The following is a 72,089-nucleotide window of genomic DNA, read 5'->3' as shown; positions in this document are numbered from 1 at the left end:
CTTGGGGATTTCATCACCCCTTGGGACGACCTCAACTCCAGCGTTTTGGCGGAGTATAAAAATTGAGAGGTGAATCCAAAGACACGTCTCTTGGAATCAAAATTTTGTCACTCAGGCTAAGCCTCAAGGAACTTTATACCCTTGAGAAGTGAAAGAGGAGAAGTGGGTTACCGCTCCTCTCGACTGTGTGACATCTTTTTGGTTTCATCTACGGATTTGGGCCTCACGTACCTTGTGTATATCGAGGGCTCCCTAGCTATAACAAATTTCATCCTTGTAGAAAGCTTCCTAGGATGTTGGTGTGTTTGATGTGCTTGCTCCAAAATTTTGTCTACTTGTTTTTTCATAGCTTTTGAATGAATGTTTGCCAACTTTGGTCAAAATCTCAAAAAAGCAAAAATCTCCCAGCTCAAGGCATACTTAGCATAGTCACCGCCTCATCAGAAAATCATCCAAGCTCCCCCGCTGCAACCGAGTCTATCTAGTTCCTTGCTTTAGAACAATCCCAAATCCAAAGTCTCTCCAAATAATCCCCCCCAACCAGCTAGCAACCCAATCCAAAATCACACCCAAGCCTTTAGAGAGTTGTTGTGATTCTGCTAGAATTTGCTATCCAATCAATCTGACCAATCCACCAGCCTCACCAAGGTTATCCCTTTGATAGAGCTTTGTCTAGGGTAATCTAGCTTTATCACTTGTTATCCCTCATCACCTTGAGCTAAAGGTTGGGATCCACAAGTGGTCAATCTCATGTCATGCTCATAGGATCATTAGTCTATCCTTAAGTTGACACAATCTCCACCAATTCAGCACATAGGAAAGCAAAACTCTCACTTTTTGATAGTACGCCCTTGAAGTCTTCCATCCACAGGAAAGCCAAAATCCTCCAGCCAATCCTCCTTAGGTCTGTTATACAACTTTGACTCTCCCTAGGAAATCCTTCATCAGCCAATCCAAAATCTTCACTTAATCCAAATCCAACCATGAGCTTTCGTGTTCATCCATATGCAAGAGCCCATCCCCATCCAACTCATCATCAAAACATGAAATCCCAAGCCTATCATGATGTGTTCGGTCATATTGTCCTTGCTCCCGCCACCTCCTATTCCAATGATGATGAAAATCTTGTTGACTATGACGGGTATATTGAAAGCCTTAGAGGCCTTCCACCAACCATCCCCCAAAATCCAAGAGTTATTCCAAACTATCTAGTCATGCCATCTGATATCCTAGCTTCTCCTCCATCACCGAATCAACCAAGCTTCCAATCTTCCACCCTCATCACACCAGCTATTCCTATTAATCCACCATCTCCACCTCCGACACATGAGTCTCCAAGGAATCTCCTAGAGGAAATACAAGAAAAGTTGCCTCCAACAGTCGATAAGCCATGTCATCTAACCCAACCATGTGAAGTAGTCACGGATGAAGCTTTCCCATCTATAATATCACCCCCATCTCCCATAGCTATCATCCCCATACCATCCATCAAATTGCTTAAAATCATTCCACTACCCGCAAGCATCAAATTCCCACCACCCATCGAATCACTCCAAATCCCATCCACATCTCCTCCTCCAAGCATTATCCAAATCCCATTTAATGAACCTCATGCATCCACTCCCATCCATTCCTGTCAAGATCTTGTCCAAAAGCATGTTGAAATATCCTCTGACAGAACAGTAGATCCAGCCATCCCACTTATTCCCCTACATGATCCACTTTTACCATCCCCTCCATATCTAAATCCTTCCATCTTACTTACCCCATCTCAAGATCCCTTTCCCTCAACCTACCCAACTCAAGATCCTATCCTCCCATCTCCTCTGCTTCATGATCATACATCTCCCATAATCCATGATGATAAATCCATCAAAGAAGAACTAATTATCATATCCGAAGCTCCAACTCCTTCAGCTAGTAATGGACTCACATCTTGTGTTCCAAATAATGAACATCATATTGAAAAAAGAAATGAAAATGTATTTCTAGATGTTGGTATCCCCGCTATTCCTGCATGGTCCCAAGTCCTTCCATCTCCACCCCAAAGTTCTCATCCATCTTATTCCGCATCTATTTTGGGCCCTCATCCTACTCCTTATCTCCAACCTTCCATTTTGGGTCCATATATCCCTTATCTAAATCCCACACCCTTTCCATCCATTTTGGGTCCTTACATACCTAATATGAATCCTTTATCCCCTCCATCTATTTTGGGACCTACACCTTCCCCGTTTTCATCTATTTTGGGCCCATACCCTTCCTTCCCTCCATCCATTTTGGGCAATTATATCCATCCATATCCTATGTTCCAATCTATCCTTCCATCCCCTCAAATCCACCAGCTAGATCATCAAAGGCACTCACCCTTGAATCCCTTCCAACCTTTAAACCCTATCACTCCATCAATTATCCCTCCATCTCCTCCATGCTCTTGTTCCCATCCCATGGCTAATAGAAGCATATTGGATGCCAAAATACAAAAGCATAAATCCAAAAATCCACAAAAATCCAAGTCTCAACATGTCCCTTCTAAAATACATGTTCAAAACAAGAAACATTTAATCCCAATCAAAGAAAAAGTCAAGAGGCCACAAAAGCCCAAGCTAAAAAAGTCAAAAATCATGTGGATACCCAAGATGCTCATAAAAGAAATGCATCTCAAACAAAAATCTCAATTGGCATCCATTCATGCTACTCAAAAAGCCTCATCCATCCATCCTTCATCCAAATCCCCATATAAGCATCCTTCATCCCCGCAATCCACTTTTAGTCCATATGCTTCTTATCCTAAATTTCCCATCCTCCATCTTCTAACTCTACTTTTAGTGCTTATCTTTCTCTTCCTCCATTTTCTCCTCAACCTCGCTCAAAACCATCTTTCCCACTATTTTATCACCTCTCAAGGTGTGTGCCAATGATGATCTTTCCATTTTCCTCATCCATTTACCCATAAGCCTTATGTCTTTGCATCCATTATCTGTCAAACTCCCACCCACCATTCCACTTGTTCAATCCAATCCTTTTTCATCCATCCTACCAACATCTATGAGCCAAAAATAGCTGAAGAAAGCCAAAATCATTCTAGCTAAGTCTAAAGTCAAAAAGTCAAAAAGTCAAAAAAAAGTAAAGAAAAATAAAGTGTCCACTGGTGAAAACTTGGCAATTCAAGCGCCTTGGAAAAGTACCATGATGAAAACTTGACAAACAAGCGTCATGCGTAATCTCGTCATCCCCAGCTTAGCCTATCACTCTCATGCTTTTGGTCATCTCTTGACATCCAACTCAATCTTCCAATCTATCCACCTATCTTCCACCCTCCATCCTCCATCTCACACCATCCACTTATCTCCTGCAGCTTCAGCCAACCATCCCAGCTATCATCCATCTCCCTAGCCCCTTCAGCTTTTTCCATCCTAGCTTCAATCCTATCACATCCATCATAAGACCTCCTTCTGCATGTTATCTTCTGATTGGGGGCACTATATTCCTTGGAGATCTTGTCTTGTCCATCCTCCCTTGTCATCGGTATCTAGCTCTAGGCTATCCTCATGCAAACCCAATGTCATCTCTTTATATCCATCATAATCCTAGCTATCTACCATCCTATCCAGCCATCTCATCCTGCTCCTCTAGCTATCCTTGGTTGTAGATCTATCATCATCATTGGATGCATCCTACCAAATCCATATCTTTCGCTATCACCCCACCCTTAGCTTTCGCATCTTGCACAACATCAAACCATCCTGCTATCCTATCATCCTGAGCTCTTGCCTGCTTGTAACTATCTTGGTCAGCTTCAGCTTGTAAATATCTTGGTCTGTCAGCTTGTACATCCTCTTTAGCTTAGTAACATTGTATCTATCCAATGTTCGTGTCAGTTTGTCCTTGATCAGTATCTTGCACCCATCGCACATCTTGGTTAGCTATTCCAACGCATCCTTTAGCTAGATTTCCTGTCACCAAAGTGTTATCTTTCTTAGTTCAGCTTGCCAGACACATCACTCATCCAAATCCACCAACTTCGATGCTCTCCGATAGGTCCTTGTAGGATATAGCTTTCCTCATGTCTGATCTTGGTCCGTTAGTACCTTGTCCTACCCATCTCATTGGCAAACGACTCTCTTTTGGATTTTCACTTTCTTTTGATTTGGGATCTTCCCTTTTGGGTCTTGAAGTATCTTTTTCGAGCGATCTCCTTGTTCCCTCTTCAAGGTTGCCACAATCTTCCATATCATGGTATGCTGCGAATGGGGCAATTAGAGCGTAAGGTATTGATCAGGTCTTTCATTTTTATTTTTATTTTGCTTGTGGGTTCTCCAATGTCGTTTCCACGCTGCTTCCTCTAAGATTCATGTGTGATGCTGGGGCAATCCTTGCGTGTTTGTTTTGAGTCAGTTCGTCAGTCCTTTGGACGGTTGGTGAAAAGGCCTTGATGTTCTTGGTAACCTTGGAAATTAACCAATAGTCCTATAGCAAATCTAGTGCTCAACTACATGGTGGTACTTCTCTTTGAAGTATCCCCCTGCTCAAAAAGCTTCAATGGTTTTCCTTCATCTCCATTATCCCCCATCCATATCCAACATCCGTCTCTCCTACCCTAGCTTATGCATCAGTATCTCTTTGAATCACTCCTCACTCTTAGCTTTAGGGATCCACAATCCTAGTCTTAGGGATCCACCAATCCAAATCAATCCACCAAGCCTCATCTTTCGAGATCCACAATCCTAGTCCTAGGGATCTCCGAAACCCATCTTCCGCCAATCTGACTTTTTGAAATCCTATTGCATCAGCTTTTTAATCCTCTCATCCATCTCCCCATCCTGGATTCGTTTTATAGCGCTTGGCTCCGTCATCCTTTGCAATCCTTGAGAACTTAAGCTTGCTTCCTCTTGTGCCTCTGATTCTCCCTTTATCATTCTCCCATAGTGAGAGTTTGAGCTAACTAAACCCCTTCTCTTTGCCAATCTAAGTCTTCTTTCTCATCTTGGATTCTTGTACTTTTCAAGAAGTCGTCGAGCCTCGCTTTCTCTCCCCGTCGCTTCTTGAGGGGGCATCTCGCAGCCCATTCTGTCCTCTTCTGCTCTAGCCTTGGGCATCTTATTTTTTTATCTTTGATGCCATGCCACTTGCGGCATCACATCAAAGAGGGGCAAAATTTAGACACCTAAAAACCTTTAGAAAATATAGTATTTTTATTTTCTAAAATTTTTTGATGACATCATCATTTATTAATTATTTAATTTATTTATTTATTTTTATGCCATTAAATCCCTTTATCTTAATTAAAAATATTTAATTAAGGAATCCCTCCCAAAAATGTTTAAATCTTATTTAAACATTATTTCCTTATTTATTAGTTATTTAATTAATAAGTTGACCAAAAAACCCAAAATAAATAAATAAAATTATTTTTTGCCCAAAACTTGGCCAATTTCCTTAAGAACACTAACCTCTTCTAAAATCTTCTAATCCTTCTTTAATTTTGATTAAAGGCTAATCCCATCATTTCCTACCCCTAATCCCAACTCAAAATATTTAATTAAGATTAAATATTAATCCTCATGTTCATTAAATTTTTTTTAATAAATATCTCCTCAACCCAAACCCTTGAAATAAATAAAACTTTATTTATTTCTTAAAAATTTAATTTATCCTCATCCTAAGAAGTTCTAGACTCTTTTAGAAAGTCTTCATCCTCATCCTAGGAAATTCTAGACTATTCTAGAAAGTCTTTATCCTCATCCAAAGTCTAGACTCTTCTAGAAGATGTCTTTAAACCTAATCCTAATCCCCTCCTAACCTTGTCACATTCCCTAAACATGGGTTAAAACTTACTAACCCAAGCCAAAGTTAACAAATATCTCCTCCTTCACCCACTCTCATTAAATGACATCCACTTGCCTATCCCTAAGCTAATCCTAAAACATCCTAATCCATCCTCTAATCATTTGCACAATCCTAAGCAAGCTTAAAACCCTCCTAATCAAGCCCAAGTTGAAATTTCTCTCATCTCCCTCAAAAATATCTCAACCATAAAACTTTATGAAGCCCACTAGGCCATAAATGACTCTTCCAAGCCCTTTTATTGCTCTTACAAGCCATTATGAGGTTCTTTATGAAGATTTTATCCCTTGAGCCTCCTTTGTTGACTCATCCTTCCCCTTTCCTCCATCCTCTCACCATGTGACATGTGTCACTCCTTGATTGGCTGTAAGGAAGCACAATCCATGTGCTCTCCTCTCATGCAATCTAAGCCCTCCATGAGCTTATCCCCATCCTTGCATCCTAGCCCTTGATCCCTCAAGCCCTTTGCCTATTTAGGGAATCCTCTCCCAAGCCATTTTAACACAATCCATGAAGTAAAGTCATAATGCCATTTTAAGAAGCCATTTTACATCAAAACCATACACTCACACCCAAATTCCAACTCCATTTGAAGCTCTTTTTGAAGCATAAAGCTTGAGCATACATCCTATCTATTTAGACAAAGCTACTCAACAAGAGAGCTTCTCATTGAGAGAGCCCATTAATGGCTCATATTCTCAATTGAGAGCTCATCTTAGTCTATCTTGAAGTTTATGAATTTTGTTTAGTTTGTAGAAGCTTTATTTAAATTTGGTTTCTATTAGCATACTAAAATTGCTCATATACAGTGGGGGGGGGGGGGGTTGGGGGTGAACTAGTAATCTACAAACTTTAGTCACCAATGGATAATATTTCTTACTTTAAACCATGCATAACAAAGTAATAAACTAATGTTGAATAGCAATAGTAACCATGCACAAAGATAATTGATAACACCATATTTTGTTAACTAGGGAAACCCTACCCAAGGAAAAACCCCAATGGGGATGATATCCACTAGATAACATATTGATATATAAGTTTCTTGTTAGAGGATGGACTTTGTTAGGAGTCAATGAGAAAATTCAGTATAAGGAGTCCCTATTAGGAGACTTTGAATCCCTATTAGGAGATTCCAACCCTATTAGGAGTTATGGTACAACAAATGCAAGATGAGCCCATTGCCCAAACATAAACTTCCAATTACAAGAAGAGCTCACTTCCCAAACAAGTAATCAAACTTCTAGAATATAGATTCTTTCTCAGTTCAATCTAGGATCACAAAAAAGTTTTAAAAAATTTGCATATATTGCTTTCATAGTAAGTTCATATATCACAATACTCGCACAACTTACATCACAATTACTCTTCTTATCACAAGATTTCCTTTGCATAAATATCATGCCTTTACACAAATCTCTTCTAGGTTAGCTAAGATCATAATACACTTTTCCAACTAAGAGTAAAAATCTAGGATGTCAGCCCTAGTTGGACAAGTAATCATTTTGTAAACAAAATAATTCCTTTCCTTTAATTTCGCTATCTTGTTTCACTGGTAGAACACAAATATCTCTTTTCCATATAATCTGTACTAACTTTTGAGGTTATACACATCATTATCAACATGTATACTATCTCCATCTAACTTCACTAGTCATAATATGATGTTAGAAACAAGTTACAAATAAAAAAATACACTATTGTAAACCAAGTTCATACTTAGACAATTTTTTGATGCCAAAAGCTAAGTATCTTTATTTTTGAGGTTTCCTATAAGCATGTAAATCACGTGTTGCCATAAATGACAATAATTACATATCCTCATTAGCTAATTTTCAACACTCCTTATTTTCACGCTCTATCACTACTTTTCCATTCATCTTCACTAACATTTTTTGATATCACAACTGAGTGATCCCCTACATTCTCTTATCATTCTAATCTACCTACACAATTATGGTTTAAAACCTCTCTTGATACTTAACCACATGACCGAGTGAATCAATATCCTTTAACTGAGTTTCCCATATCATGGCTTATTTTTCCTGACTACCACTTGACATTGCACATGTGTGATCACAAATATTTCTTTCATGCTGAGTGTTTTTCTAGGTCACTCACTTCCTTTCTCTTATGCTTCTCAACTACTCAACTAAGCAAACAAAGGATTTCATGGCTACTTGTAGCTTTTTTTTGAAGTCATGGCTTGAGATCTAATTGCACCATAAACCATTGTGAAACTACAATGACAACAATCCTTAATAGTGATTTCCTAGTCACAACCACAACAACTATCTCCATTTAACCCTACAAAGTTGTGACCATAGAGTTTTCTACTTTGCAACATTAACTCAGGGTTAGACATAACCTTCTATGACCAAGCGATCAAGATTAGTTCATAGCTTCACTACCTTGAACAAGGGTTGACATTAACCACAAGAAATCATGTGAAACATTTTATTTTGAATGACTCGTTGACCTTTCGCAACCTTGCAATATAAGATTTTGAACTTATTTGCCAGAGAAATCAATTGAGTTTGCCATGCTTCATACAATGAGAAATTATCAACCCTTGTGATTATGCAAATGATTCTTATATGTCTCTAGGCCACCATGACATGTGTCATGCCTATAGCTTTTTTGCTTTTGATCTGACAATTGGGAAAATGCATCATTTTATTATTCAAAAGCCAAAGAGGGGCCCACATGATAGTTGTCCAATATTTCACCACCTCACTGCTTCCTTCTTTAGCCTTAAATTTTCTCTTGTGATGTTGTGATCAACTACTAAGTTGACTGCCTCCTCCATCATTGCATCATCGTGGCTGGAATGCTTAACTCAACCATTAGCCTCATGATCACATGAAAGTAATCTTTTTACACCATCGTGAAAACAACATGAGGTTTATGCTAATTACCTATTATCTTGTGCCTTCACTATTTTTCCCCTTTGCACCATAAGCCACACAGTTTCCCTTGATAGCTATGAAGTTGTGCACATTGCTTGATTTCTTCTTTTACAATCTTGCATCCCCTACAATACTTAGTGATAGAAAAGGAGCTATGTTGCAAATGAAACATTTTTGCAACATTGCAACTTAAATTCTTGAAAAATAATGACATTATAATATAAAAAGTGCCCAAAATACTTAGGGATATAAATATATAAAAAAGATTTTCCTCTATCCCTACAATATTATAAACTTATGAATAGATCCATACACTTTGATGTGGCTATCACCTTTGACATCATGAGACTGGTCAACAAGTTCTACCAATTTGCATAGGGAGATAAAATTGGTAACAATAAGAATGAAAATTCAACTTAGCACTGAGGGACATGACAATACTGAGGTCATATTTGATAGGTTACCAAGGCACTAAGGGACAAAGTAATGCCTAGGACTGGATAAGTGCTGCTTTATTTGAGACATTTGAGATATTATAGGTTGATTGAGGATGATTTGGGATGATTTTGGGTTGATTGTAAGGGATTCCAATGATGTTAAAATGGTTTGGGGTTAATCAAATGAGATTTTTATGATGTTGAAATGATTTGGAGTCAATTCTGTAAATTTTGGATTAAATAGGAACCAGTTCTAAATTTATCTACAATTAATTTAAAAAGGGATACAAATGATTAAGGATATTTTTATAATATGATCTAATGATAATTAGATTGACCAAAAATTAGTGCAATGAGAAAATGGGACAAGTTAGTATGAAAATGTGATTAAATAGTAGACAAACCATTTTTGAGCATGTACATTTTTCCCCTCTTTGATACAATGTGATTTAGAGCCTTGTGTCAAAAACTATCAATGAAAAATTTCATAAAAGCATGCCCTAATAAGAATGGTATATATGGGTTCCCCCTCAAGAAATTGACCAAAAAATGCATTTGATAGGTCAATATGTTGACAACAAGAGGAAAAAACCATAGCAAATGCTAGATCACAAATTAGAGCTCAAATGCAAAAGTGAGGGGGTCTGATGTGCAAAATGCATCATGATCAACATACAAAATGCCTCTTGCACATCCATCTAGGTAGAAACAAGAATATAAAAGCACTTGGAGAGGGGTTTGGATGTTATTTTCACCCTATAATTTGGAAGAAAAGAGCTCTAGAGAAAGGAAGATGGATAAGCTACCCAAGGAGCAACATCATAGAGAAAAATTGCATACCTACTAATTATGGGAAGACATAAGATGACCAATGAGTACATTGAATTCCCTCTATGTATTGTATGCTTTTAATTCATTTCAAGATTGGTTAGGGGTCAAATTGGGCCCAATCGAGGTCCTACGACCCCAAGTGCACTCAAAATGCACTCAATTGTGCACTGAGTGAACTTGGGATGACCAAGTGTGCATAAAGTGCACTTGGCATGCCCAAGTCTATACTAAGTGTAGCTAAGGCCCCAACTACATGCCAAGATGCTTTAAGGGTCCAAAAATAGTGTAAATGAGCCCAGAATGACCTAAAACTTTTCATGCATGCCAAAAACCATAGGATAAGGTCAATACATAAATTGACCCAATCAAAACATAGTCAAATATGGTCAACTTTGTCAAACCTAGGTAAGATTTAGGTCAAACCTAGTAGAACATTAATAGTGAGTGATGTAGAGGGTCAAAAAGAGTGCAAATGAACTTAGAGAGACCCAAAATTTGGTATGTGTGTTCAAATCCCTAGAGAGAGTTCAAAACATAGATCTGAGCAACCAAAAATTAGGCACATGTTCACATCAGATTTGAAAGCTTATGTCAGGAGGCATGGAACTGATGAAGAGCATCTTCTGGTTATTAGCAGTAGGCTTGCTTGCAATAGGGATCCTATTGACCAACTTATTGAATTTAGAAATGAAGTCCCTCATAGTAACATTGGGTTCCTTCTTTATCTGGGTAAGTTGAGTCAAGAGGGTATGCTCATCCTCTATACTCTTATAGTGTGCTTCAAATGAGTTCCACATGTTGTCTGAGGTTGTGATACATCCTATTGGAAGGTATTGAAAGCACTCTGTTGCATTGTCAAAAAAGGTTTCCATAAACATCCTCACTGCTACATCTTCATGTTGAGGATAAATGATATTGCGCACATTGAATAAAGCCACAATGTTTTCATTAGTAAAGACCTTCACATCACAATTGAATATTGGGAAATTCTTTCTAGAAGCTCTAGACAAGTCGGTATTGGAAGTAGGTTGCAAAGGGGCAATAGCATTACCCCAAGAAAGAGCCATTGAGGCAAGGTGGATTACACAATGATGCAGTTTGAGTGCAGAAAATAGGAGGCAAAGATGAATGGCTGTGTATTTGGGCAATAGGGCGTAGAGGCAAAAAAGAAGCACCATGGATACCTTGATATACTAGATCCTAAGAGAATGTTCTCCCTCTTCCTATAGGATCTTCCAATATAGGGAACTTAACTTTCTACAATTCTTCAAACATGAGGTTAACCTTCCCTTTACCACGAGCATTGTGGTTATATGTAGAATCTAGAATGAACTATCTTAGCTCACAATGGGTGTACTTCTCTTAATCTCCTTTCCCATAAAACTCCCTCTCAGTATTCAACATTAGCTTCCTCTCTTTCAAGGGAAAAGCTTACTCTTCTATATTGGTCAAGGGACTTATTGCTTTTATAGGTGAGGGTATTCAATTGATTAATGTTATCCTCTTGTTTGTCCTGGAAACCAAGGTTGGTTGTTAGTGTAATTAAGTATTTACTAATTATATTTTACTTAGGTTAATGCATTAGAAAATTAGTTGTCATGTAGACAACACAGTAGTTTGCACTCCAATTGAGCACATGTTGTCTACTACATATCTTTATGTGATACACCTTTGCATTCTTATCCTCTCATTGTTGCACATACATTCATGCACAATGGAGGATAATCCACTCTTGGTGGACATGTGCTCATTATTATGCTTATCTCTTTGCTAACTCCTAGTCATATCAGTTTCCTTTATACAAGGCACTTCTATAATGTATTCATCCAAATATCTGTATCTAATTATCTAATATCCAATCATTTGATATCCATTCTCAAAATGATCATCATTTGTCTCTCTTGTGCTATTTACTAGGCTTCTTTATCTTGGCATTGAATCATTGTCATAGGAAAATTATTACATGGTATTATAGTTATACCAAATTCTTACATGGTATCAGAGCCATAGGAGTTTCATTGCATAGCCATTGGAGAGATTTTCTTTTTTTGCAGGTCAAGATTGGAGCTTGTTGGTACAAATTAGATATTGCTATCACATTCAAAAGGTCAAAAAACCCCCAAATAGACTTTCGATTCATCAAAATCAAACATCTAAGTTGAAATCTAGAGTCATTTGACTATTGGAGGTGCAAAAATGGTGATTCAAGAAAAATAATTACATAGATGATTTTTAAACAGTGATATCTTCCTCATATGGACTCCTTTTTTCGAGCAATTTTTGTTTTGTTTTTGGGTACTATTTTGTGATCTACACATTGGTGCAAGTTGTTTGTGATCTCTATTCCTAAATTGTTCTAAAAATTTCCAATTCCAATTTTTACAACCTCAAAAGCATCATTTGGGCTTATATGGACACATATTTAGGTGCCATTTTTTTGAAAGTGATTAATTTTTTGTTTACTGTCTAGATCTGATATCAGTTTGGAGAATTTTTGAGTGGACATAGTACTTTTAGAATTTAGTCATATTTGGCCTATTTTGGCACTTGTAATTAAGTAGATCCTTGAGAGGTCTTGTGTCTTATCTTGTTGAGTCATATATAGCTTCATATTTGTTGTTGTAACCATCAAATTAGAAGTCCACTTTGGTTCATTTTGACAAGTGGTAATTATACACACACTTAGTGTAAAGTGCCAAAAATCTATTTGGGAGGGTTGCATTGATTAGTACATCATGGATGAGGAAGATTTAATTACCTTGTCAACACAAAACTATAAGAAATGTAGTGAATTAGTTCACTTATCTTAGTGAGAATAATGCATTACCATATGTGAAAGGACTTTCATACAATGGTGACACGGTTACAATCATTTGTCATGCACTTTTTCTTCATATGGATATGGAGGTTATGGATTCACTTGATGACATGAAGTCAACTAATTTTTATGATATTTGGATCTATCTTTGGTATATGTATGGAGATCCACATGTTCCTCCATTCCCAATAGATGATTTACCTCCAGTTATAGCTACTAATTCTCCAATTGATATTGCATCTATTGTTTCTCTTGATGATTCTTGTATTCACACAGTCATGGATTCACATGATTTAGTGTAACAAGATATCCATTATCTTCTAGACTTAGTTCCTTGGGATGACTTCTTGACAAACATTATAGGTTTTTTAATCGAGTCCTAAATTGAGGATATGGGAGACACTATTGATGATATACATTTTCTCTTTATTGAGGATGATGCTTCTTCAGTTGTTGTGAGAGAACACTCTAATCCTCATGATTCTCCACTTGATCTTTCTTTAAAGTTTGACATGATTGTGGATACTTTCTTACAACATTTGTAGGAGGTCCCTTTCACTTTAGAGAATACATTTGAGTCTTTGGATTTTTCTTTACATGAATCTCAAACTTCACTTGAGATGTCAGATTGCATGGTTGATCATACTCATCTATTGCAGATTCTTATGTAGTTTCCTAAGATAGATTACATTCTAGGAGTTCTTCCTACTGATTGGGGATGATTATTTTTACACCCATCACACCATTTCTTCCTCAAGGGAGAAATTGTTGGAAATATTCAAGATATAACAAGTTACTAAGAGGGGAGGGGTGAATTAGTAACAATACAATTTTTAAGTTAATTCAGCATAAACTAAAAATCATTCATTCACCTAATCTGATGCATGCAAGAGATAAATAAATATTCATAACACATATGCACAGAGATTTTGGTGACCTAGAAACCTTCCAAAATAGAAAGTAAAATTGGGGTGGGGATGAAACCCACAAAGCTTCTTTTCTGCAGAAGGAAGTTAGCCGGTTAAGGCATACAATGATCACTTCTGGTGATATGCCCTGTTAGGAGCAAAGAGGATTGCTAGATCCACCTTGTTAAAGGATTTAAAACACACTTTACAAGTATGCACTCTATTAGGAGATTTATACAAAGACTGTTAAGTCTACCTTGTTAGAGGATTTTTAGATGATTCACTTGTTAGGATGAACCAATCAGATCTACATATACCTTGATTAGATCCTTTGCAATAATCACCTCTTGTGATTGATGAAATCTTTACTGCACCTTGTGAACCTTGCTAATATACTGCTCTGCTGCTGAATTCGCATCTATCTCTTGTATCATACATGTCTCTTATCCATTACCACAATTACAACTCTGTATTATACACATATATATACCATTTCAGTAATTATAGATGCAAGGTCGGCTGAACACAAGTAAACAAAATATAACTGAGTCGGCCAAATAGTAAAATAAACTCGGGTTCTTCAGACAGACTTGATGACCTTCTGATACACGGCATCGTCATGCACTCGGTAGAGGTAGGGGCTTAGTTCATACTAGTCATACAACGTTTTCCTGGAACTTGGTAACCATTGGTGACTCGGTAGATATAGTGTCACTCGGTAAAAACTAATTTCTTTGTTAACCGACTGAGCTCGGTTAACACTGAGTCCTTCTTCACTCGGTCAATACTGAGTCCATCTTTACTCAGTTAGCACTAAGTACATCTTCACTCGGTTAACACTGTGTCCATCTTTACTCGGTTAATATTGCTTCTATCTTTACTTGGTTTGAACTATGTCTTCGATGCTCAGTTTGAACTGTGTCTTCGATGCTCACTTTGAACTATATAATGAGTGTTGTCACTAATGGCAAATACCTTTATGCCAACAATCTCCCCCTTTGGCATTAGTGACAAAAACAATTATGAATCAAAGTTTATGTGCAAAAATAAAAATGACATACAGTTCAAAATTGATCTTTTTGCAAATCTTGCAATACATATCCTTTTATTTACATATATCTCCCCCATTCAATATGTACAGTATTTATAAGTCAATACATATATCTTTTGCACAGTTAGCTCTTGAAGTCTATCTCCCCCTTTTTGACAATAATGCCAAACAATATATATTTACACAGAGATTCCAAAATGAGAGATAAATTCTGAATGTACCTTGAGAATAAGAGCCAAAGTCTTATCCCAATTTTCTTGCAAAATTTTGCTAGTGGAGAGTGCAATTTGAACTTCTGCAGAGACTTCAATCATGTGATCTGCAATAGAGAAGTTGTTGTTATGGATCAATGTTTTAGAATGAGCAATATGCTTTTGCATTGTGTCCATGACAGGAACGATCATATTCTGGATGTCAATCAGAGTAGACCTGATCCTTGCTTCCTCTCTGAGCAATTTTGCCTATTTCTCTGACAAAAACCTTATCCTCAGATGATGGGATGAACTTACACTGTGGTCAAATTGCAGCATTTGGGCACTGACCTTCATATCCACATCAATTTTATTCAACTTTTCTCTTATTTCCTTAGTAAACTCGATAACATCATAGAGTTTGCCAAAAAGTGAAGTTACATTATTAAAAGAATGTTCAAAATTACTCAAAATTGTAGACAATTCTACCTGTTTTACTGTAATATGCTGAGCAATGTGCTCAAGCACATTATTGTCAAATTTCTTCTCTGCCTTTTCAATCAATTTCTCTTGGCCATAACTGTCCTCATTGAATTTATATACAACCTCTTCTAACTGAATCAAAATGTGTTGAGTAGAATCTACTTCAACACCTATAGCATCTGTTATGATATTCTTAGCATTCTCATAATGCTATATTCCTAGTCTTTCTCATGCCTCAGCTATTTTTGCCTAGCTTTCTGTTCTAATAGTTGACTGAGCATTCTCATTTCATCAACTGATGTAGTATCTAGGTCTATCTTAGGAATGACAATGTCCTTATCCAGATCTATTTCCTCATCCACTGCCTTACTCGAAAACATGTATCTGTTTGGTTTTTCTGCAGTGACTGCACCTTTGCCCTTTGAAATTGAAACAATAGTTGATGATGTTGGACTAGCTGACAAAACTGGAATAGGACTAACTAGAGAAAGACTGAGAGAAGTGCTAGTAGTATCAAAAATTGGTGTTGCTCCCAAAATTGTTGTACAGGATGGAGTGGGAGAACTAACAGTTGCCAAAATTGGAGCAGGAGAAGTCAAAATTGTAGTACTTGTAGGTACACTTATTGTACACTCTGCAGTAGAAGTTGATATACTTGAAAAACATACTGCTGTGACTGAGGATAACTTGGTCAAAGAAGGTGGTTGTAGCTCGATTAATGAAGTGGTAGAAACTTGCATAGATGGTACCCAGAGCTAAGAGGAGATAGGTGAGGATTGATCAATTGATGAGGCTATTGAGCTCACAATCTCACCGGTAGAAGCTATCTCCATAGTTGATGTACCTATTTTAGGTGGAGAGTGAGGAAGAGATGTAATGACTTCGGCTGCAATTATTAGTGGATCTTCTTCCTCCTTAGCTTGTTCTGCTTCTTCCTTCATTTCTCTTTCAGCTTCTTCCTCAATTTCTAACATTAATGATTGTAGGTTGTCTGGAATGTCTTCAATGTCATCACCATCATCATCATCATCATTATCATCACTGTTGTCATTGTCCTTGATTCAATAGTATCATCACTAGGTTTGTGTAGATGATAGATATTTTTCCACATGTTTGTTGCATCATTTACTACATGTTCAATGTCTTTGAGAAGTATCAAACAAGTGTGGAATCTAATCATCATGTTACCTTCGTGGTCTTTCAGTGATTTATTTACTTCAGCATCAATGAGACTCGGCAGGAGATTCCTCAGGGTCTACTCATAAATGTCTTTGACAGTCTTGGTTGCAACTTCCCATCTTAGTTGCAACCTCTCCAATAGCTCTTTGGAGATCTGGGAGGCATTCTGGTCCGGGGAGTATTTCCATTTACCCATTTTTTTCAATACCAGTTCCTCAATTTGCATTTTCTCCTATTTTGTTCTGGTTTCAAACTTCAATGCTTTGAAGTTTGTGAAGCTAGCTCCTGCATCTAATTGCTTCAGTCTTGCCTCAAGGGTGAGTGGAGGCTTAACAAGTACAGGTTCCTTCTTTCCCTGTCTTGTTCTCCTGGAGAACACTGTAGTAGTTTGCTTTGTAGGTTTGGTGATAGTCACCTTACCTTTCTTTCGTTGAGGCTCTTCTTCTTTTTTAGACTCGGTTTCCTCCTCTTCTTCATCTTCTCCTCTCCCTTCTGTTATCATGAGAGGGCCAACATCTGTTTTTAGTTTGGCTATATTCCTATTTCCTTTGCTAATGGCCTGAGGGATTTTAATTTGAAGCTCAATTCTGGCCTTAGCTTCATCATATGTTCCAAAAACTGGTTGCCTTGGGTCTACAAGTTCATTTACCAGTGCTTCTATGATGTCCCTGGTTTCATCAATATTTACCTCATAGGGAAGAGGTTTCACCCATACTAACCGAGGCCTGACTGCCTGTATGTATACCTTGTCATAGTCTACCATGAAACATACATCTTCCTTGTACTCTTCAACAAGTCTTGAAGGAATTCAGAACCTATTGTTCATTCTTTCCTTAAATTCTTCAAAATAACTAGCCAAAACACTGTCAAAATTTTCACCTAATTCGGCGATGAATTCATTAATTTGATAAAGAATTGGGATATCCTTTTTCCATACTATTGATCCTTTAGATGGAAAGGACTTTAGAACATAGAAAAAAAAACAAATCAAAAGTGAACCAAATTTGCAGGAGTTGTTCTTGGAAGTCCTTATGCTTTCCATATTTTTATTGAATTGGGATAAAAGCAATTTCGATAAATCAAACACTACATTCTTCTTTACTATTTTATATGCCAAATCCACTGCTTCACAGGATACACTGTTTGGACAGCTTGAACTGTAGATTTTATGAGCAATGATGTGAATGCCAAATCTCAATTCAACGTCAGTTACTATACTGAGCTTAAGTCCTCTGTCATCCCATTCTACTTGGGTTAGTCTCTGCAATTCTTCTCGACCTAGGGTTTTGGTAGTCTTGGCTTTGCTCAACATGGAGATTCTAGTAATTTTGCTAATCATTTTCTTAGTGATAGGTACTGGTTGCTCTAACCACATTTGGCCATTGTGAACCCGACTGAGTACATACCTAACCCATTTTACTTGAAATTTCCTTGGCAAATGCAAAATATGGGTTAACCCTTTTGTTTCAAGATGTTTATGTTCGGGTTTCAAGGTTCCATCTATGCTCATTTCACCTAGGGGATTGTCAATTTCTAGGTTTCCAAGTTCTTAAATGGAACACTTGAAATGAGAGCGAATGTCATTAATAAGAAGTACCTTTGGAGGGATTTGTGACTGAGCACCATTAGGGTCCAATGATTTTGCAATTGTCGGTGCCAATTTGAAGTTCTGGGTCTTCCATTCCTCTCCTCTAACCAGCATTTCTGAACCTTTCTTTGTCTTGGAGCTGCCACTTCTAGATGCCATTGCTACTCGGTAGGTGTAGAAAAATTCTATACAAATTCTTTTCCCTTTTGAAAAAATTCGCTCGAAAATGCTTTAAGCTTTCTCTGGAATCGCAGAAGATAACTTAGCTCTTTTGTTCGCAGTGAAAAATGAGATCAAATTTTTCCCCTTTTGAATACAAATTTGCCATAAATGTTTTGGTACGATGGTAGATGAAATGACAGGTTGTCATCCACTAGCTCGGTAGATATTATCAACTCAGCAATCAAATGAAAACATTGAAGTACCGACCTAACTCGGTAGCTGCTACTCGATTAATGAAGCTTTGTTACACCCGATCGAACTCGGTAAAGTCTAGAACCGTCCTAAAGTCAAAGTGTATTTGAAATACTGATTTGATCATCCTTCTTCCTTTGGAGCTGCTTAGGATAAATCTTGGAGGATGCAGTTCCAATCTTTCTTTTATGAATATTAATTGGAAATGGTGGAATCACCCATTTCTTGAGTTACATTTCCATTACTTGATTTATTTTGCTCGGTAGATTTTGGAATCCACTGTTGCTTCATTTGCTTTCGAATGTTGTCTGCTTTGATTTTCTTCTCATCTTCAATTCTTTTGATATTCATGCAATTTTTAGCTATATGAACAAGTTCTGTACATGTATAGCATCTTACTGTAGTGTCCTTTTTCCTTAGGTGATGTCTAGCACAATTTATGCCAGAATGTAAATATTCTCCACATTAGTGACATCTGCACTAGGTGTTGTAGTCCCATCCAAATATGGCTTTGACAATCTGTTTAGCTGGATTGAATGATTTGGTTTTGCATTGGAATGTTTTGTGACCATGCTTTTTGCATTTTTGACAATTGCCCTCAAATTTTGGTTTTTCTTTACACTCATTTGCTTATGACCATGCTGATTGCAATTAAAGCATTTGCCACTGAATTTTTCTTTCCCATTGCTCCAGCATTTGTTTGATGTATGTCCTAACCTTCCACAACGGTTACAAGTGGGTCTTTTATTCCTTTGTTCACCTTTTTTGGAGGATTCACCTTCTTCCTTGTATCCAAGACCAGCTTTACCCTTTTGTCTATGAAGGTTTTCCTCATTTTGTTGATTTAATTGATTTATATCTGTTTGGGATTTCATCATTCTTTCATTGACTTGCCTTTCAGAGATTAGGTCATTTTCCAAGCCTTCATTGATTTTTCTTTCAGTTCTTAAGTCACTCTGTAGACTTTCATTGATTTGCTTTTCAGTGTTTAAATCATTCCTTATTCTTTCATTTTGTGCTCTGAGAATCCTGATTTCTTCATTTGCATTAGAGAGTTGGTCTATAAGATCTTCATCCTGATGGGATTGATTATGAATTTCATGACTTCTATCTTCCAATTCTTCTTGTGCTTTGTTTCTTTGTTCCAAAACTTCACATAGCCTGATTGACTGTATTTCTTGCTCTCTTTTAAGCTTTCTTACCTCTTCTTGCAGAGATCCATTCTTTTCTAGAAGTTCTTTGATTGCTTTGTCAGCTTCTTCTGAATTACTTGATGGTAACAAATCTTCAATCCTTTCTTCAACATAAAGATGGTCATTCATTTGTTTTGCAAGTTCCTTTCTTCTTTTTAGGGATTGAGAAAGACGTTCTGTTTCTTCTTTGAGTTGAACCATGGCCATTTCTAGATCTAACTTTTCATTTTCTATAAAAATTCTCCATTGACTTTGATCTTTGCTCAAGATGTCAAGCTTTTTCCTGAGAACCAAATAGCTCTGATACCAATTGTTGGAAATATTCAAGATATAACAAGTTACTGAGAGGGAAGGGGTGAATCAGTAACAATACAATTTTTAAGTTAATTCAGCATAAACTGAAAAGAATTCATTCACCTAATTTGATGCATGCAAGAGATAAATAAATATTCATAACACATATGCACAGAGATTTTGGTGACCCAGAAACCTTCCAAAATAGAAAGTAAAACTGGGGTGGGGATGAAACCCACAAAGCTTCTTTTTTGCAGAAGGAAGTTAGCCGGTTAAGGCATACAATGATCACTTCTAGTGATCTGCCCTGTTAGGAGCAAAGAGGATTGCTAGATCCACCTTGTTAAAGGATTTAAAACACACTTTACAAGTATGCGCTCTGTTAGGAGATTTATACAAAGATTGTTAAGTCTACCTTGTTAGAGGATTTTTAGATGATTCACCTGTTAGGATGAACCAATCAGATGTACATATACCTTGATTAGATCCTTTGCAATAATCACCTCTTGTGATTGATGAAATCTTTACTGCACCTTGTGAACCTTGCTAATATACTGCTCTGCTGCTGAATTCATATCTGTCTCTTGTATCATACATGTCTCTTATCCATTACCATAATTATAAATCTGTATTATACACATATATATACCATTTCAGTAATTATAGATGCAAGGTCGGCTGAACACAAGTAAACAAAATATAACTGAGTCGGCCAAATAGTAAAATAAACTCGGGTTCTTCAGATAGACTTGATGACCTTCTAATACATGACATCCACTACGTTACATGGCATCATCATGCACTCAGTAGAGGTAGGGGCTTGGTTCATACTAGTCATACAACGTTTTCCTGGAACTTGGTAACCATTGGTGACTCGGTAGATATAGTGTCACTCGGTAAAAACTAATTTCTTTGTTAACCGAATGAGCTCGATTAACACTGAGTCCTTCTTCACTCGATCAATACTGAGTCCATCTTTACTCGGTTAACACTAAGTACATCTTCACTTGGTTAACACTGCGTCCATCTTTACTTGGTTAATACTGCTTCTATCTTTACTCAATTAACACTAAGTGCAACTTTACTCAGTTTGAACTGTGTCTTCGATGCTCGGTTTGAACTGTGTCTTCGACGCTCGGTTTGAACTGTATAATGAGTGTTGTCACTAATGGGAAATACCTTTATGCCAACAAAAATATCATTCAATTTTCATGGTGTAGCTTCTACATTGATCCGAGAGCATTTTTCATGGGTGTAGATTCTACATTCAAGGGGGGCTTATTTGTTTCTCTTCTTACTTCTTCTTTTGAGGGTGCATCTTGGTGTTTGGGGATTGATCCACATTCCTATACTGAATAGTTGTCATTGGTTCCTTGTCTACCACCATCTTATATTGGACTTGATCTTGATTGGTTTGTAACATCTTTAGTATTCAAGGACGTGCTAACACATCTTTAGACTTTAGAGACAACATACTTCATATGGATTCCCCTTCCATCTTCCTATCCACAATGTGAATCCTTCTTGCATTTGTATTTGGTGTATCTTCTTCCTAAAGGGAGAAATTGATGATGATATGCTCTGATACCACTAATGAACGTACGCTTTAATACCACTGATGTACGTACACACCACCCTTACCCACTCATAACCAAGAAAGCAACAATATGGAGACCAAGAGAAATAAAAAAAATGCTCCATAAGCAATTTTATTATACTTGAAAATCCTTATCAATTACAATATCATTTCTACAAGATCTCTCAAGATCTAATCCAAACCCAAGCTAGCCCAGATCCACACTCTAGTAGAAACCTCTAAGATCTCAACTTCTTCTCGCAAGCCACCAAGAAACCTCCTTGTTTCTAAACCGCAATCACTAGCTCTTCTCCAACTTTATCCAAGATCCAAGCGTAAACTGCCTCACATTCGGCACTCTGTCTACACACTTACAAGTCCATCACAATCTTGCTATAAACTGCCTCACATTCGGCGCTCTATCCACAGACTCGGGAAAACTCACTCTTCACTTTCTCCTTCTCTTTCACACTTTCTAGCTTCCTTCCAAAGCTTTCACTTCTCAAGATTCCACTTCTCAAGCTTCTACTCCTTGAACTTCTCTTTGAGCTTCTCCTTGAGCTTCTATTTGAGCTTTCACCTTCTTCTCAAGCTTGATTAGAAATGCTCATATGCATTGCTTAAATAGGCACTTACCACCCCATGCATGACTTATCCACAAGCTTCTAGAATTCCTCCACAACCTTCTACAATAACCACAACTTTCTACAATATTCATAACTTTCTAGAATTCTACCCACGCACGTTGATAAATGAAATGACAACCATTTATTTTTTTATTTTTTCTATTATGCCACCTATGCACCTCAAAAATAGAAATCCTCTTTTCCTTTCTTTTCTCCTTTTTCCCCTTTTTAAAATTTATTTATTTATTTCTCCTCTAATTTTCGTCACTTTCTCTCTCCTCCAAATTTTTTTTTTTTTTTTGCAATTTTTTTTTTTCCCAATAATTTTCCCATGCAAGATGCTCCTGCATCAGACTCCCCCGGTAGATAGAAAAGTGTGTCCCACACTTTGACGCCAAAAGAAAGATCTACCACCATCTTCATCTTCACCAAAGGCTTCCACCTCAATAGGGACAACAAAACCACCATGCAAATCCTCCACACCAGCATCACTCTATCAAACACCAAAATCTCAACCATCCAATCAGCATGCTCACTCCCAGGAACAAACTGAACATAATGCTTTAGCAAAAAACTCCCATCCACATTAGCAACTAGTGATTTCACACCCATAGCAACAAACCCCACATCAGCAACAACAAACTCCATATCAGCGCCAACTTGTAGATCACCATCAATACATGCCAAACTCTCAACACCAGAAACCTCACTACTCACAACAAGATGTTCTGCAATACATAACTCACCTCCAACAACTGGATCATCCATGATCAAGTGCTCTGCAACAAATAGGTCACCACCAACATTAACTAGATCATCCACAACCAAATGCTCTATAGTCTCCATGTCAGACTCAACCAACTGATTATGAAAACCAACCTCTGTCCCAACATCAACAACATTAGGAATATCTTCAGCAAAAACCTCTAGTTTCTCTACAGGTTTTGCATCAGACTCCACAAACTGATCAACAAAACCAACCTCTTCCACTTCAACATTGCGATGCCATCTTCTCTCACAAACCTCCTTAACTTGATCAGCCAATCTATCATCCAACTGAGAGATCATCTTAGAAAAATTCCTCTCCACTATATCATGGATTTTTGCAATCATCTTAGGGTCCAATCCTCTTGGAGCCATCTTCCAAGATCTTCGTAAACCCTCTGCAAAAAATCCTTCCCACACTCCTTGTGACAACAAAATTGTTTTCAAGTTAGATCGCAACCTACCACCTTGCACGAACAATCAGGAACCACATCACAAGTCTAGGACAATGGATTTGCAATCCACCAGCTCTCCACAATCATGCTTCAACAAGTTTAGTCTTCCATCTCCACATCAATCAATCAATCTGCATGTCCTCCCAAGGTCTTGGTGCAAATTGCCTCAACTTCGACGATCTGTTTACATGCTTAGCAACTCCCACTCTAATAAACTTCACCCAACCAAGGTCCTGGTACAAACTACCTCACACTTCGATGATCTATTTGTACACTTAGGAACTCCTGCTCTAATAAACTTCACCCAACTAAGGTCCTGGTACAAACTGCCTCACTCTTCGATGATCTGCTTGGACACTCAGGATCTCCTGCTCTGATACCATTGATGACGATACACTCTGATACCACTAATGAATGTATGCTCTGATACCACTGATGTACGTATGCACCACCCTTACCCACTCATAACCAAGAAAGCAACAATATGGAGACCAAGAGAAATAAAAAAAATGCTCCACAAGCAATTTTATTATACTTGAAAATCCTTAGCAATTACAATATCATTTCTACAAGATCTCTCAAGATCCAATCCAAACCCAAGCTAGCTCAGATCCACACTCTGGTAGAAACCTCTAAGATCTCAACTTGTGCTCGCAAGCCACCAAGCAACCTCCTTGTTTCTAAACCACAATCACTAGCTCTTCTCCAACTTTATCCAAGATCCAAGCGTAAACTGCCTCACATTCGGCGCTCTGTCTACACACTCACAAGTCCATCACAATCTTGTTGTAAACTGCCTCACATTCGACGCTCTTTCCACAGACTCGGAAAAACTCACTCTTCACTTTCTCCTTCTCTTTCACACTTTCTAGCTTCCTTCCAAAGCTTTCACTTCTCAAGCTTCCACTTCTCAAGCTTCTACTCCTCGAGCTTCTCTTTGAGCTTCTCCTTGAGCTTCTACTTGAGCTTTCACCTTCTTCTCGAGCTTGATTAGAAATGCTCATATGCATTGCTTAAATAGGCACTTACCACCCCATGCATGACTTATCCACAAGCTTCTAGAATTCCTCCACAACCTTCTACAATATCCACAACTTTCTACAATATTCATAACTTTCTAGAATTCTACCCACACACCTTGATAAATGAAATGACAACCATTTTATTTTTATTTTTTCTATTATGCCACCTATGCACCTCGAAAATAGAAATCCTATTTTCCTTTCTTTTCTCCTTTTTCCCCTTTTAAAATTTTTTTAATTTATTTCTCCTCTAATTTTTGTCACTTTCTCTCTCCTCCACAATTTTTTTTTTTTTTTGCAATATTTTTTCCCCAATAATTTTCCCATGCAAGATGCTCCTGCATCAGAAATGGTGTTTGTAAGCATTGGATACTCTTTTCTCTTCAAGTGCTCATCATTCTTGTAGGACATCATTCACTATGGGGGGAATTTCATTTCTCCTTACTTCCTTCTTATGGAGGGATTCTCTATTGTATATGCATGATGTATGTTGTAATGGGGGGGTCTTAATTACTCCATCCATCCATGAATCTTGTTTTTTCATCTCTCTTTTTTGGGGAGGGTTTTTCCCATGTGGTTTTCCATCTTTCTCCACTTTATGAGAGATTGCATTGCATATCATTTTCACTTGCATATTGAGCATGGGTGCCTAACATGGCCTAGTAGCTAGGATCTATATTGCATTATCATCTAGCTTTTGTGAGCTTAAGTGCATTCCCCTAAGTTGCACTTAAGGGGGGGTGTTGGTGTAATTAAGTATTTACTAATTACAATTTACTTAAGTTTACTTAGGTTAATGCATTAACATATTAGTTGTCATGTAGACACCTATGAGTTTGTAGATTCATATGAGTTGTCATGTAGACAACACAATAGTTTGCACTCCAATTGAGCACATGTTTTCTACTACATATATTTATGAGATACACCTTTGCACTATGATCCTCTCATTGCTGCACATACATTTATGCACAATGGAGGATAATCCACTCTTGGTGGATATGTGCTTAGTTGTTATGCTTATCTATTTACTGACTCCTAATCATATCAGTTGCCTTTATATAAAAGGCACTTCTACAATGTATTCATCCAAATATCCGATATCCATTCTCATTTGATTATCATTTTACTCTCTTGTGCTATCTACTTAGCTTCTTGATCTTGGCATTAAATTATTGCCTTAGGAAAATTATTACATGGTATCAGAGCTATATCAAATTCTTAAAGGGTTGCACTACTCAGATTTGTCCCTCATGAGGCAACACCATTTCTTCTTATAAGTTTTTATGCATGACTCAATAATTTGAGTGCCATAGAGATAATCTCTAAGTTTCCTAGTAAGGTCATAGACAAACTTACTTAAGAGAACTTAGGACATATGAGTATCTTCCCTAGTAGAGTCACCAAAGACTGTTGGTTAATAGTTTGTCTTCCTTGATATTTTGGTTTATACTTTGACTCTTAGACTTCCCAATGGCTTGTAGAGAACCAAGAAAATTAACAACATAATGGGTCAATGTAGTAATATATCAATACCCCTGAATTGAAAGGTTAAACTCCCTTTTTAATGCAAAATATGCAATGAATTTTGTCTTTCAAGTATTGGGGTTATCCTCTTAACCAAAGAGAAGAAGAAGCAAAAAATAAGTTGCTTAACACTTCAAACAACTTAAGCTATTGAAATAGGGACTAACTCACAATATACAATCTATTCTAACCTAGATGCAAGGAATGAAAACATGCATAACTAATTAAGATAGTAAGAAGAAATGAAGAGTTCACATAATAGGTAATTCTTGGATTACACAATTAGTTGATGTTGCAATAACACCCAAATCAATGTCTATCCCTTAGCTACTCCACACAGCAATTTCTAGCTTCTTATGCAACAAGCAACTCTAACCACACAAGCTAGGACATACAATAGAGAGAATAAATAGATTCTTATGCCGAAGAAAATAAGACATATAATTTGATGAATGGAGAAAAAAAAACAAAGTTCATTTACATTCATTCAATTCTCAAAATTAGCACATTCATTCCATACACTATAGATAGACTCCGAGTCTCACACAGTAGTCCCAACTACCGAGGTTTGCCCAAAATATTTTTATTTTATTTTATTAAATTCATAAAAAGTTACATTTATAGGCCTTCTCAAAAAATGGCCAGTTACATGGATGATTCCTTCACAGAGCATCTCTGAATAGGAAGACTAAAAATAGGACAAGCTTGAATCATTGTCCCTTATAGAGACTTAAAAAATGCCAAGAATAGCTAAAATTAGGAAAGGGAAGAAGGAGAATGGTAGATGTCTAGAAAAGAATCAAAATCTTCATGCCTTTCTAGAAGTAATTGATTTGGCTCTGTAAGCTTTCATGGCTTCGATTACTTTATCTAGCTCTTTAACATCTAGAATGATGATATTGTTGGCTTGGACCATCCAGTAGTCATCCATCTCTATTAGTTCATATATTCTAGCTACTCTTGACTAGAATTTCTCCATTTGTCTCCTTATGATTACATCTACTATTGAGAGTTCCTAGTGTTGGCTCCTAAATTAATAGTTTTTCAATAACCCAACGATAGGAATAAATACATCTACATGTAGCTAGTTCCAATCTGCAACATACCTATTTAGACACTGGGGCCAAATATAAGGCTATACTACTTTTACTTCAGGCTCTACAAGACCTAGCTAGTTGTGCCTCAGATTCTTTTATATGCTACTGGTTTCAAAATTATATAACTGAATCTAGACAAAGCAAATAAAACCCTTATTTCTCCTATACTTATGCAATGAAAAAGGCATGTAGTAGAAAATTGTAAATCCTTTGAAATCCACAAGCTTAGTGATGACATCCTTTTAACTGTTAAATAAAAAGGGAAATGGATAATTGATAATTAAAGTTTGATATCAAAAGAACCCAAATATACAACAAGAACATGTTGATCCTGTAGTTGATCAATGAGTTATCTATTGAATAGTTTCAAAAATCACAAACATACATCAATGATACCAATGACATATTCCATGCATCAAGATATGAGATCTATCCTATCACTTTGTGAATCAAACATCAGTGTTCATAGAAAACCGAAATATCCTTTTCATGTAAATTGAAACCCTATCAAATATATCAATCATTTACTTGGCTCTTTGTTCCAATAGAAAAACATATTTAGACATACAACCTAAGGAGTTGTAAATGAGTTTAAGTTCTTTGTTCCTAAACCACAAAACATTGCAGATAATAGAGATAGGAGACAAGAATCAAAATGAAACTAAGAAGTTTTTTGTTCCTTGTATTCATTTCTTTAAAACTATTCATTTAAGATCCATGTAAATAACCCACAAAACTATTGAAAAGAATAAAACTATATGTATAACTTCATTATTGTTGTTCATAAAAGAGAGAATGCTAAAGAATGGTGGAAAAAGCTAGCTGAGAGCTTGCTAAAAAAAAATGGGAACCAACCCTAGAGAAAGAAAAGAAGAAGAAAGATATAGGAGAGGAAAGAAATCCTAGATATGATCTAGAAGTAGCACATGTCCACTTGAATCTCTATCCCTTATAGTTTCAAGCCTCTCTCTTCTCTCTACAACCAAAATCTAAAAGGAATCTCGTCATTAAGCTTCAACAAACTCAAAATATCTTCTCCAAGTGATGAGAAACCCTCATTCTGATCAAACATTAGGTATGCATCTAAATTCTAATAAATCCCTCAACAAACTGACTTGGAGGTGAGAAAACATCACCAAATACATCCCTACTAACTTTGGCACACACCCAGTTTACCATTTTACCAAAAACCAAGTTTGAACTGCCCTACTAAAATATAGTTGAAAAATGGGTATCTCAGACAAAAATCTGAATATCTCACACATATTTCTTCCTATACAAAAAGAAATGGAAGATATGGAAATCTCATTTCAAGACCTTTATATAGATATATAATAGTCATATGTTTTCTAATCAGAGATACCTAGAGCATTCATTTAAAGTTTAGGTTCAGAAATGGCTCTCAGATCTACACTTCTTTGCAAATATTTAACTTATTTCTAAATTCCAAACTTTATGAAATAAACAAACATTTATTTCAAATCATGTTTGTACATGGAAAAAAAGAAAAACCTTTTAAAATTTGATTATATGACCTTTTATTTTTCCCTCTAGTTTTCTATCTGATTGACCTGACATGTGGTAGTACCTGATTGGCTCATCCCTACTCTAACACTACCACATGGGTTCCATATGGCACCCTCTAATTGGTCCATAATTTTCACCTATAACTTGACACATTGCCATGTGGAAGCCTCCTATTCGACCTCCACGCATAGTCATTTTTCCACATCATCAGTCTTTTAGGCAGCTTGCCACATCATTGCCACATGGAATCACCTTGTTAGTTGCTCCTGCTCACCACCATGTCATTAGCCACCTAGGGGAACTACCACATCGTTCCATGTTACTTACCCACTTTCATTAACTACCTTGCATCTTCAAACTATGGGAATGCATCTACTCTCTGCCATGCCACCATTGATTGCCACATTTCAACACATTGCTTTCCTACTTTTCTTAATGATCAAGTATTTTTGAAATGCAGTCAAGAAATGGTCATTGATTCTACCATGTGTTTCAATTTGGTGACTTTGACTTGGAAACTACCATGTCAACACCTCCTCGAAATCTATGCCATGTGTCATTCTATGATTTTTCCATCTAGGTGCCACATCATACTGCCATGTCACCAATCTTAGTTTGTATGTCCATTAAAAATTTCTTAGCCTTCCCTCTAGTTGGCTAGGGCCCACACATGAGGTTCACTTTCCAAAAACCACATGTCTTTAAGATAATTGTAAAACATATGTCCAAACATAAAACATAAAGAAAGTTCACTGTCCCACCAATGTGGGGTTAAAAGCTTGAATGCTTGTTGTTTGAGAACAATTCCTGAACTATGGACCTATCACAATCATTTAAAAAAGCATGGTGCAAACCTATACCAAATTGCATTGTATGTTTTGTTCAACTAGAATCTCAACTTCTTCTTTAGGGAAATTACAAAATTGTTTGGGGTTGTCATCTATGGCCACAAATTGATTCAAGCCAAGAGTTGCAAGGAGAGTTTGAAGGTGGGAGGAAACAAACATAACTACAAGTTTCAAAGGTGAGTGAGTTGCTATGTGACATGTGTAATTTTTTTCATGCTATCATCTAGTTTCAAATCTAGTGATTTGGTCATGTTACTCTATAGCTGATGGTGTATTTTATAGCCCCAATCTCATTGTGTACCCAAATCATTGCTCAAAATTGTGTAGAAGAGGCCACATGAAATATCCTCACACATCTGATCCATTCATGATTATATTTGCCAAATAATTCAGGTTATCACTATGGAAATGTGTTCTCCTCACATCTTCTAAAGCTTCTTGTAAATTCACTGAATAACCTTTTGATTTTGCATAGCTTGTTCAGTTGTTTATAGACATTAAGGTTTTAGGACATTTTATCTTTTTGATATTGTTTGATGTGGAGCTCTTACACTAAAAGTTTTAATAGAACCTTAAAAAATGAATAGTTTACCATTTTTGGTGATGAAAATAGGAGGCTTGTTGTAGATTTGTGTGTCATATTCCACCATATTCTACATTCCATGAGGCACAACATATAGGCTACCTAGTTTGCTTCTCTAACAACATTCATATCAAGCCACATGAATCTACATACATCTTAGATTATTTCATTGATTCATTCATGTCCAATTTCAAATTGGAAAGATGATGGACACATTAAAATGAGATATCAACACTAAACTTGGACCTGGCAATACTTTCCACCTCTGAATTTTTATCTGTTTGATGGAATTAGCAGGCCCCAAAGGGGGTCCTACTAAAAATAATTCAAACTGAAACATCTAAACTATTGAATCCACTAATTAGACTCTCTAAAATGATTGGATTTGAACTAGATCAAAATCCACCATCAATTGATCATTTAAAACTCAATTTACCTTTCTCTCAAACTATGATTTTCTACTAGGGGCCTATGAGTCAGCTTTAAAAACTGATTGAAACACGTAACTAAGCCCTAAAATTTGACATACTAATTCTTTGCTCCACATTCTTCTACCCTGTCAAATTTCATCTCACACAACATCTGGGTCAAAATATATTGATCATTGAAGTCACCTTCTTTGAATTGCCTACAAACAAACATGTTAGCAAATCATAAAAATGCATTTTTTTTTGGCTTTGGAAACAAGTCAAACAGACACTTGGGGTCATGAAAACCGGGGCATTAGTTTGCTATCATGAGGAGAGTATAAATCTTTGATTTGGACTCATGAAAAATAACTAGAAAAATTTTGTAATCAATCAAAGTGGGGTACTTGGATTTGTAGAACTGGGAAGATACGCAGAAAAGTAATTTTCACAAATGGAATGGACTTGAGAAAGTGTTCAAATGGATCCCGAGATTTAAAAATTGGCACACCTAAAGTATTTTTTTAGAGTAGAACATAATGGTATAATCCATTTGGTCTCGCCTATCATGGATTCAGAGTTATAACATCCCGAACAGGGGTACCGATCAATCTCCACTTTTTGACACTAGTAAAACTTTACCAATTGCATTTGAAAATTAGTCAAATGGATTCAACATAGGCTCAAATCTAAAAAATAACAAGTGTCTGACCTCTAGAATATAATGCAAAAGGAATTCTTTCATTTTGGTCAATTGGGTCAAAGTTATAACTAGTCAAATAAGGCTTCTTAGAATTCTGAAAAATATGCATCAGCATGACAATAGTAAAAAACAAACTTTGAGGGATTCAAAACCTAGTAAAAAAAATTGAAATGACTTGAAAACTGAAATATAGGTTCTTTGATATGAATATTATACACTCTGGAAGTAGTGAGTCATGAAACCTTACTAGGCACATGATATTCAATTTGCAAACTAGGCTTGCAAATTTTAAAAATACTCAAAATGAAGCTTCATGGAATGACTTGGAATCACAATTTATCAATGAAAAATGCATTCATATATTGAATGAAAAGTGTTAGAAACATTAAACACTTCATAGGCCTCAAAATGACAATCGTGTACAAATGCATTAAAAGCTCTTATAGGGCTCAATTGTTAGGATGATACTTAGAATCAAGCCTTCACTTTTGAGTCCCAACAATGGATCTGTCTGGGGATGCATGTCCCCTATGTCCATGGTAAGGATTTAGATCTCTATAGTAATATGACCACTCCAAAACTTTCTCTCAAATAGTTTTATTGAAAGAAAGAAAAACTACTCCAAAGCTATATAAACGATGGCATCGGGCCAACGAACTCCAATAGAACTTCTTATCTTTTTCATAGATCTGATTTTCATTTCCATTTTCATGAGGTAATATGAGAATATTACTTCCATCAGTTTCACCATTTAGATTAGCATTATGAACCAACTCACTTGGAAAAACCAATTCTACATCTTCACTTTAATAATGCAAATCAAAACTAGAATCATTGTCTATAATGGATCAGCATGCTCTTGGATTTCATAATTAGATTGAAATTCATTTGTACTAAATAACTCATGCATGCTATCCAATAGAAACACAAAGGACTCATACTCTTCTTGATTCAAGAAGTCACATATGTCATGGATTTGAAACTCACCTTGTGTAACAGGATATAAAGGGGACATGGAATCTTATATCTCCTTGTTTGAAATATTATTGGCATCTTATCACATTCAACATGTTCTAAAAATCCTTCACATTCTTCAAATAATGGATTAGTTACTATGCTAGGAAACTTGTCATGAAAGTTCACACAAACAACTTGTTGATTACTTTCATTGTTTTTTTCCAAAAACTCATTCAAATAAACTTCAAATCTTTCAAACTTATCATCACTAGACTCATTAGCATAAAAGGGAAACTTGGGATCAAATTCACCACTTCTATCATTTTCATTTTCATCATATGAAACATCAAAACTCATTGCAACCTTACTAACTTAAGAATAATTTGGATCGGCATTAAATCTTCGCTTAATAGTACTCTCTACATCAAACAAGTCATCATGTGTATTGAAATTTGAACCACTATCATATACACCCCCAAAACTTGACACATGGTATTTTGAATTTGTATTAGATTTAGCATCAAACTTTAGGGAAACTACTTCATCTTGAGAAGAAACATAACATGGGAAAACTAGAGTATCCTTATAAACATTTGCATAGCTTCACAATCATGAGCCAACAATTCTAAAATTTCATCAATGTTCAACATGGCTTAATCACAAGTATATTCTTCTTGACTTTGATCATAATCTGGCTATTCCAATATACTTACAACAATAGTAACATTAGTAAAATAATTTAAAAAATTAGAATCCTCATCACAACTTGTTTCACCTTTGTTGCATGATATCTCATCACTAGGTACATCATTATAATCATTTTCATTGCAATAAGATCCATCACTACTATTGCTAGAGTGTTCTTCACTCTCATACATGTCGTCACATGATTCATTTTTAGTTATGTATCCATTTTCCTCATGCTCACTGCAATCATCCAATTCACTAAAATTTGAATCCTCCTCTTTACATTCAAAAGAGAAATTATCTTTATTTACAGAGTCATTACATTCATTCTAACTTTCAACACATTCTCCTTCATCATTAGAAGACTCAAAATGAATTCTATTGTTATACAAAATACATTCCATCTTCTTGATGTATTCTTCAACTTGCAAAAGCTTTTGTAATCATTAATATGTTGGCTAGTTAACCGAATTAGGCATAAAGACATCTAGGAAAATAATAGGTACCAAAGATTCCCTAGGTCTTGAAGGAAAATGCAACTTCATGAGTGCTGATTTGAACTTTATCAAAACTTGATAATCTCCTAAACCTTGAATACTTCCTACCATATTCCTTATGAAACTAAAGATTTTATTGTGGATTTCCTTTTTCAACATAGCAATATTTTCAATAACACTTTCATAACTTGATAGACTAACTCAGATCTGAGATTTGACTCCATTTTGAAACAAAACTTCAACCTCTTTCTCCTAGTGTTGAAAGTCACTAAATAGAGGCACTAATTTCTAACACTTGACTTCCATGAAAAGATACACATGAAAATCAAAATACCTTAACTCTTGATATGAACTTTGATCTGTTGATCTTGGTACAGGTGTAAACATGAAACTCCTTCACACCATTCATAAAACTATGTAGATCCACCACCTCATTAAAAGAGGATAAAGAAACCACTATTGTGATTTATATTCTAACACTCAAATTCTTATAACAATAGATGCATGTACAATACTTAAACTTAAATCAAGAACTGATATCTTCTCTTTCCTTGCCAAGATATTCTTACAAAATTTCCAGATCTACCCAACATAGTTAAAAATCCTTGTAATAAATTTACATAGAACCAATCTTCATAGGTATAAATATCTTTAGAGAGTTGCTGCACACACTTGTGAGAGAAATTTAAAACATGATTTATCACTTGACAAATTTGAATTGAAATTTCAACATCTAAAACTTGCAAATCAGCGAACACTTAGGAAATAGAAAAATCTTTTGATCAATTATGACTTTGAATTAATACCAGCCCTTTGAAAAAAATACCTAGCTGAACTAATTTAAGATGAATTCACTATTAACCATAAAATTTACATTCAACTTTCAAAGCTACTATTGTACATGAATAAAGCATTATTGGGAGAAATGAATGTTCAACAAGGAAATGGAAAATACTTCACAACCTTGTTGGTATATCAAATTCTTCACATGCCTTTCTTCCAACCATATTGAATCTCTTTTCAAATTCTCAACGTTTGTCTACTATATAGTTTCAGTACGTCCCTAATAGAGTTGCCATTTTTTTGGCTCTAGAATTAATAGTTTTTCAATAAGCCAATGATTGAACAAATACATCTAGGGGTAGCTAATTCCCATCTACAACATACCTCTTTAGACACCAAGGCCACCTATAAAGCTATACTCCTTCTTTAGACTCTTCAAGACCTAGGCAGGTGTACCTTAGATTATTTTATATGGTACCAATACCAAAATCATACAATTGAATCTAGACAAAGCAAATAAACCCCTTATTTCTCCTATACTTATGCAATGACAAAGGCATGTAGTTGAAAATTCCAAATCTTATGAAATACACAAGTTCGGTGAGGGAATCCTTTCAACTCTTAAATCAAAAGGGAAATGGATAATTGATTTAATTTTGATATCAAACAAATCCAAAGATGCAACAACAAGAACATGTTGATCCTATAGCTGATTAGTGCCTTATCTATTGGGAAGTTCCATAAATCACAAACATACATCCAAGATACTAATGGCATATTCCATATATCAAGATATCATATCTATCGTATTACTTTGTGAATTAGACATTAGCATTTATAAAAACCCTCATACTTATGAAATATCATTCTCATATAACCAAAAACCCTATCAAATATATCAACCATTTACTTGGATCTTTGTTCCAACAACAAAACATATTTAGACATACAACCTTAAGGAGCTATAAATGGATTTAAGTTCTTTTTTCCTAAATGAAAAAAAAAATGTAGATAATAGAGATAGGAGAAGAGAATCATAATGAAACTAAGAAGTTTTTTGTTCCTTGTATTTATTTCTTTGAAACTATACATTCAAGATGCATGTAAATAACCCATAGTACTATTGAATAAACTAGAACTATATATAACTCCATTACTATTGTTCATACAATAGATATTGTTGAAGAATGGTGGAAAACCCAGCTGAGAGTTTGCTCAAAAAACTTGGGAAACAACCCTATAGAAAGAAAAGAAGAAGAAATATATAGGAGAGGAAAGAAATCTCATATTTGATCTAGAAGTGACACATATCCACTTGATTCTCTATCTCCTACTGCTACAAAGCATCTCTATTCTCTCTACAACTGAAATCTAAAAGGAATCTCATCATTAAGCTTCAACAAACTCAAAATATCTTCTCCAAGTGATGAGAAACCTGGAGGTCATTCTGATAAAACATCAGGCATGCATTTGAAATGCTAATAAATCCTTTAGTAAACTAACTTGGAGGTGAAAAAACATCACCAAATATATCCCTACTAACTTTAGTGCACACATAGTTTACCGTTTTACCAAAAACCAAGTCTAAATTGCCTTACTAGAATATAGTTGTAAAACAAGTACCTTGGACAAAACACTAAATATCTCACACATATTTCTTATTGTGCAAAAATAAATGGGAAATGTCAAAATTTTCTTTTGAGACCTTTCCATTGATATATGATAGTCTTATGTTTTTCTATCAAAGATGCCTAGACCATCTATTTAAAGTTCATTTTTAGACATGGTTCTCAAGTCTGCACTTCTTTGCAAATATTTAACTTATTTATAAAGTAAAAAATTTATAAAATAAACCAAAGTTTATTTCAAATAATGTCTCCACATGGAAAAAGAGAAAAATATTTTAAAATTTGATTTGATGACCTTTTATTTTTTCCTCTATTTTTCAATCTGACTAACCTAACACATGGAAACACTTGATTGGCTCATCTCTACTCTATCCCTACCACTTGGGTGCCATCTGGCACCCTCTCATTGGTCCATTGATAGCCACCTATCACCTAACACATTTCCATGTGGCAACCTCCTATCAAACTTCTACATACAATCATGTTATCATGTCATCAGACTATTGGGTGTCCTACCATGTGGCATCGCTTGATTGGTTGCTCCTACTCACTACCATGTCATTAGCCATCTAGGTCCACTGCCACAGGGCTCCTTGTCACCTACAGGCTTTCCTTAACTACCTCACATCTTCAAATTGCAAAAATGTGTCATCCCTTCATCTCACCATGTGTTAGCATCCTGTCCCTTGCATCTTCTCTCTGCCACATCACCATTGATTGCCACATGTTAGCATGTCACTTTCATGTTTTTCTTAATGATTGTCCATATTTGAAATGTGGTAAAGTGATGGCCATTGATTCTTCCATGTGTCACAATCTGATGAGTCTAATCTAGAAACTACCATATCAACACCTCCTCAAAATCTATGTCATGTGTCATTATGTGATTTATCCATCTAGGTACCATATCATACTACCATGTCACCAATATTAGTTTGCATATCTATTCAAAATTCCTTAGCCTTCCCTCCAGTTGATTGTGGCTCATGCATGAGGTTCACTTTCCAAAAACCACATGTCTTTAAGACAAATATAAAGGAGATGTCCACATATAAAAACTTAAAGAAAGTGTACTGCTTCACGAATATGGGATTAAAAGCCTGAATGATTATTGTTTGAGGATAATTCCTTAACCAGAGACCTATCACAATCATTTAAAATAGCATGGTGCATACTTATGCCAAATCATACTATATGTTTTTTTCAACTAACATCTCAACTTGTTCTTTAGGAATAATATGAAATTGTTTGGGCTTGTCATCTACAGCTACAAACTAAATTAGGCCAAGAGCTACAAGGAGAGTTTGAAGGTGGGAGGAAACAAACATAAGTACAAGTCTCAAACACAAGTGAGTTTCTATGTGACAAATGCAGGTTTTTTCATGCTATCATCTAATTTTAAATCTAGTGATTTGGTCACCGCACTCTGTAGCAGATGGTGTATTTTATAGCCCAAATCCCATTTTGTTCCCAAATCACTACTCAAAGCTATATAGAAGAGACCACATGAAATATCCTCACACATCGGATCCATTCCTAATTTCCTTTACCAATAAATTCAAGTTATCACTATGGAAATGTATTCTCCTCACACCTTCCAAAGCTTCCTGTAAAGTCACTGATAAGATAAGATAAGATAATTTATTAATGTCCAACAAGAAACCACAAATGGGTTTAAGGGACTAAGAATACAAACAAGAGCTAGAGGGTAGTCAGACCACCAAACAATGTCAAAGTACAACAAAACAAAATAAAAACAAGAAGACCAAGAAGTAAAGAAAGAGGAATAAAAAGAAAAAGGGGGGTTACAAAACCACAAAACTAGTGGTTCATAAATGTGGAAAAGTACCTCAAAATAGAAAAATAGCTAGTTGTATGTAGAGAAATATGATCTTAATGTTGGGTAGAGGAGGTACGCTACTGCTGGTGATGTAAGTGTTCTCTACGTGGTTTCTTTGATCTAGTAAGAGTATCCATGGACGAGCAATGAGGCCACTTAGTTCCCTTAGGAGAGGTAACCAAAGTGAAAAAGGAAGTGATAAGTAGATGAAGAGATGCAAACCTAGGGGCAGATAGTTCTTGAAGGGTGAAATGCTAAAGATGGAAAGCCTCTTGTAGAAAAAGAGAAAGGCACTGCTAGTTATCATATATGAAAAGGAGGACAAGGACCTGCACTCTCTAAATAAGAAATAGAAATCCCTCTAATCTCATAGTATATAGGACAATAGAATATAAAGTGTATCTAGTTGTCAACCACATCCATGTCATAGCACTAAAAAATCCTCTCAACTATATTGGTCTGATGATCTGTCTAAATACAAATCCAATGAGAACTTGCTCTGAAAGAGCCCAATTGGATTTGTATGACATGTGGCCATCATCACGAAGAGTAGTAGGGAAAAATAATGATATTGTTATGAATTTTAACAATGTTCTCTACAGAGAAGGCCTTACGAGGATAGAGACCCCCTGACAAGTTGACCTAAGTCACTTGAATATACCTCCTATAGATGTCCATCCTAGTAATATTGTTCAACTCTAACTAAGAGGGAAGGAGATAAGTAGGAGTTTTCAATGAATACTTAAAAAGGGGGAAGCTATCAATATCAATACCAACAATGTTGAGGAGCCTATAAACTTAAGCATACCAGCAATGAGTACGACCAGTTGGATCCAAGGTAGCAATCGAAGCTAAAGAATAGTATGCTAGGTAAGAATAATTGTATCTACCATCAACCAAGTTTGTAAAACCCCTAAGTCCATGAAATAATAAAACTAGATCAAATATTGTGTAGAGTTTGAAGGGATGGGCACCAAACTTAGCTGGCTAGTTGGAGAGTTGGTTGACAATAGATGAGGCATCATAGAAGGAGAGTTTGAACTCTCTCTAGTGAGCCTAGTCAGTGGTTAAGAGGCAAGGCTCCCAGATAGTTGAACCATAAAGGATAGTACGTCTAACCACAGAGTCTAAGATAGACATCTTAGACGTAGTATCCTTGAAATGGTGTTTGAAGCACTATCTCTCAAGCAAGGCAAGTGAACCCATAACCTTGTATACCCACTGCATCATGGCTAGTCTCAAACCAATCCATGGTTGTAAAAACAATATGACCAAATAAGTGTAGGTAGAGGTCCTCTTTACCTCAATCTCACTGAAAAGGAATTGAAGATCAGAGAAACCATAACTCATGTCTTACCCAAGTTGATCACTATTTCCCAAGTTTTAGTTCATATATTCTTTCTTTTAGGTTTTGATTCAAGCCAAGTGTCAATGTCTTGAGTCCAAGTCTAAGATTACCCATAAGATACACTTCTTCTCATAATTTATTTGAGCTAACCTTATGCGAGAAATCATATTTACAATGAAGTTATCCACTGGCTAGGTGATTAGGTTTCAAATGGTTTGTTATGTGTTTCCCTGATGAGAAGAAGGTCTGTATATTCTACTCATTCATATTTCTTTGTTGCTAATCATGTTGAAGACAATAATTCATGCTATGTAATAGTTTTTCATGGAAGATAATATAGATAATCAAGATGGTATAGAAGAGAAACAAATAAATCATCATAAATGGTGAAAGAACTTGGTCAAAGGTGGTATGACTCTTTTTGAAATGAAATTGATGGTTAATATTTAACCTACACATACACATTGCAAATTTGACAAGTCAAATGGTTTAGAAGATTAAATCTAGATCATCAATGAAGACTAGATAAATGGGTGATGTTTTAATTATGGAAATATAAGTATTCAATGATGTAACTCATTGACCATCAAATCAAAAATAACTCTATGGTTGTTGCTTTATCATCATAAAAACTTTCTTTATGAATAATCTTAGTGAGATAGTGACAAGATGACAACCATCCATAGGACCCAATAGGTGAAATCTCCTTTCAGTCATGTGTAGTAATTATGAAACATCAATGAGGATCATTGATCTCAAGACACATCCACATTTATTGCTTTCTCATTATGAAAAGATGGGGATGTTTTAACTATGGCAATGTAGCAAAAAAATGACACATGTCCTACTAGGCCCACCACATTCCATGAGACATAGTCAGAATCAAGTCACGAAGTGCCATGAAGTAAGGAAGGTCAATGTTGGATTCTCCAAGAAATGAAATTGTGCCACCTATTTTCCATGGTGTGTATAGCTAGAAAGTGGACCCATATCAGAAAGTAAAAGGGTTAACACCATATTCTCACCACTATCAAATCAAAAGAATATATATGTTTGTCGCTATGTCTCTACAAAAAGTTGATTGATTTTTATTCATAGCAATGTAATGACAATTCAACACTCGTACATAGAGGGACCCATAGAGAAAGTTATAAAGGAAGGGCTATAATGTTTTAATTGTGAACATTGGTTTAAGATCGATGGCCCAAATTCAAAACTGCAGTGACTGTTGGAATATGAATAATATAGACTTGGCACAAAACAACAAAATATAAATAAAACAACATTTTTCTATAGGATTTTTGAGATTAAATAAAGATGAACAGTCATTGGGTGTTTCTAGAAGTACCATGGATACATAATCATCAATAGAATCGATGCCACATGTTTATATCATTAGATAATTTCATATTTTATTCTCTTTTCTATTTTTTGGTTGTTGCTCTATTGAATTGAGAGTGGATAGAAAACTATAAATATAACCTCATTTAACAATTCAAAGGCCGAAAAACTTGATGGTGAATTGGTCTATAATTCCATTTACCCTATTTTTTTCATTTTTTTGGCCCATGCACATAGTATTTTTTCATTAAGAGTTGAAAGATAATCATGTATGATTCTATGAATAATCAGATGAATTCCATTTCACTTTGATGTTTGCAGTATAGTGATTCCATTTACTTTCTTCTTATATGGTTATGTTTCTTCTCTTGTTGGTTTCATAACATGCTAGATAGTTTCATTGGGAAATGAAAGATAAATTTGTATGAATCTATTAGTTATTGGTTGGATTCCATTTCATTCAAGATTGATAGTGAAAGCAATTTCATTTGCTCTCATATGCATATCTCCTTCATTCCTCTTTTGTATTTAGATGGTTAATCTACATTTAGAATAGAAGTAAGGGTTAGAAATATCAAGATAATCTACTACAATCATTTCATTGAGTATAAAAGTTTATTCAAATCCATCTTGACTAATTTTTTTGTGCCTACAAATAATTTGGTTATCCTTTACTGCTCTCAAGTTAAGAGCTTATAATATCAAAGCTTCTAATCTCATGAAAAATATTCATTGCATATCATTGCAAATCATAGGGAGTTGCACCTAATAATTTAGAGGGCACTGATAGAATACATACACTAACCCATTTGTTGGTAAACATCCTTTTCTCTCTCCAAAACATTGGGTATCAAAGAGTTAGGTTATAAAATCTAATAGGAGGATAAACTTTTAAACAACAATTTTTGGCAACTCTGTTGGGGAGATTCAGATGAAAGTTCTGAAAAATTTTCCTTCACATTAATTTGCAATCTAATTCCATATATTTGAGTTGCAAGAAAGGACTTGTGGTGGTTAAGTTTTTGCCATAAGAACTTGATACCAATTTTATAGCCTCAACCTTTTGAAGAAAAGAAGAAATTTTTAAGTTGAAGACTGGAAAAATAAATTGAAAATGCTATTTTTTTAAAATATTTGATACACTCTAGATTCCAAATGTACCAGGAGTGCTAAGAAGAAGGGAAAGGTTGACCCAATATATGAAGAGCTCAAAAAGGCTAACTTATCTATCGTAGAAGATTTTTACAAAAGAGGGAGAACACATGCAAGAGAATCTGTGACACAAAAACTCCAATATACTTAATTGGCTGTAATTGTTCATCCTAATAGAACACAGAGAATTCAATATTCTTCTCCTCGTATTGCTAGGATTTCCATTCCTATGCTTTTGGTGATTTGTTGTTGATTGGTGCAATACTTCCACTTTCTATTGCTTTTTGAAAAAACCAAATCATTTTACTAGCAACTATGGCACAACCATGGGGAAATGCTATTGGTTCTCTTGCCCTTGTAGCTAATAATGATTTTCCAATAGCATCAAGGAAGAAATACCCAAGATTTAATGGTGATGGTACCACTTTTGCAAAACAACACTTAAGTGCTTTCTATAAGGCTTGTGGCATATCAGTGCCTCTCCCATTTGACTTCTATAAGTCATTCTGATGGATGCAACCTTGTTGATCTTTTGTTGTGATGGATCATGATTGTGACCATGAGTGGTCTACACCGTCAAGGTGTTTGGATTTATGTTTATGTATTAGTTGCTTTGATTATGCTTTTGACTCATCTATGATATTATGATATGATTTATGGTTCACTGAGGTTTGTGCCAGTGCTTACTAGGATCAATGTGATATCATGAGGTTGTTCTATGATTACCTTGAGATGTGTGTAGAGATTGCACTATGTACTTTTACCAGGCTACATTGGATTAGGTTCTTGTAGCTGTGGGTAGTCATGTTTATCAATGTGTTCGCTTATATCTTTTAAGTTCCTTTAAGTGTTGTTTAAACAATCATTATTAAATGCTTAAGTAACTAGAAATGGATTGTTCATGTTGGATTATTTGGTTATGTGCTGCAAACATTTACCTTGTTATATTTTGATCTGAGAGATATCTATTACTTATGTGATGTTTTATATTTGAGAGGACCTTAGGGTCAGATGTTATACTTTGATTTCAGTATCATAGATTTTAGGCTACTATGTTGTTTAGTTGATCATATTGCATGACAATGAAATTTTGAGATGACAGTATGTTTTATGATGATATCTAGTTATCTAGTATTTGGACATTCCTCTGATTATGTTACGTGATGGATTTAATGCTATGGTTATTTACTTCATTCTTGTGTTGTTATGCTTTATGCGAACGTGAGTGATGTAAATAGATAAATTAAATATAATTAAATAAATTTTTTAATTAGGTGATTTAATGCATTTATTGCTTTGGCTATGTTATTATATGCAATTGCACTTGATCATGTTGCTTAGTGTGCAGGATCTTCGAGCGGGGCATTACAGGCATAGTAAATCTTCAACATGAGTATGTGGCTATTAGAATGTTTGTAGATACATTAGTAGACAATGTTGCTGATTGGTTTGAAGACCTACCTAGAGGATGAATCATAGATTTTGATACTAATGAATAAAGGTTTGAAGAACATTACAAAATTATAGAGGATGCACAAGTATTGTTGTTGCAATTGGCATAGATAAAGAAAGAACAATCAGTTTCCATGACAAATTTTAATGCAAAGTTCAATAAACTCATCAAAAGAATACCTTATGCAAGTGCACCTACAACTAGTAATAAGAAGACATTATAAATTAGTTCTATGCCTCCTAACTTGGGATATCAAATTAGAAGAGAAAATGTAGCAAACTTGCAAGCTGCCTAGACACTAACTATGGAGATGGAGGATGATATGATAGCTTCTAGTAAGTGGAAGAGGGAATTTCAATCTAGAACCATGAGTAATATAGCTAGTACTTCAAACAATATAGAAGATATGCTTCAAAAATTATTTAATGAGCTCATTTCATTGAAAAAACAAGCCAATAGGCCTACTCATTATTTTCATCAACCTCATCAAGAAGGTTATAGAAACCCAAACAAAGGTAAAACATTGTAAATAGAACCTATTCAACATAGATTAGCAATTGAAGGTGCCCCCAAAAGACAAAATATGTGTATGTTTCACTTAAGGGAGATGCATGTGCTGATATGATCAGATATAGGTAGATGGTGGATTAAAAAATAATAATAATTGAATATCCTAAAAGTGAGAATGATCATGCTTCTTGTGCTGACTCTAAAAATAATTTCTTGGAGTATAAATCAGATTTAGAAGTAGGAGGTGACTACTTTTCTACTTTAGAAGGACCTTAGTTAACAATAATGAACAGAGGTCAGAAGAATAGAAATCGGACTAACAATTCAGTTCCTGAAAAAGATAATGCACCATCAAATAAGGTTGATAAAGATAGTGGCATAGTAACTTCATCTTTAGAAATGGAGCACAAAGGTAAATCAAGTAATTCCTTTGACATCATAGAATATTGTGAAGAGGTAAGAATCCAAATATCTCAATTGGATTACTTAAATTCTAATCTTGATCAATTGAAAAGATTAGTTGAGCATTGTAATAGTAAAGATACAAGTCTTTTCAATATCAATGCTAATGTTGATCATCACAATGAAGCTAGCACTAGTGGAACTTCTTTAACTAATAAAGATTTTGCACTCCCTAATTTTTTTAAAGAAGAAGAACCTCTTGTCTCAACCACATGCCCAAATGAAAAATTAGATCCATTCTACATTTCTTTTTTCATCAATGGAAACAGATTGAGTAACTGCATCATAGATTCAAGAGCCTCTGATAATATATTGCCTACTTCTGTAGCAAAAGCTTTAGGAATTCTACTCACTAAAAATTTTGGTAGATGTTATTCAATGGATGCAAAACAACTATCTTTGCTTGGATAGATAAAAGATGCTCAGTTTTGTTAGATTATGGTGACTGATCAGGAAAGTACTGTACATACTTCATAAATAGTGGGTTTTGGTCTGTGGCCGACATGGTAGCCAACATATTATGGCCGACATATGGCCGAAATGTTATAACCCTAAAGCGGTTTAATACTTGTATAAAAGGGTTTAGGGTTGGGTATTTTTTATTATGATGTGATGAAAAATTGGTTCTTGCAACGGTATTGAGTTGTAAGGGGTTACGGGTTGTAATCACTGGATTGTAATAAGATCAAACTTGCTATTTGGTGAATATAGCCCAGGGATTAGGTGAACCACATTAAATCTTGGTGCCTTGTGTTCATTTCTGTGTGATCTATTATTTTCTGTTATTGGTTATAGTTGCATGTAGTTTTTATTCCTGGCCGTAGTTTATCCTAACAAGTGGCATTAGAGTGAGGTTGTCTTTCAGTTATCCTCTGCAGGAAAGTCTCACGGTTAAGTGGGAGTCTCACAGTTGAGTGGGAGTGATGGCAGATGAGGGTAAGCTGAGGGTTGACAGGTTTAATAGGCAAAACTTCCAGTTATGGAAGATGCAAATGGAAGATTATCTATATCAGAAGGATTTATGGAAGCCGTTGGAAGGCAAAGCCAAGAATCAGGGAACTATGTCAGAGGCTGAATGGGATCTTTTGGACAGAAAGGCACTCGAAAGCATTCGGTTATGCTTGGCACCATCGGTGGCATTTAATATTACAAAAGCAAAGACGATAGAAGATTTGATGAAAACTCTAGCGACACTACTGTATGAAAAGTCCTCCGCTTCAAACAAGTAATTTCTCATGAAGCGTTTATTTAATATGAAAATGGCAGAAGGTGAATCTGTTGCAGATCATTTAAATGAGTTTAATACTATTACTAGTCATTTATCTTCTATGGGTATCAATTTTGATGAAGAAATTAGGGCTCTCTTGATTTTGTGTTCTTTGCCTGAAAGCTAGAATGGCTTGGTAATGGTGGTGAGTAATTTTGTTTCTGGATCTAGTACCCTAAAATATGATGATGTGATCGGTGTTGTTTTGAGCTAGGAAACTCATAGGAAATCCTCAGGTGGATCTACATCAGGAAGTACCTTGAATGCACAAAGCAGGGGCAGAACAATTGAAAGAGGAAGTAACTCTAGAAATCGTGGAAAATCAAGAGAAAAGTCAAAGGGGAGGAGGTCTCAATCGAGAGGACCAAATGATTGCTGGTACTGTGGAAAACCAAGGCACAAAAAAAAAGATTGCTGGAATCAAAAGAAAAATGAAGGAGATAAATCAGATGGAGACAAGGAGGCAAATGTGGTAAGTAACAAATCTGAAGAGGATGCTTTGCTTTTGTCTTTAGAAAGTGTTGATGATTCATGAGTTTTAGATTCTGGTGCTTCATTTCATGCTACACCTCATAGAGGTTATTTCATTGATTATGTCGAAGGGGATTTTGGCCTTGTTTATTTGGGGGATAATGAACCTTGTCAGATTGTTGGAAAGGGAAAAATTAAGATTAAGTTGCAGAATGGGAATCATTGGCTACTACATGAGGTAAGACATGTTCCAAGGCTAAGTAGAAATTTAATTTCAGCCAAGAAACTTGGTGATGAGGGTTGTGTAGTTACTTTTAATGATAAAAATTGGAAGGTTTCAAAAGGTTCCCTTGTAGTAGCAAAAGGTGTGAAAGTAGGCACCTTATATCTTTCTACAGGTCATATTGTTCCTACTACTTTGATTGTTTCAGAGAAAAATGAATGTTTAGGAACAATTGTTGCAGTTGAGCAGGGAGAAAAAATAGCTATTATAGATTCTGATACAGTGTTGTGGTACAACAGACTTGGGCACATGAGTGAGAAAGGTATGAAAGTACTTCATTCAAAGAAAGTTTTACCAGGTCTGAAATTTGTTAATATGGATTTCTGTGAAAGTTGTGTGTATGGAAAACAAAAGAGAGTGAGTTTTGTAAAGACTGGGAAGGAAAACAAAAAGGAGAAATTAGAGCTTGTGCATACAAATGTACGGGGACCAGCTCAGGTATCTTCCCTTGGTGCCTCTCATTATTATGTTACATTTATTGATGATACAACTAGAAAAGTATGGTTTATTTCCTTAGACAGAAATCTAATGTATTTCAAACTTTTAAGAAATAGAAATGCTTGGTTGAAAATGAGATTGGTAAGAAATTAAAATGTCTCAGATCTGATAATGGTGGTGAGTATTGTAGTCATGAATTTGAAGATTATTGCTCCACTAATGGTATTCGTAGACAGAAAACTGTTCCAAGGACTCCACAAGAAAATGGAGTGGCTGAACGCATGAACAAGACTATAATGGAGTACGCAAGGAGCATGAGGTTGCGTGCTAGGTTTCCCTTACACATGTGGGCAGAGGCTATCAATATTGCAGTATATTTGATTAATAGAGGTCCCTCTACTCCTTTTGGTTGTGATATTCTAGAGGAAGCATGAACTGGTAAGAAGGTGAGTTATTCTTTTCTCAAGACCTTTGGTTGTAAAGCTTTTGCTCATATAGACTCTGAAAATAGAACCAAGCTAGAAGCTAAATCAAAGAAATGTGTCTTTTTTGGATATGGCATTAATGAATTTGGTTATAGGCTTTGGGATTTTGAAAATCTTAAAATTGTTAGAAGCCAGGATGTCATATTCAATGAGAAAGTGTTGTACAAAGATCTGTTGCAGCAACATGAGAAGAAAGACAATGATTATGTAGTGCTGGATGATACTCCAAAAGCTGATGTTCCAGCCATTCCTCATGATGTGCAACAATTGCAACAACAAATACCACACACACCAGTGAATGTTAGATGGTCAACAAGGCAAATTAGACCTCCACAAAGATTTTCTTGCTCTTTGTATTCTATTTTACATACTGATGCTGGTGAACCTGAAAGTTATGATGAAGCTGTGCAGGTGGATACTAAGATTCAGTGGGAGTCTGCAATGAAAGATGAAATGGACTCTTTGCTACAGAATAAGACATGGGATCTATGCAAGTTGCCTGTAGGTAAAAAGGCTTTACAGAATAAGTGGGTTTACAGGTTGAAAGAAGAGGAAGGAGGTAAGAAAAGGTTTAAGGCCAGGTTAGTTGTAAAAGGATTTGCACAGAAAAGGGAATTGATTTTGATGAGATATTTTTTCCTGTTGTTAAAATGACTTCTATATGTATTGTTTTAAGTCTTGTGGCTACTGAAGATTTGCATTTAGAGCAGCTAGATGTTAAAATAGCCTTTCTTCATGGTGATTTGGATGAAGAAATATATATGGCCCAGCCATGGGGATTTGAGGTCAAAGGTAAGGAGAACTTAGTGTGCAAATTGAAGAAAAGTTTATATGGCTTGAAGCAAGCACATCGGCAATGGTATCTGAAATTTGACAGGTTTATGCATAAGCGTGGCTATAACAGGTGTCATTCAGATTATTGTGTTTATTTTAAGAGGTTGGATGATGATAGCTACATTATTTTATGTTTATATGTTGATGATATGCTTGTAGCTGGGTCTAACATGGATCATATTAAGGGGCTAAAATGCCAGTTATCACATGCATTTGCTATGAAGGATTTGGGGGCAGAAAAAAAAATCTTTGGGATGAAGATTTGTAGAGATAAGAAGAACAGAACGTTGATTCTATCTCAAGCTAATTATGTTGAGAAGGTGTTGCAATGTTTCTCTATGGAGAATACTAAAGTTGTCAGCACACCTTTACCTGGTCATTTGAAATTGACTAAGGAGATGTGTCCCAAGACACAGGAAGAGGAGGATAAGATGTCCAAGGTACCCTATGCTTCATCTATAGGAAGCTTGATGTATGCTATGGTATGCACTAGGCCAAATATTGCACATGCAGTGGGAGTTGTTAGTAGGCATATGAGTCATCCAGGATTTGAGCATTGGAATGCTGTCAAGTGGATTCTTAGATATTTGAGAGGAACATCCATTAAGTGTTGTAAGGCCCACACTAGTACTCGTGTCTAGATCTTGATGAAATAAAACTGGTTAGGAGATAATTGAGTTATGCTTTATACTTTGTTTTATTGCAAATCATGATTTAAGGGTTCCTATAGGAGAGTAATGTGGATTTTGATATTCTCTCTAGTAACATTAGGTCTATAAAATAAGACCACATGGACATGAGATTTAAAATGTTTAAGACAAGAACCTAACCATGAGACACTATGGACGATTTACTAGGTAGTTAGGAAGGATAAAATAACATTCAACCTACTAGGAACAACTATGAGTATAGGTTATGATGATAATCACATACATGGCTATGTTTGAAACTTGGTTCTAAATTATTATGACATAATTACTGAAACATTCTAACAGTCTAAGGAGTTAAACTTAATCAAGTTACGAGTTAACCAGTCGGCACAAATCCATTTTATATTGTTTCTATGATTTACTAAAGATGATTCAGAGTTTCATTGTTATGTAAGAAAGAGTTGTGATGATACTCTAATTGAAAATAATTTATATTTAGAAAGATTACTGTTGATCCACATATTCGATATTTCAATGTTTTAAATCTTTTATGGGAATGATAATGAAATGTTTTGAATATGCACTTAGATGAAAGTTAAATGGAATATGTTGTTGTAATTACTTAGAATAGAAATGATTAGATGATACTTACTTGTATATGTTAATGAGTAGTACGAGATATTGGATTTATGTTGTATGTGTTTGTATGGATCCTGTATTATCTTATTGGGTTACTAATGTTTAAGTTGAGTGTGCAGGAAAGTGGAACCATGGTGATTAATGGGGGAAACAAGGTTCAATCTTATGTGAACACGGTTAAGCCAAGGTGAATCTTTGGAAGATTCAAAACCTCGTTGTATTGTGTTTATTTCGTACTGTGACTGTGTATGAGTGTTATAGTCAGAGAGCATGGTTTATTAGTGACATGTCATCGTAATGTGTGAAGTGTTTTTATGTGCATGTGTGTGTCATTTGACACTTGTTTTGTCTATGTGCAAATGACATGTCAAATAGGATTCTTTGGCATGAAGTCACTCAACCTAAGCCTAATCCTCATTGCGAAATCAATTAAACCACCTTGGAGAGTGTTAGGAAGAATCACCTTCTTGACGGAATGCAAGTTACAAGTGATAGGAATTTTTAGAGAGCCTAAGTGATTCTTAAGTGCTAATTTTGTGAAAACAAGTCACCCACATGGTAATAGTATGGGTTAGGGGGTTAAATATGATCATAAGTAAGTCTAGGGGACCTAGGGGACCCTCAAAAAGAGTCATTTCCAAGCCAATTCAAAAATCATATTGTAACCTAACTTCTTTCCTCATGACACCACTTGGTTAAGTCCTCATTGGTGGAAAAACACAAGAGTAAAAGAGGTAGGTGAGGATGAAAGTGAAGGTCTTTATAGGGAAGTTATGCCAATCTTGGGGATTCACTCACCCACTCTCTAATTTTAGAGACAACCAAGGAATGGAAAGGAGAAGTTGTAAATCCAAGCAGGAAGAGGTCTTCATTCCATTGCCATAGCTTGTAAGCAGGTTAGTCCTTCATGCCATGCTTTCTTTATATCTCTTAGCTAAAATGGAAAATTGTATGAGTGCCTTTGGTAGGAGTGTTCTTGGTATTCTTGTGTTGTGATAATGTGATGTACTCTTGAAAATTTCTGGTTTTATTTCTACTTGGTTTTGTTTTCTTCTTTGTGCTTGAGTATTGTTATGGGTGTGGGACTTGCACTCACCCTTGTGGGAAGGGAAGAAGAGTCCAGGGTGAATGGGTAGCAGTTGGATTGCATAGTTGAGGACCTTGGAGTATGGGCTCCATTGTATGCCATTGTCATATTCATATTTTGCCTTGGGAGAGAAAAAAAGAAAAGGAGAAATGGTGAGGAAGGAAGTAACTGAAGTATGGGTTTGTAGGAAGCTAAAGTTGTTGGTTGTGTGTGGTGGAGGATGTTGTGTTGGTAGTGTGTGTGGTGGAAGATGTTTATGAAGCCCCAAAAGGGCATTATATTATGAAGCCCCGAAAGGGCCTGTTATTTTGTGTATTTAGCCCCGAAAGGGCATGATTTTTATGGAAGATATGATATGAAATGGTAAACCTCCTTGTGTTTCCACCTTCACCCAATGTTTATGGTTCCATTTGTGAATCATTGTGCAAGCCTTGGTTGGGAATTGTAAATGTGTTGTTAAACTGTGATTTTCATGTTGGATTCTTATTATTATGATGATGTTTGAATGTATCCCCATTGAGCCTTACTTCCCCTAGTGCGGGGGTGGTCTCTTTGAGGCCTAGGTTGGCAGGTGAGCCTCCATGGTTCCCTAGTTGTTTCTCTTTTGTGCAGGTATTCTTTGGAGAGTTTTGGAAACCTGATGTATGGAGTCCATTTCTTGCTTAGGAGCAGATGTATTATTATTGTCTCAAGGGGAGAGAAATCCTCCTTGGTTATGTGAAAGAAATTGTATTGTAAAGTGTAATGTTGTTCTAATTCTTATGTTCTTAGGAAGAGAAGTTGATGTATCATTATTCTATATGATCTTTCTATTGTACTCAAGTTGATAGAAAACATGCTTGATATTGTCTTGAAGAAAATTTGAAAGGATCATGTCAGAGGAGTTATATGGTACTGCTGTTGATTCTTTTCTATTTACCTTGCAATGTGAGGAAAGAAGAATGTGATTATCTTGAGATAACAATAGGAATGAAACTAAACTTTGCCACCTTGATATCTTATTTCTCTATTGCATAAGGAATGATTAAAAGTTGATGTTAGCATTGAAATTGTTAATGAAGTAAGGTATGCAATTGATAGAAGGAATGGTAGATAGTTTAAAACTTATTCTTAAGTGATATCAAAGAAAATGAAAACATTTGATGTATTAAAAGTTAGTTCAACACTTCCTGAGTTCTATCCTTTTCAATTTAAATTCACCAGCATGTTTTTCTATATGTTGATTTAAATGAAATCCTTTGTACAAATGATATAATAAAATGATTAATTTAATTAGTAAGAACAAACTTAATAATTCCTAGGATGTCATTATAATCACTCATGAAGGATGACCTCTATTAAGGGAGAAGAAAATCAGAATAATACACATAAGTGTAAGGAACATAAAAAAACTATCTAGCTGAAAGTGCTCATTTATCTCTGGAATTTATATGGAAAGGTAACTAATTCCTTTCTTCTATTACAGAGTAATATTTTATTGGCTAGGAGTTTACCTAGGACTCTAGAGGATTAAGACATTCCTAGCTAAAAATACTATCAAATAAACTATGAGCTATAAAACCCAAGTGTCAAATTACTCTCTATAAGGCAACAAATTAAAAAAATAAAAAAAATCTACATATAATAGTGCTAACATAAATGCTATCCCTTATATTCTAAAGCGTCACCTTTTTGATGATGGCCAAAGTCAACAACAAAACCTATCAATAAAATGGAAACAAAATAAAGAAAGGCAAAATATTATGACAAATTTACAATGTCCTAGTCCTAGGCGCTACCACTTAGGGAGCAAGGAAAAAGGTATGTGAGACGACTTTAATGGTGCAAACCTTGTCATGATTAGCTTTACCACCTTGGGCAGCGCTATCCATCATGTATTTAAGGAAGAGTAGACTTGGGAAACCCTTGGGGAAACGCACACCCTTCTCCATTTGCTTTCCACCTACCAACATCTACACCTAGGCGCCCATGTGGCCATTTAACAAGTTGGAAATTGAATGTGTTATATTTTAAAACAAAACAACAAACCCTAATTCAAACTGACCTCAAAGCATGCGCTTGGAAAAAGGAGGTGGCTTAATTTGCATGATGTTGAGTGATGTGACAGCCTAGGACATCCTAATGATGTAAGACAAGACCCCTAGTTTAGGGGAAATAGGAATAAAAATATGTTTTTTTTTAGATTTTATAGAATCATAGGTGGGTTAAGTCTTAGTTTAAAATTATTTGAATTAAATGTGACATATTAACAAACAAAGTTATATTTATAGTGGAAATTAATATATATATGGGTTATAGATGTTTAATCATCCAAATGATTATATTAATATGTTATTTAATTTAAGAAAATTGATATAAGAGATTAAAAGTATGTAGGGATGTAATCGGTAGCTAAAGAAATATATTATAGTATTTATATATATGTTCTAGTATTGATATTACATATATATTCATTTAAGTTAAGATAGATGTCATATTATTTAATGGTTAATTAGGTCGAGTGTAGTATAGATAAGATGAACAAGTTGGGCACTTAATTTTGACTATAAATTAATGATGGGTTGATCTCAGCACAAGGAGATATGAGAATTGAGCAGTAATCTGATAACTCCAAGCATAGTAGTTTGATCTAATAATTGATACAAGAAATGTTAGCATGTTCATGGAAAAATGCAAACTAAGGAGGTATAGGCGCTTGTAAGTTATAACTATAAGACCAGCACACTCATAATAAAACATATAATAATAATGGTAACCCAAATATTTATGGAGACACACTGAGTAATACTTCATTCCTCGAATAGAGCCTTTTGATCCACTAACAAACCTTATCAACTCCAAGTTTAAATACGGATAGTGTATCCTTTTATCTGATCAACAAATTTAGCTAGGTAATTACCGAAGTTTCATCGTAAACTCTAGACTTAGAATGCAACTCACATTTTTAATCATCCAAAGTAACAATCAAATATAACTGCCACCGAATAGAAGTAAAATCCCTCTTTACAATGCACACTAAACCATTCATCTAGTCAAGACAACGTTAATGTATTCTAAAAAAAAAAAAATTTGTTGTGTTCTCGCGTTAAAATTTTCGGTTAAAAATTTATGGCATGACAAGTATTTACACTTTGGGGGCTCTACTACTGATTTACAGGGCTATGTTGACTCAGATTTGGTTGGGGATATTGATACCAGGCAAAGTACTATAGGTTATGTCTTTACTGTTGGTGGGGCAGCTGTGAGCTAGGTTTCTAGGTTACAAAAGATTAATGCTCTATCCACTACAGAGGCAGAGTATGTTACTGCTATAGAGGCAGCTAAGGAGATGATATGGCTTCAGTTCTTCTTGGAAGAATTGGGACATCCTCAGAAGGATAATTATTTGTTCACCGATAGTCAGAGTGCCATTCATCTTGCAAAGAATTCAGCTCTGCATTCTAAGACCAAACACATATAGTTGTGGTACCATTTCATTCAGTCAATTTTGGAGGATGGACAGTTAAAGCTGGAGAAGATACATACCAATGACAATCCAACAGATATGTTGACAAAGGTTGTAACTCGAGAGAAGTTGAACTCCTCTTTAGCTTCGGTTGGTCTTTTAGACTAAACATGAATAAAAGAATAGTAGAGTCCAAGGTGGTTTGATCCAGTGGGAGCCCCATGTGGTAGAGGTATTGGTACAGGATTAGTCTCCAAGTGGGAGATTTTTGTTTAGTGTGGAGCCTGATCAGTCCCCAAGTGGGAGATTGTTAGATTATGGTGATTGATCAGAAAAGTATTGTACATACTTCATAAATAGTGGGTTTTGGGCCATGGTCGACATGGCAGTTGACATATTATGGCCGACATATGGTCGACATGTTATAACCCTAAAGTGGTTTAATACTTGTATAAAAGGGTTTAGGGTTGGGTATTTTTTATTATGATGTGATGCGAAATTGATTCTTGCGACGGTATTGAGTTGTAAGGGATTACAGATTGTAATTAGGTTGTAATCACTGGATTGTAATAAGATCAGACTTGCTATTTGGTGGATGTAGCTCAGGGATTGGGTGAACCATGTTAAATCTTGGTGCCTTGTGTTCATTTTTGTGTGATCTATTATTTTCTATTATTGGTTATATTTGCATGTAATTTTTATTTCTATCTGTGGTTTATCCTAACAAGTTTCCCTTTCTACCCATCCTTCCAAAAGGCTAAAACTTACTATTCTAGTGGCATACATGCCTACAAGCAATGACATGATTCTAAGTACAAATTTCTACAAAGACATAGGGGGAGAGATAAAACTAGACCGGTCTTATGCTACTATCCAAGTTGGAGATAAAAAGGTAAAGCTATAACCAAAACAAAAGGAGAAATTCACTATCCTATAATCAGATGATCCTACATCTCAAATCTTGTATCATGAAATGAAATTTGGTAATTATATGTTGTTTTCTAAAAAACTTGATATTTTAATAGAATCAAAAGAAACTAATACGATTAGTTGTGGACTTTGGAATTTGATGGCAGTTGTGCTAATGTTGGTTTAGGTGCAAGATTAATATTGACATCACCTAGTGGGGAAATGACTTGCTTAGATTATAAGTTAGATTTTAAAAATACTAACAATACTGCATAATATGAAGCTCTTCTACTTCAAATAATGGCAGCAAAAAAAAAGGAGTCAAGGTACTTAAAGCTCAAGGATATGTAGAGTTGGTGGTGAGATAAGTCAAAAATCAATATGCAGTAAAGAACTCAAGATTAAGAAGTTGTTGTAATAAGGTGTGGGATGAGATTGAGAGTTTGGATGCTTTCTCAATTACATCAGTACTCAGAGAATTCAACTTAAGAGCCAATTCTTTGGCATTTTTTGCATCATTTCTTCTATCATGCCCTGACTTCAAAGATCAAGTTTATAATGTAGAAGGTCTATTCAGACCTAATGTCTCTAATAATGAAGATTCATGGTAGGTGTTTGAAGATGATAAACACATACTAAATTTTATTGAAGGGGAAGATCCTTTTGGATTTTTTTATTTTGAAGGAAGCACTAATGCAAATGGTGATGATTTAGTGACAAGTGATAAAAATAAAACAATGTCTTCATTGGATATGATTCAATTAAAAGATAATTAAATTGCACCTCATCTAGTCTCTTTAGAATAACTTTTTAAAAGGAATGATGTATACATAAAGAGGGAATGAGATAAGAAAGGAAAAACCTATGGTGAATGTGATGGAATCAACATAGGGACAGAAGTCAGCCCAAAGACGATAAACATAGGAAAGTGTTGCACACTAGAGGAGAGGGTAGAAATCAATAAATTACTCATTGAATTTCAAGATGTATTTTCTTGGAGTTATAAAGACCTAAAGAATTTCATGAAGAAACACCATTTAGGCATAAACAATGAAACTATAATCCTATAGTTGAAGGAGCAATCTTCAAGGAGATTGAAAAAATGTTGCAGGCTAAAATTATATACCATACTCGTCATTCTACTTGGGTTTCTAATATTGTGCCAATAAGAAAGAAGAATGGAGAGATAACAACTTGTGTATACTTTAGAAATTTAAATCAAGCCTCACTCAAAGATAATTTTTCTCTCCCTAACATGTATCATCTATTACAAAGTGTTGCAAGATTAGAAATGGTGTCCATGTTAGATGGATTTTAAGAATATAACTAGATTCGGGTAAATGAAGCAGATTAGTTCAAAACTCCATGTACCATACCATGGGGTACTTTTGCCTATAATAGAATGTAGTTTGGCATAATTAATGTAGCTGCAACCTTTTAGCATGGTATGAATTTGGCCTTTGGTAATTTGAAATATAGAATCATTGTCATATATCTCGATGATTTGATAGTTCAAAAGACTAAATTCAAATCATCGATGAAGATCAACGGGTGATGTTTTAATGATGAAAATATAAGTATTCAATGATGCATCTCATTGACTGTTAGATCAAAAATAAATCTACAATTGTTTCTATATCATCATAAAATATTTCTCTAGGAATAATTCTTGCAAGATAGTGACAAGCTGACACCTATCCATAGGACCCAATAGGTGAAACCTCCTTTCAATTATGCATAATAATTAGGAAACATCAATGAGGATCATTAATCTCAAGACACATCCATGATTATCACTTTGTCATTATGAAAAGATGGGGATGCTTTAATTATGGCAATGTAGCAACAAAATGACACATGTCCTGTTGGGACCATCACATTCCATAAGACATAGTTAGAATCTAGTCATGAATTGCCACAAAGCAATGAAGACTAATGTCAGATTCTCCAAGAAAATAAATTGTGCCACCTGTTTGCCACAGTATGTATAGCTAGAAAGTGGACTCGCATCAAAAAGTAAAAGGGTTAACACCATATTATCGCTACCATTAGAGTAGAAGAAGATCTATGTTCATTATTATGTGACTATGAAAAGTTGCTCGACTACTAGTCATAGTGACTAATGATAGTTCAATATGTGTACATAGAGGGACCCATAGAGAAGTTATAAAGGAAGGGTTATAATTTTTTACTCACAATCATTGGTTTAAGATTGATAGCTAGAATTCAAAATTGTAGTGATCGTTGAAACATGAATAATATAGACTTGGTGTGAAATAATAGAATATGAAGAAAATAACATTTTTCTACAAGATTCTTGAGATTGCATAAAGTTGAATACTCATCAAGTGTTTCCAGAAGTACCATGGATTCATAATCATCAATGGAAATGATTCTACATGTTCATATCATTAGATAATTTCATGTTTTATTCTCTTTTCTATTTTGTCACTGTTTCTCTACTGAACTAAGAGAGGATAGAAAAATATAAATATAACCTCATTTGACAATACAAAGGTTAGAAAACTTAATGGTGAGTTGGTCTATAATTCTATTTACCCTATTTTCTTGCCATGTTTTGTGTCCCATGCATAGAGTAGTTTTTCATTAAGAGTTGAAAGACAATCATGTATTATTCTATGAATAATCATAAGAATTTCATTTCACTTTTATGTTTGCAGTATAGTGATTCCATTTACTTTCTTCATACATGGTTATGTTTCTTCTCTTGTTGGTTTCATAACATGTGAGATAGTTTCAATGGAAAATGAAAGATAAATGTGTATGAATCTATTAGTTATTGGTTGGATTACATTTCATTCAATACTAATAGTGAAAGCAATTCCATTTTCCCTCATATGCATATCTCCTTCATTCCTCTTCTATATGTAGATGGTTAATCTACATTTCGAATAGAAGTAAGGGTTAGAAGAATCAAGATAAACTACTATAGTCATTCCATTGAGTGTTATAGGTTATTCAAATCCATCTTCCTTGAATTATTTGTGCCTACAAACAATCTAGCTATCCTTTATTGCTCTTAGGTTAAGAGCTTATAATATCAAAACTTTTGATCTCATAAAAGCATATTCATTGCATATCATTGCAATCATAGTGAGTTGTACCTAATAATTCAAAGGGAAGTAATAGAATACATACACTAACCCATTTTATGGTAAACATCCTTTTTTCTCTCCAGAACATTGGGTATCAAATATTTAGGTGATAAAACCTAATAGGAGGACAAATTGTTAACAAACAACCACCAACTGTCGAGAATCACAAAAGGAGGCCAAACCATCCAAAATACATTCTGACCCCTCGAGAGAGGAGGATAGGAGTACCACATTGTCCGCAAAGAGAAAGGTGGACACCAAAACCACATGAAGATAACACCCATCCTTAGGATGTGAAGCACCTCACAGGAAAATCTCAAGATCATCAATGTAGATGTTATGAATTTATTAGTTATTGGTTGGATTCCATTTCATTCAAGACTAGTAGTGAAAGCAATTTCATTTTCCCTCATATGCATATCTCCTTCATTCCTCTTCTATATTTAGATGGTTAATCTACAATTAGAATAGAAGTAAGGGTTAGAAACACCAAGATAATCTACTATAGTTGTTCCATTGAGTGTGATAGGTTATTCAAATCCATCTTCCTTGAATTATTTGTGCCTACAAAAAATCTGGTTATCCTTTATTGCTCTTAGGTTAAGAGCTTATAATATCAAAAAATTTGATCTCATATACAATAACCCATTTGCTAGTAAACATCCTTTTTTCTCTCCAAAAAATTGGGTATAAAAGAGTTAGGATGTTTACCAGTAAATGGGTTAGTGTATATGAGATCAGAACATTTTGGAGAGAAGAAAGGTTGTTTACCAGCAAATGGATTTGGTATATGAGATCAAAAGTTTTGATATTATAAGCTCTTAACCTAAGAGTAGTAAAGGATAACTAGATTGTTTGTAGGCACAAATAATTCAGGGAAGATAGATTTGAATAACCTATCACCCTCAATGGATTGACTATAATAGATTATCTTGATGTTTCTAAACCTTACTTCTATTCTAAATGCAAATTAACCATCTAAATATAGAAGAAAAATGAAGGAGATATACATATGAGGGAAAATGAAATTTCTTTCACTATCAATCTTGAATGAAATGGAAGTTAGGTGATAAAATCTAATAGGAGGACAAATTGTTAACAAACAACCACCAACTACCAAGAATCACAAAAGGAGGCCAAACCATCCAAAAGACATTGTAATCTGTTGGGAGAGGAGGATACAAGTACCAAATTTTCCACAAAGAGAATGGTGGACACCCAAACCCTATGAAGATAACACCCATCCTTAGGGTACGAAGCACCTCTCAAGAAAATCTCAATCTCATCAATGCAGATGTTGAAAAGCATAGGAGAAAGAGGGCAGCCTTGCTTAATACTAATAAAACTTAAATGCAGTTAGATAAGCCTTGTAGAGTCCTAAGATGTCCAGCAACACTCTTTTAAAGTCTCATGATGGAAATGAGAAGAATCTCAGAAACCCCAATATCTTTGAGTTGTTGAAATAATGACACCCGAGGGACTAAATTAAAAGCTTTACAAAAGTCCACAAAGCAGTAGTAGAATTTTGTAGAGTGGTACCAAGCCTCCTTAATAATGGTCCTAAGGGTGGAATATTGTTAGAAGTCTAAAAATATTCTCTGAAACTAGCCTAACCTTTAGTCCTACAACCTAAATTGTCTAACTATCTCATGAGAGTGATATGCAGCGTTGTGTCATAGAGTTTGGCAAAGGTATGCCTGATCATAATAGTCCTATAGTTACCCAAATTAGATGTTGGACTAGCCTTATGGATTGGGTGGATAATATTGTGAGACCAAGAAGATGGAAAACTAGGGCAAATCATCTTTTGATTCTGCATTGCCTATTCAACTGTTTATAGACATTAAGGTTTTAGGACATTTTATCTTTTAGATGTCATTTTTTGTGGATATCTTACATTCAAAGTTTAAATAGAACCTTACAAATTGAATAGTTTACCATTTTTGGTGATGAAAATTTGAGGTTTGTTATAGATTTGTGTGACCTATTCCACCATATTTTTCATTCCATGAAACACAACATATAGGCGGCCCATTTTGCTTCTCTAACAAGATTCATGTCAAGCCACATGAATCTACATACATCTTAGATTAGTTCATTGATTCATTCACTTCCAATTTCAAATTGCAAAGATGATGGACACATTAAAATGAGAAATAAATATTAAACTTGGACCTAACAATACTTTCCACCTCCGCAGTTTAATCAATTTGATGGAATTAGCTGGCCTTGAATTAGGTCTAACTAAAAAAAATTAAATTGAAACACTTGAACTATTGAATCCATTAATTAGACTCTCTAAAATGATTGGATTCGAACTAAATCAAAAACCTCCATCAATTGATCATTTAAAACTCAATTTACCTCTTTGTCTCAACCTGTGATTTTCTGTCAGGGGGTCTATGAGCTGGCTTTAAAAACTGACTAAGCCCTACAATCTAACATATTGATTCTTTGTTCTACATTATTATACCCTATCAAATTTTGTCTCATGACAACATTTAGGTCAAAAGATATTGATCATCGAAGTTGCCTTATCTAAATTGCCTGCAAACAAACATGTTAGAAAACCATAAAATGCATTTAGTTTTGGCTTTGAAAATAGATCAAAAGGACACTTGGGGGCATGAAAACTAGGGCATTAGTTCACTATCACAAGTAGAGTACAAATATATGATTTGGTCTATGATGAATAACTAGATGCATTTGGAAAGTAGTCAAAATGGGGTACTTCTATTTGTAGAACTGGGAATATAGGTAGAAAAGAGATTTTCACATACAAAATGAACTTGGGAAAGTGTGTAGATGAATTCTTCGAGACTTAAAGATTGTCACACTTAAAGTATATTTAGAGTAGAACATAGTAGTACAATCTATTTGGTCTCACCTATTATAGATTTAGAGTTATGACATCATGAATAGGGTTACTAATCAATATGCACTTTTTGACACCAGTAAAACTTTACAAATTACATTTGGAATCACAATTGAAAATTAGTCAAATGGATTCTTCATAGGTTCAAATATGAAACATGAAAAGTGTATTACCTCTAGAATATGATGCAAAATTAATTTTCTCATTTTGGTCAACTAGGTCAAAGTTATAACTATTCAAATAGTGCTTCCTAGAATTTTGACAAATATGCATCAACATGACAATAGTAAATAACCAAATTTGAGGGATTCAAAACCTAGTCAAAACAAATTTAAATGACTTGAAAATTAAAATTAGGTTCTCTAATATGAATATTAAACACTCCCACGGTGATGAGTCATGAAACTTTACAAAGTGAAAGATAGTCAATTGCAAACTAGGCTTCCTGTCTTTGTTTAGCATGGGAAAAAATGCAGATTTCAACAATGCTCAAAATGAAACTTCACAGAATGACTTAGAATGAAAATTTATCAATACAAAATGCATGTATATAATGAATTTAAAGAGTTATAAATATTAAACACTTCATAGGCCTTCAAATGATGGTGAGGTACACATGCACTAAAAGCACCTATAGGTCTCAATTACTAGTTGGGATGATACTCAAAATTAGGGCTTCACTTTTTAGTCCGAACACCTTGATCTTGGACACTTGGAAGTTTATTAGGTCAATGGATTCATTGAAAAATGCTACAAACTTTGATTTTATTCTCTCAATTTCAATGATTTTTCCATTAATGGGCATAAGGGATTCTATGTGCAAGGTCTTCAAATATTGAAACAACTTTTTGTTGAAATTTTGCACTAGGTCATGCACATCCTTGAGCTCATTTATAGATCTCATGGAGCCTTCTATAACAAACTCCAAGAATTGGTTCCAATAAAATAATAACTCCTTGCTCATCTTCAGAATCCCCTGAGTAATGGTCACATTTGTCTTCATGTCAATTACCTCTTGTAGAAGGGCCAATTGCTTTGTCAACTTATATGTTGCCTTCTATATGGTTTTTTGATGGTTTGAAGATTCTTCTCTAAGCTTTTGAGCATCTAACACTAGGCTTCTAAAGTTTTCAACTAGTGGGGGACCTTGAGCCTTAATCTTATCTACCCATTCTAATTCAACCTACCTGAATTGCCTTTATTGTTGCAGCTTTAGAAGTAAGTTCTTGTTCTCCTCTACATTTGGGTTAAATTGACTCAAAGAAGAGCTCCTAAGTGTAGACTTAATGTATTCTACTAATTATTTGTTTGATGTCGAGATCCATTTTCCTAATATGGAAATCATCCTTAGAGAGCTCATGGAATCCACCTTTTTTCTGTGGCTCGACAATCTCAAATAGCATATGGCTAGTTGTTGAATCCATAGCTAGTGCACCAATTGTCTTCTACTTCTTCATCTTCTTGAATGGCTAAGAGGAAGTCACTTGTGTGATCAAGTCCTATGATGGGGTTGCATCCTCATATATCCTCTTCTTCCTCATTCTATTCCACTCCACCCATTTATTTGTTTTCTTGATTATCCCTTACATAACAACCTCCATACTGTCAATGACTAGATCTATAGGTGGGGTAGAAAAAATTGGGGTACCTTTGATCTTCATGTAAGATGTGGGGTGCATGTACACTCCATCATTATCAAGGCTAGAAACACTAATAGAATCATTATATAATTTGATCTCAATAATGGTTGGCCATGACCAAAATCTCCACAAGTTTGGTACTCAATAAAGACACCTGAACCAAAAGTCTTCAATATCTAGAACATGCCTATAAACATATACCAACTTCAAATGATCCCTTACAAATTTAACTAGATCATATTGAGGCCTAAGTACCTCATAGTCTAACAACTTAATTTTAGTCTCAAAGCTTTTCACTAAATTTTGAGCATCTGATCTAGAGGCACATGAATATGGGCCAATCACTACATGGACCGGAATCATGAAAATCTTCTTCACATTGGAACACAGGGTGTTCACTTAAAGGATCTATCGACACAATTTGACTATAACCAACTTGTTTTCTAGATATCTTGGCAAACTCTTAGGAAATTCATCATAAGATCTTATTCACAAATAGGAGAAACTCATAAACTGGATGAATGAGTATCCAAATTGGCTTATGGCCAAAATTGCATCCAAGTCATTGTGAAAGCATCAGTAATAGCTATGTACTCATCATAGCCTCTTCGGAGTTGTAGATGTGGGTAGAATTCATACACTTTAGTGCACTCATCATAGTTTGGGATGCTAGGGAGGTCGAGCCACAAGTGATTAGTTACCAATGCATAGATCAAATATAAGGACATATAGAACTACTTAAATCCTCTAGCCAAATTCAACCATGAGGTGATCTCATCACAGATGATCTATGCCCAGTCAATCTGCATGTCCACAACACATATTTCCCATGCTAGGAAGAAATGGTTCTCAATGAATTCCAAAATCTCCTTTTTTCCTTTGAGTCTAGGAAGGAGTGCGAGGATATCCATAATCTCTCTTTTCAAATTCATGGTGAACAGATTCTTCAACATTTTTCATCTTCTTTGAGTGAGTAGTCTAGAACCATGTGTTATGCATGTCTTCCTATCTGAGAGTCTTCTTCTCATTGAACATGGACACATAAGTCTTAAATTGTTTTGGGCCCTATTCTATTGGGATTTTGGGCTGACATGTAATTATTAATTATAACCCTAAAGCGGTAAAAATATTTGTATAAAAGGGCTTAAGGTTAGGGATTGTTTTAGTATAGTGACACAAAAATTGGTTCTTGTGGTGGTATTGAGCTATAAGGGATTATGGATTATAATTAGGTTATAATCACTAGATCATAATAATATCCAACTTGTTTTTTGGTAGATGTAGCCTAGGGATTGGGTGAACTACGTTCAATATTGGTGTCTTTTTTTCTTTTCTATGTGATCTATTATTTTTTGATATTGTTTATATTTGCATGTAATTATTATTTATGTCTGTGCTTTAATCCTAACAATTGGTATCAGAGAAAGATTGTTTTAAGTTATCCTCTGTAGGAAAGTCTCATGGTTGAGTGGGAGTCTCACAGTTGAGTGGGAGAAATGGTAGAGGGGGGTAAGTTAAGGGTTGATAAGTTTAATGGGAAAAACTTTTAGTTATGGAAGATGCAAATGCAAGACAATCTTTATCAGAAGGATTTATGTAAGCCATTGGAAGGCAAAACCAAGAATCATGGATCTATGTCAAATGACAACTAGGATATGTTGGATAGAAAGGCACTTGGAAGTATTTGATTATGTGTGGCACCATTGGTGCCATTTAATATTACAAAAGTGAAGACAATAGAAAAGTTAATGCAAACCCTAGCAAAACTGTATGAAAAGCTCTCCGCTTCAAATAAGGTATTTCTCATGAAGCATTTATTTATTATGAAAATGACAAAAGGTGCATCTATTGCAGATCATTTAAATGATTTTAATACTATTACTAGTTAGTTATCTTTTGTGGGTATAGATTTTGAAGAATAAATTAGGGCTCTCTTGATTTTGTGTTCTTTGCCTAAAAGATGGAATGGCTTGGTAATGGGTATGAGTAATTTTGTTACTGGATCTAGTACCCTAAAATATGATGATGTGATCGATGTTATCTTGAGTGAGAAAACTCATAGGAAATCTTCAAGTGGATCTACATTAGGAAGTGCTTTGAATGCACAAATTCAAGGCAGAATGACTGAGAGAGGAATTAATTCCAAAAATCATGGGAAATACAGAGGAAAGTCAAAGGGGAGGAGGTCTCAATTGAGAGGACCAAATGACTATTGGTACTATGGTAAAATATGGAATAAAAAGAAAGATTGTTGGACATGAAAGAAGAATGAAGGAGATAAACTAGATGGAGAGAAGGAAAATGTGGTAAGCAACAAATCTGAATAGGCCGCTTTGCTTCTGTCTTTAGAAAGTGTTGATGATGAATGGGTTTTAGATTCTAGTGCTTCATTTCATGCTACACCTCATAGAGGTTAGTTCATTGACTATGTCCAAGGGGATTTCAGACTTGTTTATTTGGGGGATAATGAACCTTGTCAGATTGTTGGAAAGGAAAAAGTTAAGATTAAGTTGTAGAATGGGAATCCTTGGCTACTACATGAGGTAAGACATGTTCCAAGGCTGAGTAGCAATTTAATTTCAATAGGTAAACTCATTGATGAGGGTTGTGTAGTTACTTTTAATGATAAAAATTGGAAGGTTTCAAAAGGTTCCCTTGTAGTAGAAAAAGGTGTGAAAGTAGGCACCTTATATCTTTGTACAAGTCATATTGTTCCTTCTACTTTAATTGTTTTAGGGAAAAATGAATGTTTAAGAATAGTTACTACAGTTGAGCAAGGAGAACAAATAGTTGTTGTAGATTCTGATATAGCGTTGTGGCACAATAGACTTGGGCACATGAGTGAGAAAGGTATGAAATTACTTCATTCAAAGAAAGTTTTACCAAGTCTGAAATTTGTTAATATGAATTTATGTGAAATTTGCATGTATGGAAAACAAAGGAGAGTGAGTTTTGTGAAGACTGGGAAGGAAAATAAAAAGGAGAAATTAGAGCTTGTGCATAAAGGTGTATGGAGAACAGATTAGATATCTTCCCTTGGTAGCTCTCATTATTATGTTACATTCATTGATGACGCAACTAGAAAAACATGGGTGTATTTCCTTAGACAGAAATTTGATGTATTTCAAACTTTTAAGAAATGAAAATGCTTGGTTGAAAATGAGACTAGTCAAAAATTAAAATGTCTCAGATCTTATAATGGTGGTGAGTATTGTAGTCATGAATTTGAAGATTATTGCTCCACTAATGGTATTCATAGATAGAAAACTATTCCAAGGACTCTATAGGAAAATGGAGTGGTTGAACACATGAACAAGACTATAATGGAGCATGCAAGGAGCACAAGGTTGCATGTTGGGTTGCCCTTGCACATGTGGGCGGAGGCTATCAATACCACTATATATTTGATTAATAGAGGTCCCTCTACTTCTTTGGGTTGTGGTATTCCAGAGAAAGCATGGATTGGTAAGAAGGTGAGTTATTCTTTTCTCAAAACCTTCAGCAGTGAAGCATTTGCTCATATAGATTCTAAAAATTAAACCAAGCTAGAAGCCAAGTCAAAGAAATGTGTATTTATTGGATATAGCATTAATGAATTTGGTTACAGGCTTTAAGATTTTGAAAATCATAAAATTGTAAGAAGCAGGGATGTCATATTCAATGAGAAAGTGTTGTACAAAGATCTATTGCAACAACATAAGAAGAAAGAAAATGATTATGTAGTGCTAGATGATACTCCAAAAGCTAATGTTCTAGTAATTCCTCATGATGTGCAACAACCGCAACAACGAATACCACACACACCAATGAATGTTAGATAGTCAACAAGGTAAATTAGATCTCTAGAAAGATTTTCTCCCTCTTTGTATTCTATTTTACTAACCGATGCTAGTGAACCTAAATGTTATGATGAAGCTATGGAGGTGGATACTAAGATTCAGTGGGAGTCTACAATGAAAGACGAAATGGACTCTTTGCTAAAAAATAAGACATGGAATTTATACAAGTTGCCTATAGGTAAAAGAGATTTATAGAATAAGTGAGTTTATAGGTTAAAAGAAGAGGATGGCGGTAAGAAAATATTTAAAGCTAGGTTAGTTGTAAAAGGATTTGCACAAAAAAAGTTTTTTGATTTTGATGAGATAATTTCTCTTGTTGTTAAGATGACTCCTATCCATATTGTTTTAAGTATTGTGGCTACTAAAGATTTACATTTAGAGTAGCTTGATGTTAAAACAACCTTTCTTCATGGTGATTTGAATGAAGAGATATATATGGCTCAGCCATAAGGATTTGTGGTCAAAGGTAAGGAGAAATTGGTGTGCAAATTGAAGAAAATTTTATATGGCTTCAAGCAAGCACCTCGGCAATGGTATCTGAAATTTGATAATTTTATGCATGAGCATGGATATATTAGATGGCATTTAGATCATTTTGTTTACTTTAAGATGTTGGATGTTGGTAGCTACATTATTTTATGTTTATATGTTGATGATATGTCTGTAGTTGGGTCTAACATTGATCACATTAAGGGCTTGAAATGCTAGTTAGCACATGCATTTGCTATGAAGGATTTGGGGGTAGAAAAAAAAATCCTCGGTATGAAGATTTGTAGAGATAGGAAGAATAGCTATCTGAGGTTGATTATGTTGAGAAGGTGTTGCAACATTTCTCTATGGAGAATGCTAAAGCTATCAGTACACCTTTACCTAGTCATTTGAAGTTGACTAAGGAGATGTGTCCCAAGACATAAGAAGGGGAGGATAAGATGTCATAGGTACCCTATGCTTCAACTGTAGGAAGCTTAATGTATACTATGGTATGTACAAGGCCAGATATTGCACATGTAGTGGAAGTTGTTAGTAGGTATATGAGTTATCTAGGAATTCAGCATTGGAAGGTAATTAAATGGATTCTCACATATCTAAGAGGAACATCCAGTAAGTGTTTACACTTTGGGGGCTCTACTACTAATTTAAAAGGCTATGTTGACCTAGATTTGGTAGGGGATATTGATACTAGGGGCAGTACTTTAGGTTTTTTTTTATTGTCGGTGGGGTAGCTGTGAGCTAGGTTTCTAGCTTACAAAAAGTTAATGCTTTATCCACTATAGAGGCAAAGTATGTTGCTGCTATAGAGGCAACCAAGGAGATGATAACGTGCCATTAATCTTGCAAAGAATTCAGCTCTACATTCAAAGACCAAACACATATAGTTGTGGTACAATTTCATTTGGTTAGTTTTGGATGATGGACAATTAAAGTTGGACAAGATACCTATAGATGAAAATCCAATAGATATGTTTACCAAGGTAGAAACAAGGGAGAAGTTGAACTCCTCTTCAGATTCGGTTGGTCTTCTATATTGAAGATGCATAAATGAACAACAAAGTCCAATGTGGTATGATCTAGTGGGAGCCTAATGGTGTAGTGGCATAGCTACATGATCAGTCTCCAAGTGTGAGATTGTTGTTTAAGTGTGGAGCCTAATTAGTCGCCAAGTGGGAGATTGTTAGATTGTTGTGACTAATTAGGGAAGTACTATACATACTTCATAATTCCTTGGTGGGGTTTGATGCCAAGCCAAGCCCCAAGCTAGGGCTTGGGGGTGGCAGCCCCCAATATAGCAATGGCCATTAGGTCATAGCTATCTGGGGGTTCGAGGGTGGAGCCCCTGGGAAAAATTATTTTGGGCCCTATTTTATCAAAATTTTGGGTCGACATGTAATTATTAATTATAACCCTAAAGTGGTAAAAATACTTGTATAAAAGGGCTTAGGTTTAGGGATTGTTTCAGTGTGGTGATTCAAAAAATGGTTCTTGCGACGGTATTGAGTTGTAAGGGATTATGGATTGTAATTAAGTTGTAATCACTAGATCATAATAATATCAAACTTGCTATTTGGTGGACATAGCCCAGGGATTGGGTGAACCATGTTAAATCTTGGTGTCTTGTGGTCTTTTCTATGTGATTTATTATTTTCTAATATTTTTTATATTTGCATGTAATTTTTGTTTTTGTCCATGGTTTAATCCTAACAATAAGACCCAAAATTGACATCACAATACTGCTTCTTCACATATATGAAAAATGTGGACTACATCAATGTTTTGTTGATTGATGTGAGAATAGACTGATTAGGAAACAAAATCTACTTTGTTTCAAGGTTGTACCTTTCGATGCATTCCCTTATGAGATCAGGTTCATGCACTACCATAGGAAAACTAGTTGCTTTAACTAGTCGACTCTCTTTAAGTTTCTGAGTGATTGGTTGAATGGGTTGAGAATTAAGTCTTCTCTGAAGAACACCAAAATCATATAATTTGAAGGATGTGCCTATAAGAACTTTTAACTCATTTTATAGGCCAATTAACTTTTCATAACCAACAACTTTGATTTTCATTTGCTATGCATAGGATGTTCTCAATAAACACTCATTTGAATATACTTGAAATAAGCATATGAATTATAATGTTGGTACCACATGAACAAAATTAAGTTCGGCCAACAATTATAACAACAAGATTTGTATTTAATTCCATGAGTAATGATTATTTAAAATTTCTATTCATTTGCATGTAGAATATTAAATTCTTGAAAGCTTTATTACTCTACTTAAAGTAGACTAATATGACTAAGAATCACTTAAAAATACAAATTCTTTAGCTTTTCAAGAAATGCCTTACTTTTCTTTAGAATCTAGAATGTAGATATACTTGATAATGTCAACATTTACGAGGGAGGGAGGGAGGGAGGGAGGGAGGGAGGGAGACTTATCTTTTCTACAAACCCAGCTTCCTTCTATCTAGGATCATAGCACAAGGAGTAATCCTTTTGCTAGCTTGTGCACTCCATTTTTTCACTTTTCACCTAAGGCTTTTAACACTACATCTCCTTTATAATGGGTTCACATTTCCATCACTAACTTTTCCAAAAGTATCTTTTGAGCATCTTCGAGGAATATTCACACTTTAGAGTAACTTGACTTTCTATTTTCAAGGCCTCTAGAGAAGAGGAATTTTTCCTTGCTTTAGCATGGAAAACCCATTTCTCAGTAGCATTTCTCATATTGAGACACAACTAACAACACCTCATTCCTTCACCTCAATCTTATGGCCACAAAGCTAGATTCTAAGAATTCCTTATTGGTTATGAGCCCATAAATGGTTCGTTCAACATCGTGCTCACATAATTTGATCATTGGGACTAAGATTTGGCTCAAGTTTATACAACATTAGAAGCAAAAAAAAACAAATTTGCCTCCATGAGTATGCAGTAGAATACCCATAGACTCATGTTCCCTCGTAGCACTTGATCTTATCTTTACAAATTTTAATGAGATTCATTCTAGCTTCTATCCATGGCTTCGTAGGCCTTTGGGAATAACTTAATCATATTTACAACCTATTAATCATTGTCATGGCTTCATCCTTTGGATACACACTTGATAGAGTTTTCTCAAGGGGAAAAGCGGCTTAAAAGCTCAAAATCTATGGGATATGGAATATTAGGGCATGTTAGAAAAGAATTAAATGTGGAAACACTTACTTCTCATCAGGAAGACACCAGAACACACCCCAACCATTCCTAGATGACCTAGACTCTACACATACCAAAAAAAAAAAGGAAATTCACATAGATAGATTAGGTAAAGGTAATGCAAAGGGAGACCTAGAAAAAAAAGGTAATGCAAAGGACACTTGGACACACTCACTTTCATACCAATGACTTCAAGCTTTAAATGGGTAAGACTAAAACCTAGAAACAATATTGCAGGAAAGAGTGCTATCTAATTGTTTGTATAGTGATTGGACACCTAGTGATAGAGATGTACTTGCTAGAGTGAGAAAATTGGCATTTTGGTGAGAGGAGGGATGTGCATATAGATCTTGTTCTATTTTCTCAATCTAGAGTAGAGATTAGAGAATTGGGGGTGTCACTCATGATACAAGTGGTCTATGTGCAATTAGAGGAGCTACAACCTAGGTTATGGGGAGTAGCAACAGAAGTGATAGATCTAAGCATGATAGCAACATATGATAGATGGTTTTCTCATCATTGACCAAGGCCAATGACACATATTCCAATTCAAGTACCATGGTCGAGACCATAGGTAGAGCAGGGTAAAGAGGAGGATAATGATGGGGATGAGGAGGGTGATGGTGAGTAGGAGGCAGAAAAGGAGGTAGGGGATGATGAGGAGAGAGGAGGGGATCAGGGGAGGGGAGGTGATGTGATGAGGAGTGGGAGGATAATGAGTGCGACAAGGAGGATGATGATGGGGGAGATAATGATGTAAAGGGTGGAGAAAATGGGGATGGGGATGGTGATGGGGGAGAGGATGACAAGGGCGATAGAGGGGAGTCAAATAGAGAGGAGGACAAAGGTGTGGTTGTAGTGGAAGTGGATATAGATGAGGATCTAGTTTATGGAACAGAAGGTATGCTAGTACCATTACCAACAAGGCCTAGCCAATCAGAGTTAGAGATGATGGAGGTGATTAGAGGGCCCTGGAGTCAACTAGAGTAGCACCAGGAAGTTATTGATCAGGTTATGATAGAGACATGTAGTGGTAGCAACATGGGAGTGGGTTACCATAGAGAGGGATGTAGTTTTATGGAGGATAGAGAGAGCAATCTAGGATTCTCAAGAAATTGCTACAAGCATCAAGGATGTATCCTTTTGAGAGTTAGTTGGGATGATGGCTATAGTACATGTAGAGATATAGTATTGGAGGGATCATTACAAGGTGGTAGTGCCACTAGAGAAGAGGGTAGAGAGCTATCGAGTGTTAATATCACATTCTTGGTTGACATAGAGGACATAAAGTAGTGGAGGTGTGATTGGACTAATGAGGCCAGCATAGATAGGTAAGGGATCATCATCAAGTTTAGGTAGGGGCCGTGAGGCTAGGGATATTACATGTTGACTTAGACATGCTCATGTGTAGAGGGGCTTCCTTTTTTTTTTTAATGCTCTTTCGTGGTTCGTTCCTATGAGAAATTCATTGTTCACACCTACAAGAAATTGGTATTGATGTAAACCATGATCATGTACTCTAATACTTTTTTTGAGACATTTATGAGATGTACCTATGTTATGATGAGTATATGAGATGGATTATGAATATGTTTTATATGCTTTATATTGATGCATTTATGAATTTCTATGTGGGCTTTATCGGATGACATCATGTGTCAGTTTATCACATGTTATGCTTAAGAAATGATATCTTTATTTTTTCCACATATTTTTCTCATGAAATGAATGTAAATTAAATGTAAAATGATATGGAATGAATGCAAATGAAATGTAAAATGATGTGAATGTCATGTTTTTATATATATATATATATATATATATATATATATATATATATATATATATATATATATATATATATAGATATATATATATATATATATATATATATATATATATATATGTTTGTTTGGGTTTTTTAGAGTTTTGACATATGCAAGAATGTAGGATGATAATGTTTTTGGTGTATCAAAATACATGAACATGGTAATGGTGGATGAGATGGATGTTAGAAGATAAAGGATATGCGATGAGCACCAACTAGTATGACATGAGGACTTTTTCTTTCATAAAGTGCACTATATGTCAAAGGAGCTTTATTTTGATATGGAAAAATGGGATGCAACACGTCATGGCATAAAGGGCCAAAGCACAAATGCAAAACTTTTGTATAAACAAGCTTGATGTAGGCAAAAAATGACCCTGTCCTTCCTAAGGCATATATGCATGCCCCAGACTCTCAAAGGTACATTTAACAAATAGAAAACAAAAGACAACCATGAACCATCCTGACCACTCTCATAGATTAGTTTATATCATCAAGTGGCATAGGAACATGATCCAAGAAAAAAAAAAGGAAAAAATAAATCACTCACTAAATAGCATGAAGTCAACAACTATTCTCATCTATTATTACTTGTCTTTTAGTATTTTTTGGTTTTTGTTTGATTTATGATGTGATAGGTTTGATT

This window comes from Cupressus sempervirens, chromosome 2, assembly GCF_028749045.1.
Source record: "Cupressus sempervirens isolate cs-2001-9-10 chromosome 2, ASM2874904v1, whole genome shotgun sequence".
Taxonomy (NCBI): domain Eukaryota; kingdom Viridiplantae; phylum Streptophyta; class Pinopsida; order Cupressales; family Cupressaceae; genus Cupressus; species Cupressus sempervirens.
This window is presented reverse-complemented; position numbering follows the sequence as displayed.